This window comes from Taurulus bubalis (genome assembly GCF_910589615.1).
Source record: "Taurulus bubalis genome assembly, chromosome: 2".
NCBI lineage: Eukaryota > Metazoa > Chordata > Actinopteri > Perciformes > Cottidae > Taurulus > Taurulus bubalis.
This window is the reverse complement of record NC_136590.1, coordinates 40,457,306-40,523,849: the sequence shown is the minus strand read 5'-3', so window position 1 is coordinate 40,523,849 and position 66,544 is coordinate 40,457,306. Positions and strand designations below refer to the sequence as shown.

General features: G+C 43.1%; 2 protein-coding genes across 6 annotated transcripts; one reads left to right on the top strand and one right to left on the bottom strand.

Annotated features, from left to right (window-relative positions):
* Positions 1–24,203: 24,203 nt before the first annotated feature.
* camkk1a (calcium/calmodulin-dependent protein kinase kinase 1, alpha a) lies at positions 24,204–47,038 on the top strand (the record flags this gene model as incomplete). Its single annotated transcript, XM_079237179.1, has 16 exons — positions 24,204–24,536; positions 27,824–27,871; positions 29,344–29,397; positions 32,598–32,649; positions 33,131–33,264; positions 36,354–36,390; positions 36,743–36,764; positions 38,153–38,241; positions 39,816–40,015; positions 41,111–41,164; positions 41,379–41,452; positions 42,854–42,941; positions 44,581–44,709; positions 45,267–45,370; positions 46,584–46,631; positions 46,966–47,038. The coding sequence occupies 16 exons, from the start codon at positions 24,204–24,206 to the stop codon at positions 47,036–47,038; spliced, it is 1,539 nt and encodes a 512-aa protein (XP_079093305.1).
* Positions 47,039–50,570: 3,532 nt separating this feature from the next.
* p2rx1 (purinergic receptor P2X, ligand-gated ion channel, 1) lies at positions 50,571–63,761 on the bottom strand. Of its 5 annotated transcripts, none has more exons than XM_079233690.1 (14): positions 63,520–63,761; positions 57,655–57,799; positions 56,245–56,316; positions 55,904–55,973; positions 54,644–54,731; positions 54,384–54,464; positions 53,720–53,861; positions 53,423–53,568; positions 52,098–52,188; positions 51,946–52,011; positions 51,760–51,855; positions 51,296–51,385; positions 51,123–51,167; positions 50,571–51,038 (listed from the first exon to the last, which is right to left on the bottom strand). In XM_079233690.1, the coding sequence occupies exons 1-14, from the start codon at positions 63,654–63,656 to the stop codon at positions 51,033–51,035; spliced, it is 1,275 nt and encodes a 424-aa protein (XP_079089816.1). In that variant the 5' UTR covers positions 63,657–63,761; the 3' UTR covers positions 50,571–51,032. The 5 variants fall into 5 exon arrangements, with proteins under 5 accessions (XP_079089816.1, XP_079089817.1, XP_079089818.1 ...); XM_079233691.1 differs by having other exon boundaries at positions 51,132–51,167; XM_079233692.1 differs by having other exon boundaries at positions 55,916–55,973.
* Positions 63,762–66,544: the final 2,783 nt, after the last annotated feature.

The following is a 66,544-nucleotide window of genomic DNA, read 5'->3' as shown; positions in this document are numbered from 1 at the left end:
TGTATGTATGTAGTTGTATTCATCTATTTTGTTGCCTGGTGATGTTTTATTTCTTACTCCAGAGGATAACTCGCCCGACTTGGATGACATGACATCATCGAGCGCAGATATTTCCAGTTCCACAAGCTCTCTGAGGCCAATTGTTGGAAGTGTACAGTAGGAAATCACTCACTTGAAAAGGACATATCATGAAAAAAGCAACCTTGCCCTTTCAGTGCTTGTGCACACACATTTGGGTCATCTGGTAACCGTGAATTAAAATAACCCAGTCATGTTTTTTGTGTGGACTGTCTGGATGAGACGACATGCGGTTCAACCAGCCATCATTCATGTTTGTCTCCTGTTCCCACGCCACATGCCGGCTCGTTAGAATGCATCCCAGTAGCTCCTTCACGGCTCCACGACTACCTTTTGCAGAGGTGTGCCATGTTTTTCTCTGCAAGCCAATCAGAGTAACCAGAGTGTTTCAGACGGAGGGTGAATGCAGCTATATTCAGACGGACAGTATGAGGAAAAATAATGTGTTTTTTAGAACATCAAAGCGTGTGAACATGTTCTAGCAGAAGACTAAAGCACAAGTATGAACTTGGGAAAGGAATATGATATTTCCCCTTTTTAAGTAGAAGTTGACCACGCCAACTGAGAGAAAGTTCCCTATAAGGACATCACCAGATTGAAAGAACTCCCGATGACGAAGATTTAAGGGTGGAATATTCCTTCTCATTTTATTCCAGAGGCTGGATTTGAATGTAATTAATAGCTTGAGTCCGACTCCATTTGACATAAAACAGCTGTTGTGTCCCAACACCATGTCCAGACCAGCAGACCACTTGTCCCTGTCCCAGGTCTCCCTGGCTCTGTAACATGCTGGCACTCTGGCCACCAGGAACTATATATATATATATATATATATATATATATATATATATATATATATATATATATATATATATATATATATATATATATATATATATATATATATATATATATATATATAAATGTGTGTGTAGGTCTGTATAGCCTCGTTATTTACTACTGAATCCTCAACTCTGTACAGAAGATGAGAATATGATCGCATGGCACCTTGTTACTGTAATAATAACCTATACAGTATGTAATATTTAATTTTTTGATAACTTGTATCAATGAAACCTACTTACCAACAACACACAGACCTGCGAGAAAACATTTTTTATTTTTCTTTCAGCACATGGTATATAAGGATCTCCTTTTTGTTTTCTTATTGTTTCATAGATTAGAGAGGTTGTTTCTTCATTTTTCCCATTTGGTTTTGACAGTTGCTGGGGTTTTGTGTCTTTTACTGTAGGAAAAAAATTAAAAGAATATGACGTTATCGTGTTTAAGATAGACAAGAATCATGCTTACGCTAATTAATGACGATGACGCTGATCATTTCAGTGATGGTTATCCGGTGTGAGAATGTTCAAGAATTTGTGAATGAACTGTCTGGTTTACACTGAGCGATAAGCAGTGATGGATTATGAAGTTTTATGACTGTACATTGAAGGGCTTGGTGTGGATGCAGGCTCTAGAGACCCCTGGCGATCCGTTTGGGTGTGAGGACTCAAAGTCCTCGACCATCTGTTAAAGAAAATCACACCGTTACTGACGGTGAAGGAGTGATCCGGCTCACATGAATAACATCTTTCTGTCTGTACAGACGCGTAAACCGTCTCTAGAGCCTGAGTTTACCGCTGAGAAATTAAAAAGGATTCTCTGTATTGCCTTGTTAATATTGATTGTGGACACATAATTTTATAAATGACAAAGATGTGGAAATAAAGATAATTTATCTTGTTATTTATTCAGAGATTGTGTTTCCTTTTTTTAAATTCACTGTAGTAAATATGAGACTTGGGGGAAAAAGTCCCCAAAAAATAACAGTTGATTAGAAGATTCTCATTTCTCAGTGCTTTACGGACCCCAAACTTAAAACCTGTGCACATGTGATATCTGCAGCTGCCTGAATATGTAGAGCGCTTGAGGGCTCTCTGGCAGACATTTTGAGCCCTTTATGAACCCTTTCCATAAGTCAGCATCAGATGCTGACTTTGCCTAAGGGAATTACCCACAGTTCATAGCAATGTGACGTTAATATAGAAGAAAAAAACACATCAAATGTACATTACATTCTACAAGAACATATAATTGATTCAGTAGACTGACATTGTAATGATACAAATAGATCAATGGAACATGTTACATGTCAAAAGTGCAAACCAGCAATGAGCTGACATTTATATTAAGATAAGATCATCCTTTATTAGTTCTGCAGTGGGGAAATTGTAGGATTACAGCAGCAGTGCACACAAGAGACACATAGTAAATACAAATCCAGTAATATAAATAAACAGTAAAACAGTAATAAAACGGTAAAGAAGAATAAAATGGCAATAGTTAATATACAGATGGAATAAATACAAAATGATATTAATAAAATATGAAAAATACCAAAAAAGATAATTAGGAGTTACAGTGTTCTAACAAGCAATAATGAATAAGCCTCAGGGAATGTACTTGTTTTAAACTGATTTACAACAGAGTACAGTATGACTCATCTGATCTTGTAACTAATGCAGCAGAAAAATAAGAGCGAGTGCAATGCAGCTTTTGACCCAGCAGGGGGAGATGTTACGCCGTGTGTTGAAAGCTGTAAGGTCACATAAGGACGTTTTAAATGTAACCCATCCTTCTCCAGAACAAGAGGTGGGAGCTGGTTTAGTAGTGTTGCGAAGGACCGCTCACAATGTCAACACGCTCGGACAGGACGGTCACATGATCCGTCTCCACCTGTCTGATGACCACTTCACCTTACCTGAGGCCACGGATTCCTCAGATCTCACATGTGAGAGTGACGCAATACCCTCTCCTGGAGAGAAGGTGGGATCCCAAAGGCTGCAGGGGAAATGGAAGGAGGATCTCATTAGTGTGACTCCGTTTATATCCACTCTGAGCCTCAGAGGGATGCCGGATGGAGGGAAGTCAGCAGGGGGCAGAGTCCCAGTGAAACACACACACACACACACACACACACACACACACACTGCTGAGAAAACACAATGGGGGAGAGTTATTGTTGGGGGACACATCAGGACAGTGGTGCTCCCAAAAGCACAACGCATCTTCCTTCTACATTTACAAAAGATAAAAGGGAATTAATGACACATGAGAAAACACCTTCACGCTCCCAGTCTTTGTTAAAAGTGCACACACACACACACACACACACACACACACACACAGGTATTTGTTGCTTCTATTGATCTGTGTGTGTGTGTCCTCACTCGCTGTGCAGCTGTGAGGACACACTTGTAGAAAAGTGCCTTGAAACCGAAAAAAGTTTGGAAGAAATACTTCAAATTTCGGGGAATGTTAGTGCTGCGAGGGAGGACACCCTCCCTCATCCCGCGGTGTCAGCCTGCAATGTGCCGGGAGGCTGAAGCTGTTGCCAAGACACTAAATAAACTTGAAGTGAATTTTCCCCACGGCCGCTTCAGGGGAAGGAAAGTTGCCAACTCTCAAAGGCCGCAGCCACTAGAACCACTGATGCACTGCAGTGTTTACAGTGAGAGGTTAAAGCCAGGAGGGAATGCATCGGACTATGAAGTACTTATATACTTCCACATTGTACTTTTGCTTCAGTAAAGGATCTGATCACTTCCTCCTCCACTGGTCAAAGTCTAAAGCCTGCGCATGAACAAATACATTGTGTCAGTAGATTATTCAGAAATCATGCTGTTATAGTGACACATATTAACGTTTCTCCTTTACAAACCCAATGAACACACAGCGAGAGCCTTCAGAAGGGGGGATGGTGGTTTGGGGGATTAGAGGAGGAGGTAGGGATTATGAAAAGTATTTTATTTAAAGAGACCGAATCATTTGAACACTGGCCTGCTAGAAACGTTGGCACGAGTTCGTCCATTATTGACATTCATCCATCCTCCATAGGGTTCCTGTTTTCACCGCATGTCACAATCATCAGTGGTACGAGCTGTGGAGGATGTTAGATTACTGTGACTTCATGCAATCCATCATCACTGCTTGTGTATTGAATATGAATAGTGGGGAGAACTGTGTCCGCCTGGACTTTATATAGCTTCCAAATGCCAAAACATGTCAGGGAGACTCCAGACTGCAGTACATATTTACATTTTAAATCCCCCACAAGGCTGACATGGTTCATATACAGTATGATATCAATATGTTCCTGGATGAGCAATAAAGCTTTAAAGCCCCCTCCCCTGACACAATAGTATAAGTTCACATGCAGAATGATGCATGGGCAGTGGCTTGAAGTATGATGGGCTACCAGTTATGAAGCACACATGATCAAATAGAGATTTGACATGACTGTGTATGACAAAAATAAGAAAAGATTAATTTAATCGAATATTGAATTGGTTATTTATAGTATGTTTGTAGTTTATAATGCAGATCTTTTTTTATCCTGACTGACTATTTTACCTTATATCCCCAAAAAACATGAAAATAAATAAACATGCTGGAGATGTGTTTTTAAGAGGAAATATTACAAACGGTCCTACTTTTTCAATTCCTGTTTGAACACAGGCTTTCTACTTTGCCAGTAAACTCTGTTGCGCTGTATACACACAAACACACACATAAATACATTGATGATTATGTGCTAACTTTATCACATTCATCCGTTTCCCTTTCTCTCAATATTAAACGTACATAGTTACTACATTGTTATTGTATACTATATTTAATGATACTTGATCCAATGTATATTATCTGTCATCTATCTATCAGCTGGAGCTGAACGGAAGGATGACGTGTAAAGGTATGAGGGATGTGCACGTTGATGTAGCTGATTGCGATGGCCGCAGTTGATGAATGTATTGCCCAACACGTTCAGTCGGCGGATGGTGGAGCCAGTAATTAGACGGTTACCCTCCGCAGTCACAGATGACCGTTCTGCTGATCTTCACTAATTACCGAGACGTCCGCTTGAATGGTCTCAATTGGGAACTGAGAGCCACGCGGCCAGCAGGGGCGCTGGCTGCACTTTCGCTTTCATTAAATCCACCGCTTGTTGAATCCAATGTCTAAGGGAGGAGCAGTGTCGATGATTGCACGTGAGGCGTCCGTAGTATTTTATTATTTGGGTCAACGTGGGACGCTATATTGTATCACGTCAATCACAAAGGGAGATACAATAGTGCAGAGAATAATGGCACGGCGCGCCGCGGGAACAGGGCGGGTCTTAGGACCCGAGGATTCATTTCTTGTCGAATAATAAAAGTTGGGGTTCTCTGTGTGCTCTTGACGTGCTTCAAAGCAGTCTTAAAGTGTGCGCGGGCGCGCGCGTGCATGTGTGTGAGTGTGTGAGACCAGCTCGTTCTTCTGCACATTGCAGTGGCGCAACAATAGCCAGCTGTGCGGGCGGTGTGCAAACATTCAGCCGCTGGGTGTCTTCACTCTGCGGCTCCACCGCCGACCAGAGGCGGGTGAGTGTCGGCAGGTCCGTCCGTGTTTTTCCGGAAGAGAGGGGTGTGACACATGGGACACGTCTCGGGTCAGCAGCCGATTCCTGCCGCACTTCACGCGCAGAAGCCTGCAAGGACGCCTCCCTCCCCCCGCCCCCCCGCGCGCTGCTGTGAGTAGAGTGGATCAAAGAGGCGCCGCCGCGCGTCCGAACCGGGACGTCCCTTCTGGATCCCTGTTGACTGGAGCCGCCACTGCTGCCGCCTCAGAGGGGCTCAAACACGGGTGAGTGAAACTTTAAAGCATTTCATGTCAAGTGCATCGCTGTTTTTTAGTCATGGCTCGCGGAAGGGAGGGTTAGGAAACGGGGCGGCCGGGGTTTGGGTCGCCGCCGTGTAGAATATCGGGGAAGTATAGCTCTGCGCTCGTGCAATGCAGATGGAGCTCCCCGCACGTGTCTCGTAGCCGTTATTGTTGTTCAGGGAATCGCTCACCGGAGGGCACAAAAGGATATATTGACTCCGCTGCAGGTTGTTTTTTTTAATACCACTTTACACACACGCGCGCGGGCACGTACTTTGGACCGTGAAATTGGAAGCTGCACTGAAATGCACGCCGATAATGTGCCATTAATCTGTGTCATGCACCTGTGCTCAACTGCTGTACCCTCACACCCCGTTGGGGTTTGCAAAGCGGGGACCCGGAGTCCCACCAGGGACCTCCTGAGGTGACCAAAGTGGTCCCCTATAATGTCTCCTAGTTTCTAGGATACACTATAATGTGTCTAGGAGACATGCTAGGGGACCACTTTGGTCCAGTAAAGTGGTCCCCTATCATGTCTCCTAGTTTGGCCTATTCATGGAAGCCTGTATCTTCTTTTTCATTTATTTTTTCATTTTATCATTTGAATGCACGAAACTGAATTAGTATATCAACAAAAACAACTGTATTTTCAATTACTATTATTGTTGTTGTACTGTATACACCCAGTGATGCGAACAAAAGAGAACAATACAAAATATATATGTATTTCATATTCATGTTCGCACACATGCATGAACACATATGAGCACAAATATCAATGTGCATGCATTCATGCATGCGTCCAGATATACCTACATTCATATTTCTAAATGTACTAATAGAGTTGTTAATAATGCAAACTAAAGGTGACACTGTTACAATACAATAATTCTGTTTTTGACATTGTAAATTGGATATCTTTTGGGTTAGGAGGACAAAATAAGCTATTGAAATATCTTTTTTTTTTAGCTGTGGTTAAAAGAAATGAGCATTATTCAACATTTTGGTGACTGATTAAATAGTAAATAAAAGTGGACATCTTTAATAATACAAGAGGTTTGTTACCACATTTTTAGGGACCCTTGGTGTTAGGTCACCTGTCCATATGATTGTGCTAATAACTGTACAGTTGCTGTTTTGATGAGGTCTATTTTGTAAAAATTCTATGATGGCCTCAAAAAACTGGAAAATGGTTTCAAATTACTTCGTCTAATTTAAACAATCATCATGTCGGCTTCCAGTGGTGCTCACTTTACCCTGTTCACAAGTCATTTAATCCCTCGTTCATGAGGCATGGGGCGGAATAGTTTCCTCTGAATTTACTTGAAGGATGACTTCAAAATGAATTGACTCTCTAGTGCTGCACCTTTTTTGGTAAAAAGTGCGAGTACATGAAAGATAATAAACAAATAACTCCCTGCTTTTCTTCCGTGTAGAATCATTTTCACTGTCTCCACCGGTTGGTATTTAGAACAGGTTGTGTGTGTGTGTGTGTGTGTGTGTGTGTGTGTGTGTGTGTGTGTGTGTGTGTGTGTGTGTGTGTGTGTGTGTGTGTGTGTGTGTGTGTGTGTGTGTGTGTGTGTGTGTTCGTTCTTGCTGAGCAGTCAACTTCCCCTCTTGTGCATTCACATTACGTTTAGCATGCAAAGGGACTGCGACACACTGTATGACAGGCTTGTGTCAGGACTTTGAGCGAGATTAAATGCTTTTCCATCCTTGCAGCCCAGAACTGCTGCTGCTTGATCCTTTTGTGCAATTGCTGAATCTTGCAGCAAAATTGCAGTTTGTCCAGTTATGTGTAAGGAACATAGCAAAAATAAATAAAACGGACAACAAAATGTTCCCAGTAATGTAACAGCTGTTTGTTTTTCTTTGGTGTGGATTTATTTTGTTTTTGTCTATTTAGGAAGGTGCAATCTGACTGAACAGAAGTGTGTTGCCTCGAGTCACTTTGACTCGCGTTTGCATCTTTACTGCTTTACGTGGCGTTTATTAGCAACTCCAGCATCACTTCTGCTTCTCTTGCCCACTTTCTGTTGCTGAGCGTGCTGACGGCTGTAACTCTTCTTCACGTGGGCTTTGGTAATCATACCGCAGCTCCTGGAAAAAGAGGACATGTCAGCAGCTCGCTGCTCCTTCAGACCCTGTGGGAAATCACTTAAATGAGGCAAAGAAAGTAAATCAGCTTTGTGTGTGTGTGTGTGTGTAACCTTGTGTGAGTGTGTGCAGGTGTCTGTATATATTGTTCTTACTTGAGTCTTTAATAAATGTCTTAAACCGTTTATCACCGCGGCCTGGACGTCATCCACCCATATTATGTCAGGCAGCTAGACTCCTGAGAATCAGAGAATAAACAGAAGGCGTCTCTGCTCTTCGACTGGTCTGTGCTGGTTGGTGAAGGCTGCGGCACCCTGCTGCTTCTCTTATTGCCACATTCTTTCTATTTCCGCTCCTTACACCAATTGGTTGAGATCACTGAAGAGCTACATTCAATCTGCAGGAAGTGCTTTTCTTTTTATACAGCCAAATCAAAACGTCCTTATGTTTGTTCAATGTGCAATTGCTGGATGTATCCTCAAAGTGAGTGGGACTCAGAATGGAAACTGAAGTCAGAGTGTGGCCATGACCAAGAGGGACGGGGCTTTAGAAGGGTTTGATGCTTTGACGTACATCCATTTCAAAGTATGAGTGTACTAAAAGGGAGCCTAAAACAGAAAGTCACTTTCATTTTTTTCGTACATTTTTGGAGAGGACAAGCTTAAAGGTTCTCGATACGATATTCAGAGCATTAAATTCAGCAGCAAATACCTTTTTGTTTATGTAAAGATATATAGTGGAGTAATTTCTACCTGAGCAGAGAATCAAGTCACTATCCGGGTTGTTGTCCGAACTTCTCTGTTTCTGTTAGTTGCACTGTTAGCATTATTTGCGTTGATAGTTGCAACGTTAGCGTTATTTGCACTGTTAGCGTTGCTTGCACTGTTAGGGCTGCTTGCGCGGTTATCTGCAAGCCACACTCAGCCGTTGCCACGTTGAGAGCTTTGAGGAGGCAATAGATATGGAATCATTTTCATATTGAGCACTATTGAGTAATTTAGAAGAAGAAAAAAAATCATTTGCGGAAAGCAGTGTGAACACTTTAACAGAGTAGTTCACCTCAGATGTAAGACAACGTGTAATGTGACTGAACAGTTTTGTTACAGACTGGAGTGTTAAGACGCTCAGCCTCGTGGAATCCACAGTGATGAGCTCTTTATTTGATGTCTGACAGACTTTCATATTACAGCTGTGGCAGTTTCTGTTGCTAAGCTGGTTCTGTCAGCACTGCGGCCGCCACCTCCTCTGTGCAGTCAGCCTTCACTTCCTGGAAGATCTCCAGGTGTGTTTGTGGAATTGCTCCAGTGGGTTATTTCACGATGCTTTAACGCAGTTAACGAATGCAGGCAAGCTTTCCGTCTGCGTTGCAGTGACTGGTAGAAAGCAGGTTCAGAATAATGTGTAATGCATCTCATTATTTGTGAAGGGGGGTTCATCTTCCATATATTTTTGTGAATTAGAGAATCTATTGATGCACCATTGAGTGCGCTAAAGCACCTTTTATTTTCTTCTTCTTTAAGAATATTTTCAAATCGGTCTTCAGTTTATAATCTCAATCCAGTCCTTTTTATAATGAAATAAATTAATAAATAAAAAAACTTCCCTGTGACCGTGTTAAAGGGACACCATTACTCTCTCTCTATATATATATATATATGTCAGTTTGTTGAGTGTTACTCATCCTGCAGAAACAGTTGTATAATGTCGTCTGTGTTTCCAACGAGAAAATTACGGGAAAAAAAACATCCAGGTGCATTATGGGAAATGTAGGTCCCAGTGTTTTGGGGTCTTCACCCATACAATGGAATAAAGTCTGGGGACCTTGATTTTTCTGTGGCGATGACGGTGTGCCAGTCCACCACTTAATAACTATAAAAATAACTATATGGATAAATTGACATGAAATGCTGTTCAGACATTGTTATTGTTGTGCGTATCAGTGTTGTCTACTCAGGTGTCATTGTTGCAGCTATTCTGTCCTTGGGGAAAGAAACTATGGAACAGGATATTAAATTAAGACCTGGCTTTTAGTATTTTTTAGTTATTGTTTTCAACTGAAACTTGTTCTAAATACAGATAAGACAAAACGTATGTTGTTTAGGCCACAGAATATCTCTTCGGTGGTCACTTTTGAAGGAAGTGAAATAGTGGTTGTTGACTCTTATAAATATCTGGGTATTTCTTTATTGATGACTCTCTCACTTTTCAGCCACATGTACTGTACCTGGTGGAAAAAGTTGAGGTTAAAACTGGGTTTTTATTTGCGAAATCAGCTGTGCTTTTCAAATAATGTAAAAAAGCGATTAGTTGCTACTACTTATTTTACCTGTGTTGGACTATGGTGATCTTCTTCATATGCATGCCACTGCTAGCTGTCTTCGTAGGGTGGACCCAGTTTGCCACGCTTCGCTGCGGTTCATTACAAACTGTAAGGCTCTGACTCAACACTGAGTTATACTCTCGGGTAGGATGGCCTGCTTTGGCCAACCGTAGGCTCTGTCATTGGTACACCCTTATTTATAAGGCAATCCTTGGTCTGCTCCCAAAACTACCTGTGTGTTTTTATCATGCAGAGAAGTGTCGGGCAATACTCTTTGCGTTCTCAGGACTTTTTTTATGCTCACAGTCCCAAATGCCAGAACGGAAATGGGGAAAAAGGGCTTTTGTGTACTCTGCCCCCTCATCTTGGAATATGTTGCAGAATGTTTTAAAGCTCAGATAACGTATACCACTGACTGCTTTTAAATCTAGAATGAAAGAAATAGAGGCAGGTTCCCAAAAATGTAAATGTTTCTTAAATTGACTCTGTTACATCACTGTCTCTTAGCTTTTAGTTTCTTTTAACTTGTCTTGTTCTGTGTTTTCTGTCTACTATGTGTTTTTTTTTTTATGCTGCTGCCTGTCTTGGCCAGGTCTCCCTCGAAAAAGAGATTTTTAATCTCAATGGGACTCTCCTGGTTAAATAAAGGTTTAAATAAAAAATTGTGGCAACATATAAAACAACTGACCAGTCGGAGCAGAGTATGTAAATTAACTCAGCAGACACAGCGTGTGCTACTGCAGCGTTAGTCTTATTAATGTCCTTTCTCAAGTTAAATGGAGCCGTCAGATTGTGCCAGAGTCTCTCGCCAACTCTTTCTTGCTCACCGGCTCTGAGGCAGCGTGCACCCCATTTAAAAAATGGTGTCCACATGGATACAAATCAGGACTTCACTTAAACAAAACAAACACAAGGGATTCCAATCCTGTCCACGTTTTCAGTATTTGGTACGCACTGAACGACTTCAAATACTCCAAAAATTGAAAAACAGCCTAATTCATATATATATATATATATATATATATATATATATATATATATATATATATATCTACAACCTGAAAGCATGAAGCGCAATTGAAAATATAGAAAATCCCCTTTACAAATGAATGTAGTTTTGTATGAAGGGTTTATTTTGTACATTGAGAACAAAACGCTGCACAATGGTTCAGACTGACAATGAAAAAGGATAAAGATTCCTCATTAAGAACAGTTGAATAAGGATAGAATACATCACTAGTCACTGAAAAAAGAAAGTAGAAGCATAGCATCAAGATGTGTGCAGAATGTATTTATGAACCGTTTCCTGTTTCATTGTCAAGTGCACAATGATGGTCTATGAATTGCTTTAGCGAGGCAATTTCTTCCTCTTTCTTCACAATTCAGAAGGTTTGTGTTGGGTTCGCACTATTGGAGCTGGATCAGGGAATATCAGCTGAACATATCACAGTTTACACCTATTCAGACATGAAAATCCCTCACCTTTCGGCGAAATTCGCCGTTTTGAAACCAAAATAGGTAACCTACGTGAATCGAGAAGATCCGAAGAGTTTTTGTTTTTGAGAGAGAGGGGGGTCAACTGTCCGCTGTTTCTGAGATTGGAGTGGGACACTGAAAAAACTGAGGTCGTGATCATCTTAGCAATAGAAGATCTTTGACGTGTCGAGTCTTGGCCAATCAGCGTTAAGATGTCTACAGCGCTTCATTTCCCTCCCACCAGTTTTTTAATAGCAAGCTAGTCACCGTGCTAACACGTTAGCTAACGTTGTTTGGAGACAACGAGTAAGATTACTGGCAGCGGAGAGTCCGTGGCAGCATGTGACGTCAGACAGGAGAGCGGCGAGTCAGCGGCACTGTTAGTTCTACCTACCGACACCTGACCACATATAAGGAGAGGACAATGGAGATTTTATCCAACTTTTATTTTAATAAAAAAAAAAGAAATGAGTTTCCTCCGTAGGGTGGCCGGGCTCCTGTTTATATTTAAGGGTTAAGATCTACGTGTAGGAAAAAGTGTATCCTCCAGTTAATTATAATCTATATAGTTATGTGGTTATAATGATGTCACACTCGAGAGAGGTGTGCATGTTCAGGTTTACTGGTGGAAACATTATTCAGTGTTCTAGACTAACAGTGACGTCTCCTCAAAGTAAAGTGGAATAACAGCATGACATAATATGGTCAAATAAAAAGGCTGGTACATTATACATATTATGGCATATAAGTGTAATATTATGAAGTGAAATGTAGTAGTAGCAAAACAATATTCAGTATAGTACAGCAGTATTGCATATTGTAAGTATTAAGTCTACAAAATACTATATATATATATATATATATATATATATATATATATATATATATTTTACAGGTTTGGGGTCACTTAGAAATGTCCTTAATCAATAATAACTGAACATTTGTCTGGGTGACTCCAAACTTTTGAACGGGTGTGTGTGTGTGTGTATATATATATATGCGTACACTTGGGTATTGACAAAAGAAGAATTAAAACCCATAATGATCATAGTTTGTCAGCTTCTCGACGAGTGTTGCTGTTCGGCACTGACTCTCCCGTCACTGCCCCCCCCCCCGCTGGTGTCACCTTTTTCACCCCTCATGAGTTTGCAGGTCTGACTGTAAATGTTAGACCCAGTGACAGGCTGGCATGAAATGGCTTGCATAATACTTAGTAAGGAGGCCATAATAATATTTGACTCATGGCTGAAGTTAAGTTTCTCCAGCTCTCCCCAGGTTAGCAAAAAAAGCATCTCAAAATGCATCAGGTTGATGCTTTAAAATATGCAATATTTAAATGTTTCTTACGGGGGAGCATGCCCCCGGACCCCCCTAGAGGGGTAATATCCTTCTCACCTTTTTCACCCCTGACCCGTTTTCATGCCTGCTATTACATCGACCCACTTGGTCGACTGCAGGGGGCCCAAAGAAAAACCTACAAGAAAAAGCAATACACTACTAAATTTTTAGAGCCCTATTGCACCATTGTGGACCAATAATGCTGGCAGGTCTTTCATGCTTTTCTGGACTGGAAAACCAATTCCAAATCCAAGTTCCAACAGTATTTCATCCCCGAAAAGCCATTATTGAAGGAAAGACACAAATCTAAGAACTGATTTGAACGGCAGTGTTGCATGCAGAAGAGCAGAATATAAATGCTAAGCTAACTTGGTAAACCTCTTGGTAAACACCGCCTGTGCCTGTTGGCACAACCCCTTCTTCACATTAGCCCTCATTATTCAGGGCATGGCCAGCGAGGACTCTGGGGGTTCACCTCATCTAGGCACTTCTCCCCTGTTCTCATTAACCTGTGTATGTTAGTGACATCAGCGTAATGGGACGCCCGCTTGGAAACCTACATCAGTTCATGTCGTCTATCAGAGCATCGGCCCTAAAAAGTTGGAAATCAAAAATATGGAAAAAAATGTATTTGACTGATCTTTCAGGCTGTGCTTGCGTAAACATAGCGGCGATGGATGAGACTGCAGGCGGAGGCGATCAAATTAGGTTTCACTTTCGTTTACGTGTGTGTGTGCTTGTTGAATAGCTGTATTGGCTTTTTACTCAATAGCGAGTGTAGTTGCATTAACTCGTGTGCGCAGAGATGTGCCCTACAGCTGGATAATAAATTACATTTAAAAAGCACCAGTAACGCCGGGGCTTATCAATACTCTGGTCTTAAACAAATTAGGACTGGGCCCCGATTTTAATACAGAGTTTCAGTATGCATCACTACCAGTACCTAAAAACATAAAAGGCTCTCGCTAGAGCAGTGTTATGTTTGTCCGTTCTGGGCTGCTGTAGAAACATGGTGGAGCAACATGGCGGCCTCCGTGGAAGAGGACCCGCTTCCCATGTAGATATAAAGGGCTTTTTTTAAGCTTACAAAAACACCACGATCCCTAGTTCCAGGTGATTATACACTGATTAAACATAGTTATGAATATTATATTCCATTTCTGTCAATGAATCCCCCTAAATGTTGCACAGGGTTATTTTTCACGGTGTCAAAGCTGCATGTCTTTTACTAAATGCCATGAAGATGTTATTCCACTGTGTCTTCCATGAGCCGTGCTGTTATTTCCATGTGGCCGGTGCACTAACTGAAATAATGGCTGGTTGAGTTTGAGTCTGTCCTCCAGAGAGACCCGTGCTGTCCAGAACCCGTCCACAGACTTACACCAGCTTTTCCTCTGTGGCCCACTGTAGACAGCCAAAGTCTTGCCTCCTTCCCAGGTTACCATCTGTTCTACATCATTTCATTCCCCACTGGAGTAGGATGACAACGTGCAGAAAGATATTGATATTTTTATCTTGAATAATAAATGTTAGAAAATAGCAAATACTTGGAAGCTCATGCCCACACTTGTGGAGGCTTCTTATAGTTTCCAACCCGACCCACATGTGGCACTTATATGTTACGTAATGAGGTATGCATAACAGATGGTATTTTCCGTGTTTACATCGGATTCGAGGGTGGACTTAATTGTGCGACACAACGGCCAGGTGTGTGTCCCAAACAACAGTGGGTGCACGCTCTGGCTTCTATATATAAGATATGGATTTGTTCCATATCCATGCAGCTGAAGGTGTCAACATTGTGGAGTTGGCATCAGCAGGGGCAGCGTATTACTTTTATTGTGCCGACTCCTACGCGTAGCAATTTTCATGTGTATTTATATTCTGTAATACTGCTATTTGTGTGTGCATGCTAGCTGCACGGCTCTTGAGATGACGATGGCGGTCGGCCCAACTCATCGGTCCATATCTCTTAACTATTTTATGGATTGCCATTAAATCCACTACAGTTGTTCGTGGTCCACAGGGGGTGACGCCTAATGACCTTGGAGATGCCCTCTACCAGCAGGTTGACATTGACGGTTACTCAGTCACGATATTTAATTCAGACATTCATGTTCTCAGGATGAATTGAAATAAAATTTGGTGGAGACAAAGGATACAACACGCTAAATGAAATTCTCATGGGGAAATTGCGCATGCATGGCTTTTATGGGTACGTCTTGTTTGCACATCTAGCCCCTGGATTATAAAATCCTAAATGGCGCAAAAGCCTGGATTAAACCTCAACATGCTATAGCAGATGTAGTGAGTCACTCTTTTGTTGAGACTGAGATGGACAATTTACCGTAGCTCTCATCCCTGAAGAATTTTTAGTTTATATGGTGATCTGGGAACAATCACTTCAGGGTTGGTGACATGTAAAAGGACGCTGATCCCTGCTACCACCATCCAGACCCACACACACATATATATATATATATATATATATATATATATATATATATATATATAATGTGTGTGTGTGTGTGGGGGGGCCCGTAAGTAGCTGGCGAAGCTTAACGTTCATTTATTATCTATTTCTCCAGTCCTGCCTGTGCCCTCACAACAACAAAGAAACCACAAATTGATATGTTAAAAACCTCCATTGTGTGTGCAGTGTTGGTGTAGGAGGCTCTGGCAGATTGTCTGTGATTTCAGTTGGTTCCACCAGCCAAAGAGAAGAAGCTTAAACCTCCGCTAGATTTTAGCGGAGGTTTAAGCTCCCCCCCCCCCCCTCTCCACATTGCAAGCGTTACTATTTCTGCTCAGGTCTTCTTGCAATAGGCCCCGGTAGGAATATCCCTCTCTCTCCGCGTGGATGATGGAATTGCACGAAAGGTAGTCTTTCTGATGAAAACCTGGAGGAGTGAGAAGCAGAATCTGACCCTGGGCCAGCTGACACCAGCGCTCTCCTTTTTGAGAAGGCAACCTATTTCGCAAGCAAACCGTTCCTCATATCCCATCCAGAGAATCGACCAAGCTCGTCTCCCCGCTCCTGGCTCCAGCATCTATATTTCTCTTTGTAGCTTGCACCAGGGTGGAGCATGAGAGGCTCTTCAATGCTGCTGCCGTCATTAGTGATAAAGGGAGAGAGAGGCTTGCCGCTTAGAGGGCTGAAATGGTTGTCTTTCTCTGGAAGAATCTGGCCCTTTTTTTAATACCACCAACATTTAAAAAAAATCATCTGAACCAGTTGTATGCATCTTTGATCCTCTGCAGTCTGTGTATGTGGAAATTAGAATCAAACAGGCCTGGAATTTAAGATTATTTTCCTCATCAAATAATTTGCAGCTTATTTTCTCTATGGTTTCGTCTACAACATATACAAAATAGGTTAAAGATATCATTCTAGTTTCTTTGAGTCCGAGATCAAGTCTTCAAATGACTTGTTCTGGACGACCAAAAGTTTAAAAGCCAAACATATTTAGTTTACACAAATGTTTTGACCTGTAAAACTTTGTAAACCTTGTATTACATAAACAATGTATGTAATGCACTGCCAGTGTCACAACTCATAATAGGAAGTGTAGATGAGGGTGTTTCACCAAATGATCATTATGTAACGACAGTAACCGTCCTCTGTCTTCAGCGAGTAACATTTTTTAAGATGAGTCACCAAAGGGCTGCTGGGATAAACATCTGCTCTGTCTGTTATCCCAGCAGCCTGTTAATGGAGATGCCTCTGCAGTCCTCTCGTCTGACCTTTCCCCAAACAAAGACACAGCCTAAAGTCTGATTTAGTGTCTGAGGCGTTTGTTTTTCCAATGTGTGTGTTGTTGTTTTTTCCACCACCAGAAGCACATTTAGGAACCTGCTCCAAGAGATAAGAGCTAGAGAAAGAAACAAAAAGTAATTTAGTTTTGATGTTTAAATGCCTAGAGAGACCGATAAGCCAGGGGAAAGGAGCTCAGCCGCTACAGAAAGACTAACCTCAAGGATCAAACTCACGGAGGAAAATGAGCCAGATCACTATCGACGACAGTCTAACTTTAAATAAATGTCCCAAACACAGCAAGTGTAATTACCGCAGTAACTGTGTTCATTGGATCGTTTTCCACAGTCCGTGAACATCAGCCATGCTGCTGTTGTAGACACCTACACTGTAATCTGCACCTGCACGACTTCTCACACAGCCAGGACCACACACACACACACACACACACACACACACACACGTACGTGTGTGTAGAGACACGACACACCTGCGGGTATGTGCTGTGTGAGGAGGACATCTGGGTTCACTTAGTGTGCCACTTTTGATCTGTGTGTGTGTGTGTGTGTGTGTGTGTGTGTGGTAAAACAAATGTCAAACGGTAAATACTGGAGACACTTTTCTGTGTATTTGAACTAGAAAATATTGTTGACCATAACATCTACACCGCCAGACTGAAATATCTCAACAGCTATTTGATGAACGGCATGGTTTTCTGTACAGACATTCATGGTGCCCAGAGGATGTACCCTAATGACCTTGGGGATCCCTTTACGTTTCCTTTAGCGCCAGTGGTTTTGCAGTAAAATATCTCAACTACTGAATGGTTAACCTTGAAGTTTTGTATGCACACGCGTACTCGTGTTGAACACCTGCAAAACTAATGCCAGCTTTCTTCAAGCAGCTGTATTAAAATCCTGATTTTAATACAGCTTCAGTATGTTATGCAATGGTAATCACATTTTCATTATCTGTCTATCTATCTGGTGGGTTGAGAATATGGATTTGATCATAAACTCATGTTCACAATGTTTACTGAGGGAATATATCAAGAGAGAAGTAGAGTCCTTTTCCCATAGACTTCTATACAATCTGACTTATTTTTCCAACCAGAGAAGTCAAAGTTAGAAGAGTAGGCTCTCTACTGCTGGTCAGTAGAGAGAACGCAACATTTTGAATGTGACACTCCTTTTTTAAACTCCAGATAAAAAAAAAAGAAGAAAGTACCATGGCTGTACACAAATTAGGTTCAGCACTTGCTCATAAAGTATGCATTTATATTGAGTCTGTAATAAAGAGTGGTTCATGACATGATTATAAAAGCTAAACTTGTTATCTGCCTACAGCTCACCAGAGTGAATTAGAATAAGCTGCAGCAGGTTTTCTAACAGCGGTGAAAAGAAGGGATAGGGATCACTGAGGGATATTCTGCCTCTGAGGGATTTAGAGGGCACTGAGTATCACTCCCAATGGAAAAGATGGATGGATTCTCATTTCAGCAGCAACAGATTAATCCTCTGCAGATTCACATCATCACAGACTTCTGGAGTCGTGGTATTGAAGGCACTGAATGGGGATTTTGAGGGTCGATGGAAGATGAGCCGCACTGGTTTCATCTTCTATGTTAACCCTTTCAGCCTCTCTTGCTATCCCTTCGGGGCTCTGCGGCACTAACTCCCTCTAAAAATAGCTCAGCTATCAGCAGGACGAGCTACTGGATCACTGGAAGGTGGAGCCACCACCAAGGGCCCGCCCCCACCTGAAAATATATAGATTGGCGCACAAATCTGCAGACCGGTATTCATGTTTCTGTTGGTTCATGGGCCGGTCTGCCCTCGTTAGATTGTAGGATTCCTGGAAGGTCAGCCATGCTGGAATCTGCAGACTCATTGTAAGTGTGTGAGTAGAGGAGAAATAATTGGCTCCCCCAACTTGCCAGTTTGCACTCCTATATCCTGTGTAATCCTGAGCTTATTATTGCCTGAGGCAGCCATCCTCAGAGAGGGTGGCCCTGGATTTGGTTGGGATTGTCCCGCAGTGTATTTCTGTCCAGTCAGATTGATCGGTGCTCGTGGAGCCTGTGTCCAGTGTCTAGCCTGGGGGAGCCCGTTTCCTTAATCGCACCACATTGATTGGCTGCAGAAGAACATCTTTAACAGGTTTACGGATACAGCGAGTTGTGTCTCGTACAGCCTGTTAATCCTGTGGATTGAATTAAAGAGTTCCAGCGATTAATCTGTGACAGGTGAACACACAGGAAAGTGTTTTGTACTGGAAAAGGGCTGCAATTACGGGGTTTGTTCCTGTGTCTTCAGGGAAGTTGTTCTCAAACCTTTTCTGTCACGCCCCACTTTGGAGGAAGAAAAATGTTAATGCCCCGGCGCCCCAACAAAATTGTAACAATATGGTCCGTGCTGAATTTTTTATTGAAATAACGACTGTTTGTGACTCCTCTATCTGTGCTTTTTCAAATAATAGAATAAAGAAAATTGAAATCACTTTTAAGTAAACCAGATTGCTCCATCAGACAAAAACATCACTTTGTTAGAACAATGCAAATAATGTCCCATCTGTGCAAAACTAATAGTTGGCAAAACAATAGCTTATTGTGGCTGCAATTAACCTGTTTGGCATCTACCTGATGCTCTTGGAGAGTCGACTCTCAAACACCAGTCACGGCTTACTTTTCATTGAAACAGTCATGTTTGCACAGCAAAACAAATTATTTGAAGTTGACTACATTTAAAATATTCTATTTCCAATCCATGGGTCACTTTTTTTTTATCAGTATGAGGATCACCACTGTGCTCTCGGGTGTGAAGTGGTGAGCAGCAATGACCCTGAGGAGACATTTTAGGGACTGACGTGTCGTCCTGACTCTGTTGTTGCCGCTAAGATGAAGTCGTCCTTGACATAAAACATATCCTTCAGCATTTGTAGTGATGAGAGATTCCTTGATCACAGTTGATATCTGATTACTGAGTTTTCTCACCATCTCCAGAGGCCCTCAAGATGCTGCGCAGCATCTTGAGGGCCATGTGATGCTCAAACGGTGATTATGCCTCATCATCTTTGACTGTGTGCAACCACAACAGGAGAAACATGGGGAAATGCTAATTCTGTGAGTGTGTGTGTGTGTGTGTGTGTGTGTGTGTGTGTGTGTGTGTGTGTGTGTGTGTGTGTGTGTGTGTGTGTGCACATATATTTGTGTGTGCATGTGTGTGTGTTTGCATATATATTTGTGTGTGCATGTGTGTGGGGGGCGGTTGAGTGGGAAGTTGTGCACAATAGCCATGCGAAACCAAGCCGCTGTACTGTAGGCTCGCTCCATCATCCATCGAGAGCAGCCAGTTCCCTCTCCTGCATGTTTTTTTTTTTTTTTTTTTTGGCAGTTAATGTGACCTGTCCTTTGTTGAAATCAGAGGGAATGTGACAGGTGGAGGAGAGGGCCTGATCAAGCCGTGTGCTGAGGAAGAGTGGAGCAGCAGGAAAGAAAAACCTCTTTAGCGTAGGAGCTATTATTACTATTGATTTTTAAAAGAGGCGTGTGTTGGTCTGAGCTGATTGTGGCCTGTAATACAATTTTAAAAAAAGGATAAGAGCCAGTGAGAATGGTGTCTGCTGTCCGTTAAACCATAAAAGTGTGTTGTCTCTATTGAAAACGAACCAGATGCTCACCGCCTAAAATAATGATATTAGTTGAGATTTTTTATTATCGCTTGATTTCCACCCAGCCAAGACTGTGACATACTGCACGGGGCGCACTAACTCCATGTTATTTGGCAATTCCCTTTAAATGCTCTTGCACTAAGAACATATTGTGATATCTGCAGGTTTGTGACAATTATATTATAACTTCTCCTTTAAGAACAATCTAAACTCGTCATACAGTGACTCTAATGTGTCTAAATGTTCTATTTAGTAGATTTCACAGTGCAAATTAGGTTAATTTAATAGCAGTGCTCTTTAATTAAAGACACAATTATTCCTGACATTTGTCCCTTAATTAACTTTAATGTAATTTTCTGTTTATGCTGAGTGAAGATGAAGCTGTGTATAGCCAGCGTGTGCAGTGTTGAAGTTAATCGTAATGATCCCTCTGGCCCTGGAATCAACCCCTGTGTCAAGGTTAAGATCAGCTGATCAGCTGACATTTACTTGGTGTGGTAACTGTGGACGACCTTGCAGTATGTTTTCCAGGTCCGTGTATAATAACGATGCACCGTGCAGGCCAGCAGTCTGTCTGTTCCGCACGCTGAGAAGTGAAACGCACACACAGCGAGGAGAGGAGGCCGAGATGTGCATCCAATGCAAAATTGCTAAATAAACCATTCCTCAACATTACTGCTCACCATTTGTCTTGCCTTCCAATGTTTGCGGTCACGGTGAGAATACGGCCTGCTGTGGTTTATTTTCATTATATTGTTCTACTTAAAGCAGCAGGAGGAGGAGGAGGAGAGCTAGTTAGCGTTAGCTGTTAGCAGCGAGTAGGAAGCACTGTCCTGCTTGTGTAAATAATTACGCTAGCACCTCACGTTAACGGAGTTTGCATTGAGTTACATTGAGATGCATTCAAGGTCCAATCAGTAAAAATGTGTATTAGGCAATGGGTAGCGTACAAGGTTATCATGATGTGTTGAAATGTGGCATCAAGTGAAAACATTTGTCACTCCCACCGACCTAGGATGTACTTTGTTTTTTTGCGCTAATGTTAGCATGCTAAGATGCATGTAAGTATTTGCATTACTTCATACAAAGAGTGGGTTTAGCAGGTATTTGGTCATGAACCAAAATATTGGACGAATTAAAACCTATGGCACTAAATGAAATGGTAAGGGATTTCCTTTTTCTTTTTTTTTAAATCTTGTTTTTGGTGAGAAGAAAGGCTTGAGCCATCAACATGTTTTGTGCTTTCTCTTGAGAAGTTGAGAAGTTATCAACTATTTTGATAATCGGTTAAGTGAGAGTTTATAAACAACTTCATCCTTCCTCATTTCTTGTTTCCCACGCATCATAAGAACATACCGGAGAAAACCTGATAAAAGAAACCCATTACGAATTTCAGTGTGTTTTTCCTGTATGTTTTCAATATACAAATGCCCCCAAAAAACTCATCGCAGTGCTGATTGTCTTCCAATCACGTCGTTATAATCAGTGAACAATCAGAGTTGATTGCTTTTGACCCAGCTTTGTGAGGAGGTGCGCCTCACCTCTACTCCTCCGTTTGAAAGCTGGTAATAAGTTGGAATGAAGAAAAAGACGACGAAGAACACATTCAAGAGGCGGCTAAACTAGGAGGCTCTCTGTTCTCTGTTGAATATACACTGGTGCTTTGCCTGTTCTTTGCTCTGTCAAGGAGGCCAGAGGAGGGAAAACACCGGGGCCCCATGTATAAATGAACAACAAGTTGATGAACGATTTTCTTTGGGCGCACGAGGTTCCAGGCTGCTCTGTTTCGGCACAGCAAACTAATGGATTTAATTCAGATTTTGAGCCATTGGACGTCTGTTTGTCGTCTGCACACAACAACATGATGACGGAGACAAATAAAAGCCGGGCTATAGGGCGAAAGTGGCTCTCTGATGGAGCCAAATGGAATCATTCGGTCGCCCTCTGCAGCCCACTCGCTCCTCTTACTGTAATTGGCTGTGCTGCAGCTTCTCCATCCAAACTAGCTGAGAAATGGCAGCTGTCGGAAGCGCTTCATATTCAGATGTGGTTTTCAAGCCCCTCTGGTTTAATTTTCTTTCTTTTTTTTTTTTTATTGAAAAAATATCTGACTAATGTGGCTGTTTTCCCTTTTTTTTTTTTTAAAAGGGAGTTTGACCATGCAGATAAAACCATCAAGCATTTAGATTGTATTCAATGACCCAGAAATAATGTATTCAAACCGCTCTGGTAGTGGCAAAAAAAAATGAAGATACGGATATACCTTGTGATTCTGAATGGATGAGTATTGGAGCATCAGTGGGAGATGTGTTAAAACTGTATTATCATACGAGTGATCTGGTGTGTGAATATCTTGGTTGTGGATATCAAGTTTGAAATTAAATCAACATTACTCCTCTTCCTCAGCTCCAAAAATATATCCATTTGTAAAAAATGAAAAAAACAGTGGATCTTTTAACCCAACGTGCTAATAAAGTTTCAAATAATGCTGTTTCAGCTTTTATATAAATACATTTAATAGTTTTACTGTACATGAACCGTGGCTTATTCTAACATTAATTAAATATTTAATCTAAATATTTCTTCTCACTACTATTCCTGCTCCCGTCAGGATGAATTGGACAAACGCAATGACCCTTTTAACGTTTCATACAGCGCCGACATTCAGGTTTCTATTTTCTTTAAAAACGTTGGTTCATGACCAATGATCATCATATTTCGTATGCGTAACATTTACGTCTAGATGTCAAACCATCTGGTGCGGCTCGTGCCGGCCCTGGAGCTGTGTGACCATGCCACAGAATGTGATGCGCTGCCGGTGGTGTGGAGCCAGAGTGGATGACAGAGTGTGACCCACCTGGACAAAGTGGAACACTGAGATATTTTTGAATGTGAAGCTCTACCTTCCTGACACACTTCAGGAATAGCACAACATGGCCTCATTTAGTGACCACTTCTTGTCAAACGCTCACAGAACAGACTTCGTACTTGGCAGAAGGCAAACAACCACCGCACTTATTCCTCTTGACTCTTGACCGGTCACGTGTGACGAAGTACGCGGTACAATCGGTTGTTTGCGTGTGTGTGTGTGTGTGTGTGTGTCAGCAAGCATTTCATTGGCATGCGGGGAGTCGTGAACACCGGCATAGAGCAAAATGAGCTCTGCAGGATTCGGGTTGGGTTTTTATCCGGGGGGTTATTTAGTTGAATTCAGGAGCGCACGTCTACTGTAAGGAACTGGACTCACAAAGGAGAAAGAGATGACATTTCCTCTGTCAGCCGACTGCTTGATGAAACTCGGGTCTCACAGGTGCTCTCGCTGCAGGAAATGGCCAGCCGGACATCTGTGAGAGAATTCAAAGGTTTTCATTCCTATGACATTCAATCGTGTGTGTGCGCGTGTGTGTGTGTGTGTGTGTGTGTGTGTGTGTGTGTGTGTGTGTGTGTGTGTGTGTGTGTGACAAAGGTTTGACCTTTTGATGATGAGCCAGTTAAGCTGAATGTTATTGGGCTACAACGATCAAGTAAACAACCTCAAACGCCCCAGAAAGACACTGCAGCTAAAGCATGAGATTAGGTGGAGCCATATCCATTCCACTAACTTGTTATTCTACCGACTCCTCTTCCTACAGTTGACTGAGCTCACAGCCTTCCTTTTTGTCTTTCCAGCTCTGGTGGGACGCCGGCTCGGGTCACGTTGATGCTGGTGGGCGCTCCCCGGTTCGCTCCCCGCCACCTGCTCCAGCGCCGCCCCGCACCTCCCCGCCCGCCATGGCGATGAGCAGTGACCCCGGCCGCGAGAGGCCCGGCCTCGACTCCGACAAACAGACCGGCAGTCTCTCGGACATCATGGCCGCCATGACGATGGAGGACTCGGACGACTCCGCCGCCAACGGCGTGAGGAACGGCGGCGCTCAGCAGGACGGGGCTCAGGCCAAGAGGAGCCGCGCGCCGCGGCCTCACCTGACTGGGAGGAAGCTGTCGCTGCAGGAGAGAGGCACCTACCGGTCGTCGGGCCCCGGGGGAGGATTCACGCACGTGTCCCCCCGCGTGGCTCGCAGGCCCACCGTGGAGTCCAAACGCGTGTCCATATCTGACGCCCAGGTGAGGAAGCGATTTGAATTCACATGAATAAATAATCAATGAATAACCAACAACAAGGCCTCGAGCTGCACAAGAAAGAATTCTGGTCACGCTGTTTAAAGATGAGTCATCTAGCAGAGGAAGTGCAGAAAAATGCAACCGTGAATCTTTCACCTTTGACACGCCTAACCTCTAAAATCATTTGGAGCATTTCTACTAGTTACTCAGCAGTTGCGTAGCACAGTTGGAGGCAAAGATTGATACCACTCTCACCTCCTAATGCTGAATATTATGCTAGAGCCAGGGGACATTTATCTTTCCTTAGCTTATCGTTGCTTATCTTAGCTTAAAGACTGTAAACAGGGAAGAGGCTAGCTTTCTTCTGTCCAAAGGTAGCAAGCCAGCACCTCCAGAGAACACTTTTTAACGCCGTAAAGTTGCCAGCCAACCAGTGGAGACTCTTGGAAGTCCTTCATGAAATCGTCCCCCGTGTAGTCCCACAACCTCCTGTAAGTCTGTAACAGTTTTTTTTTACATTTAAGGTTTTTGTGTGGAATGAACATCCAAGATATACAATGCTTCAGAGGGGCTGGCACGTAGCTTTTAATGCCTTTGGACAGAACCAGGCTAGCTTTTGTGCTAAGTTAAGCTAACCAGCCGCTGGCGGTAGCTTCATATTTAGTGCATAGACATGGAGAGGAATTAAAACTGCACCTATGGAGACAGTTGTAGATTACTTTTCAATAATAATGAGTATCATTATTTGGATAGCATGGGAAGCATGTCGCTGAGAAACCAGCATCTCTTTGTGCTTCCCTATAACAACGAAGAGGACCCTGTCGCTGCGGGTGACAGCCAAATCTCCATTTTCCTCTTGACTTTTCCCAATTCAGACTGAGCATTAAATATTCATGACATCTGCCAGGATGTGGAACCCTCTGAATTTAGTAGACTGCTCCCACCGACTCGCAGACCTGTCATTGTGTCCTATCTGAAAATGGAGTTGCAGCTTCTTGCACTGAACCATGAAACAGGACTCGTGTTCCCCAACTCTCTCTGGGGGGGAGAGAGAGGGGAGAGAGAGGGGAGAGAGAGAGAGAGTCTCTTGCATGCACAACATCCGGAATGGCTGACGTTTTGAGTGTATTCACTGTTACTTAATATAACAGCAGTCACCACAATGGGGAAATATATTATAAGAATTACACAGACATGCATGTTTTCAAGTTTCTTTTATCTCCGCATCATCAATATAGACATAAAAATGTCCCCCCTGACAATTTGGGAAGTCCCATACTCAGCCGTGTGTGTGTGGTTCTCATTCCTGACTTTCTTATTGCATTTGTTATTGCCCATCACTCTGTTTCTTACACATGCGTGTAATGTGTATATTTGTCGTTATTTTTTTTTTGAACACTTTCACTTCTCCATTTTGTGGATTAAAGTTTAAAGCACCCAAGCATACAGGGTTAACTGTGGGTCATCCTACTTGAGAGCATAATAATAATTTGTGTCAAAACAGGATGTCAAGTTTATTCATGTAGCCATTTATCATGGGGATCTATAGCACTCAGTGCTCCGTGAGGACTCTCAGGGTCATTTTGCTAAATTGATTCTTGCGTCTCTTTTCCAACGAGCGCTCCGCTCTGCTCGTATTTGTATTCACCGCCACTTTGGATTACACCAAAATAGAAAAAGGAATAGAAATGAGTCAACAGCCATGGTGAATGACATTGGGAACTAATTACAGTGTTAACTGTGCGAGCTGTGAGCGTTAGAGCAAGTCTCCATTGGAAGTTCCCTCTGAAAATTTCACACGGTCTTGGACTTTGTATCCGTCACGTCCCACTAATTGTCTATTAAAATAAGCAGCCGCGGAAGACATTTGAGAATCAGCGACGTTGGCAGCCACCGAGAGCAAAGATGAGTGTCGCTGTCTGTTCGTCTTCACAGTACATTAGCACAGTAAATGATGTGCATATAGAACAGTGTGTGTTCATTTGATATTTCATCTATGAGTAAATCTAAAAGTAAGTAAGTAAGTCATCTTTTCCCCCCCAAGGACATTTTGCTCCCACACCGTTCGATCAAAATTCATGTTAAAATGACAAATTGAGGATACGACTTCACACTTGCCGGCTTTTAATTCTGTCAGATACAAGTTCCTGTTTTATTACGTACTTCCTGGGGCTCATTATTCGTCATTAGAACGAAATTCATGGCCATTGATTTTGGACGCGGCCGTGGCAGTGATGCATTTGTTATGCACCGATATTGATCACAGCTGAGTAATGGATGGAGAGGCGTGGGTGGAGAGTTTGCTGCGGATCGGGCACAATGGAGGACAAGAGTGTGACGCGGAGGGAATGGGGGAGATGAGATCTGTGGGTGTGTTGCATGCCTGCGGGGCCAACGTGGCAGTGTGACCAGATTTATCGTGGCCCAGTGACGCGGCTGAGTTTGATTCATGGTTGCGTGTATTCAGGCCTCCTCGTCCTTCGGCCCTGACCGGGTAGTGACTGCGGTGCACCGCCGCATGAGCATGTGCTGGAAAAGTCTGTGATCCCAATGGAAGCCCTCCCAGACAATCCCTCCTACTGCTCTTTTCTTTGGATTCTCCCCATTTGCCTTTTCCTTAATCCTTCGCCGTCCTATTTTCTTTATTCTCTTTTTACCAACCAAAGAGATCCTTTTCTAAATGTTCCACTGCTTCACCTACCAAAAGTCTTCTATTCTGTCTCCAGCGGCAATGCTCAGTACGGGCTACATAACCGGTGCATTGTGTAACCGGCTACATAATAGCATATTTCCTCAAATACCTTGCCTTACCTTGAGTGAGATCCGTCCTGCCCGACGCTTCACCAGTTTGTTTGGTTACATCTGTGTTTCTCTGACCTCCTCTTTTGCTTTGAACGTGTCCCAGTATCAAGCCTCAGGCACTGGTACACACACACAAACACACACTAAGACATAGCCCTCAGCTCACCTACATGAAATGCTCCCCACCACCAAACCCCCCCCTGCTATGATGTGCTATGCTTTGCCCCTGGCTGTGCTGTAGCAGTGGTTGCTATGGAACTGCAAATCACCCATTTAAGCAGTAGCACTCTAATGGATTTTTCAGACAGTAAACAGAAACTAGAGACTGCGTCGTTACCTACATCTCAAAAATGCATGACTCTCTACACACACACACACCCAAAAGGCGGCCATGTCTCTGTTTTATGTGATTTAAAAAGCGTTCCGTCATGTTTTTCTTTTTCCAATGAATTAGCTGCTCACGGCCTGTTCTCTCCCCTCCCTCACAGGACTGTATCCAGTTGAACCAGTATAAGCTGAAGAGTGAGATTGGAAAGGTAAGTTTTATTGGTTTTCTGCCATTTGTTTGATTTGGAGAGCTTTCTGGGGAAATAGCAGCAGCAGCTTTGAGAGGATTGAACCTTCGCTCAATTTATCTGTGTGAGAAAATCCCATCGGCAGCGTGCCCATACTCAAATTTGTGAGTTGTTTTCATTATGTTGTTCCGGTCCATTCTCGAGAACGCAATATATATTTTTTTACACCCCGACTATCCACCCACAGTATGGTTAGCTACACATACTTAAAAACTAGCTCGTTGAAAACAGTCCAGTGTTGTTACTTTACATTTTAAACCACAATATTTCTGCATTGTTGCTCACATCATCTCTCTGTTAGCATCCGTCTCCATGTTGAGAGCCATGCGGAGGCAATAAATGCTTTTTATTCTGTATGGAGGCACCTTTATGCAAGTAATATGTGCAATGTCACTTACCTTAGTTTAGTATGTTAGCATTGTAACGTGTTATCATCAGCGCTGTAGTCGAGGGGAATTTAAACCTCATGGTGCTTGATGAGAAGTCGGGATCACCAAAGTAATTTGTAATAAGTCGAATGGCATTTCATCTAATCAGTCTACACTGAGGTGGACCAACACCACGCTTCTAGCATGGCTACCAACGACGAATTGAAAAACACTAGATTGGATATCGTGAGGAGGAAATAAGAAGCATAAAATCCAAAGTGTGCGAAGGAACTAATGTTGTATGCTGCACCATTTCCAACTTCACAGGAGACTCTGAGCTGCAGCATTACTACATTTGACAGCCCACCAGATCGACTCCAGTTTTGCATTTCAAAAAGCGACGCTTGGAGGATAAACACTTTTTGTGGTTAACACATGGGGGAATTGACTGTGGCAGCAACCGAGAGGAAAAGTTAAGAAACTGGCAAATTGAAAAGAGCGAAGTGCCGTTTTTAGATTATCGAACGGCATTCAAAGGGTCCTATTAACAGCAGACATGCTGATGGATTCAAAGCAGTAGATTTTAAAGAGGGGGAAAGAGAGGAGCGGATTGAGACTCATACGTTCAGATGTTCATGCTTGTTTTCAGAAATGAAACCTGTGATATCAAACATCTCCACTTGAAAACACTTGTCAGGAGTTACCACCGTGGATAACGACTACAGGGGGGAACACGGGTGCTTTCGATTCGTCGCCTAGGTTTGCATGCGCCGACTAAAGCTCACAAATAGATTTTTGTCCGTCCACACGACCACTTTTCCTCTAATCCTTAGTCACTTACATCAGCCAGCTGGCAAATTTGTCTGTACAAGACATCAAAGGTGATATAACTCGCTTTATTTAAAGAGCGGAAAGAAATAAGGATTATGATGAAACTGTGCTGCCGTCTGTTTCTCAAAGTGATGCCTCGGGTATTGTTTTTAATCCGAAGCTGAACCACAAAGTGTTGCTGTGAACGAGTGTGTCCACACATTAAAAATGAACCTCTCTGTCGTTGCATTGCAGGGCTCCTACGGCGTGGTCAAACTCGCCTACAACGAGGACGATGACGAGCATTACGTAAGTCGACGCAATCGTTTTCACATTTCAGAAACGACGCTGCGATTCGCAGCTGAAGATGCCACGCGGCCACAGCCTTCCTCCGAGTCTTCATCAAGCCTCTCGACCTCTATTGTCTAGACAGAAGAGCTCCATGGACAAAACTTGGAAAAATGAAAGTGGCTTCTGGTGCCACTTAAAGTGCATCCAAGACTCTATCTTTAAAGCAGCGATGCGGGTGCTTTGTGTGCCGGGTACAGCTGCTTTGAGGTCAGTTCACCAGGGACTGTCTGGATACGAGCCGGCGCTCTGCAAGAGGTCATTTTAGGCGTTTCCATCGCTGGGATTTGCCCGGCGCACTCGGGAGGGCCCCTCCAAATGTAAGCCGTTTTGTGTTTGAACACCGCTAAGCCGCCCTGTACAGTAACAACAATAAAAGGGTTTGGATAAGTCATGTCGGCCGGAATTGCCAACCATCGTTGGGTTTAAGATCTACTTTTGAACCGGAGCCAGTAGGAGCTCGGAGCCCAGCGAAAGCCGGCATTGAAATCGGCAGCTTGTAAAATGGGCCAAACGGTATCCAGCAGGAGTTTATGTAAGGATGCAGACGCTCCCTGTAACAGTGAGTGAAAGGGACCTTTTACATCTAGACTCTGGAGGAATAATGACATGCGGCTTTAAATGTTGACGTCCTGCAGGGCTGCAACCCGCTGTCCTAGAAATTGCGTTCACAAATTGCCAACAGGAAAATAAATGTTTTGTAAGAAACCTAACGATGCCCAGGTTTTTAATTTTTTTTTTTTTAATTTTATCACCATAAAGTGGAAAGCAAGTGGCAAAACGTTGCTACTCAACAACGTTGCTACTCAGAATCAGACAAAGTGCCAATATATTTTTATATTTCCTATTTTATTTTTTCTGCTTTGGCGCCTCATGGCTCTTAAATTAAGGAGAGGGAAAGACATGGTCTTGGTTTAGTATTGGGAAGGTGGCATGTTAACTTTATTAACCATTTTAAACCATAATCGTTCCGTAGCCTTAAAGTATCCCTCCTCGGATGTTACACATGGTTTAATAATGGTGTAGTGGCACCTGGCTGGAGAATTAAGAACTGTTTATCTAGAAGTGTCCAACTCCTTACAGAAGTGAATTGAAACGCATTTTAATTTACATTTTACTTTTTGTGGATTTCCTAGAAATTTGGTTGTGTGGATGAAAGTGCTTTGCTTTGTTCACCCATCGTCCATTCAAACCTCTTCCAGCACACAAACCTCTTCTCACACTACAAAAAAGTTTTTCCCATAATGCCTATATATAAACACATTTTCTCAGAGGTTTTCCTTTTGTCAGAATCACTGAGTCTGAAACCACAGAATCCTGAACATGAAAGAAACGTATGTCCATTGCAACACAATCTTTCCTCCTCCTCCTCATCCTCCTCGTCCCATCTGCCCTCGGTGTCTCTGTGTGCACAGTCGTGTATATACAGCCCTCATGTTTGCTGTGCGCTTGGTTCTTCTTGTCGTGCGTCTTTGCTCCCGCTCCGTGCGGAAGCGTTCCCGACTGTTGACGGTAAACGTTAACTTCCGGGACAGACTGCCGGCTCAAATGACAGACTAGTCGTCGGAAATAACAATGACAGGAATCTGGAGAGCGGCAGATGAGCAATGACGGCATGGGAGGTCGATTCCATTTCCTGGCAACCCGAGTTGGTCTCACACAAAACTGATTGGATATTTGCATGCGGAGCATCTGCAGCACCAACCCACATGAACTACAGCACACGCATGTCAGACTGAAGGGAAATGATCTCTAGCAGTTCAACTGTAAATTACCCTTTTTAAATTATGCATTTTCATATTAAGTTGGAGCACTTAATGTAGGTGCCAGGTCCTCAACCTCCTAATGAAGACACTGATGAAAATGTACAGGATGTCGATAATGTTTTAAAGGCGCTAAATTAGCGGCGCCGCGAAAGCGTAGCGCTCGCCCTCTCCGGTTCGTAGAGCCCGCCCTCTCCAGCCAAGTAAGTGTTGGCAACCATGTTTTATTGTCCAACGTATCGACAGAAGGCCGTTGAGGTCCTGCATGCGTTTGCTGTGGCGTCCTGTGTTTTAATAATGACCATGATCACAATTTGATTGGCAGTTCTTCGGTTGTGCTTCATGCTGTTTATCAGCCTCGGGCGGCAAAAGTAAACTACATTTGAGCAGCATTCACTCAAGAGCTAATCATTGGCAGGACTAACAGGTGAACTGTTGAGATTTAGGCCCTGATGATCACTAAGTAAAGGTTAGCTCACACAACCGTTATTTCTTGGGTGTAACATTTTGGATTTCATTTCTGAGCAAACTTAAGGCACAGAAGTCTTTCATTATTGTGAGAACTTGTTTGTCTACAGATTAGAGTGCTGAATAATCCAGAAACGGCACAGCGAGGGAACAATACGGTGACATCATTCTTAAACCTTTCTATACGACACCTCCTACAAAATAAAGGTCCTGCTGTCATGCTTTTGGCTGCCTTTGATCATACATCACGATTCACCAGTACCTCCTTGGCTCAATATCGGAACTGAACTCACGTTACCTCTTATATTGTGTTACCCACAGTTATTGCCATGCTTTGTTTGAAAGCAAAAGGAAGTCGTTACCCAATTTCACGTTTGGTAAAATACATTTACGAATATTGCTCTCTGGATATAATATGTTTAACTGTTTGATGACTGTCTGAGTCATTAACCAACCTCCCACAAGTCGACACACACAAACACACACACACACACACACACAGACACACAGACACACACGCCATGGAAACTGTGTACAGGCAAGGATTCTTGCCAAACCTGGTTTCTGTCTGGTTTCTGTCTTCCTCTTTTGCATAACCAATTCCTTGCAACGATACACACACGCGCACACACCACACACAGCTGTCCTTTATAAATGGATTAATGTTCTTTTCCATGAAAGATTTATTTTCCTCAGACTCGGATACTCTTGACCTTTTCGTAAAAGAAGAGAAAAGAAAAGCATAATAACACAGTTATTCATCCACTGATTTTAAAACAGTCATGTTTCTGGCTTTGATGAAGGCACCTGTGAGAACATTTCATGAACATTTACATTTTTTTCTTTGGTATATCTGCTTTCAGTTCCTGGTTCTCTTTCTGGTCATTAATGTGAATACGCTGTGATCAAACTCATGTCTCTCTTTCCCAGGCCATGAAGTTGGTGTCCAAGAAGAAGTTAATGAAGCAGTGTGGTTTCCCACGTAAGTCCTTCCTCTATTCTTCTTAACAGACACTCGCACAGTTCACACATTCTGCACAAGTGTATACAGAGGACTTTAAGGAAGTAGCCTAATCTCAATTACAAACGCTGAAGGTGTGTGCACGTGAGATGAGAGGTTGAATGTCAGTTAATGTCAGAATTTGGCAGCTTCAAAAGCACATTGATATGTGACCTTTCAATGCAGCATGAGACACCAAACGGAGCTCTTAACAAGTTAAATCATTCATCATGTAAAAGGAAACTGGTTTTAAAGCTGTAACCACCGCTGATCCCAACGACACACAATGACTACACACAATGAGTACACATGGGGCGACAAACAAAACAAAAGCAAACCACAATACTCCAAAAACACCCTGCTACATGTTTCCATCATAGTGTTGTATGATTTTTCACTGTCCACACCAGTTGAGTGAATCGTTGATCAAAGTTGTATGTGTGATTTGTGTGGCGGTCCGCAGGTCGCCCACCCCCAAGGGGGCCCAAGGCGGCCCAGGGAGAGCAGCCCAAAATCCTAGGACCCCTGGAGAGAGTCTACCAAGAGATTGCCATCCTTAAAAAACTGGACCATGTGAACATTGTCAAGCTGGTGGAGGTGAGAGCATCTCCGTCGGTTACGGTTTTTATGTGAAACATGAAACGGTAAATGGTTGCTTGGAGTACCAGTGTGAAGGATTTAGTGGCAGCGAGCAATAAGGTTGCAGATTGCAAAAACTGAATACCCTTCTTTTTTTTTTAACACAAAAGGCCCTGCCTAAAGCCAGTACTTGGTTTGTCCCTTGTATGCTGCCGTAGAAACTGTGGAACAGAAACCGCTCCTTATGTATATGTATATATGTATGTATACACAAAAAAACGTCATGTTATGATGCCCAAAACACACCTATGATTATTTAAGAGTCTAAATACAACCCTTTTGTCCCTTGCACCTGCCCAGATTATGCACCAGTGAACTCGCAGAAGTGGAGTTGGACACGTCCTACATGCACTTTAGACCATGCTCTATAAATTGTTTAAGAAGGGCCCTCAGCCTTATATGAATTGCGAGCTCACAGTTTGTAGCTACACACACCTCCTAAATGAACCATCTTGTTTTTCCATTTTGTTCATTTTGCGATGGGGAAATGTGTTATCTCATAATTATTTCTCTGATAATAGCATGGGGTCGTCCACAACGGGCTGAAATCCATTGTGGTCGGGTTTATCCTTTACCACTGTTCAGGTAACCTTTCTCGCTGTGTACCCGGACTTCTGCTTTTTATTTATGTCATGTCAGTTTACATCAGACCAAAGAAGGTGGATAAACCCTGTGCTGCCACGAAACAGGTGGGAGAAATGAGATTTACCCTCCAGCACATCCATCATACTTCTACCCCTGGACCTTTCATGATGTTTGGGCGATATATTCTGGGGGGGAGAAAACAAATCTTGCGCACAATAAATAGATTCTCAGACCGACAACAGACAACGCTCTCAAACTTGGAGACGGATAGACTTTCTACAGAGGCGGTTGTTTATGGAAACTGATTTTTCAAGACGTGACTCGAGATGCCCAGTGCTCCCTTGCGATATCTTCGAAGTGTTTTATTTTTTTCCATCTCGGGCAGATGGCGGGGGGGCAGCGCCGCCGCCGCCATCGGGACTCTACCTCAGGGAGCCAGTCGGTGGGAGAACTGTCTGGCTCGCTCTAGCGTTGAGAGAGAGAGAGTGAGAGTGCCAGAGTTTTTAAGTAAAAGCTGAGCACTGCTCCTGTGTGCTCGCTCCAGCAGCGAGCACACACACACACACACACATACACACTCGTCTCTTCCCTCCTTTGTCCGCCCCCACACTCGTAATGGGCATATGTAAGTGGGCAATGGGAAAAACCTGCTTCATCTCTCTCTGTTCGTCCATTTAAATGAGCTGTGGTCGGGCTCACATTCGTTACGGGTTTCCAACGGGTTCCTGCAAGACTGCATTCCAGTCCGTCTAATTAAGAATATACTTTTGAAGCATGGAAGCCCACGCCAACAGATTAAAACCGATGACGGTGAGGTGGTCGCTGATGGAAGAGATCGACCCCATACTCGTTAAGGCATGCAGTTGTTATGAAAATCCCAAGTGTGTAATTTCCAATAACAAAGAACAACAACCTTTCAATGCATCTTAGGAAGGACATTAGTCAACAGCTACGACAATTACGAGGCTACTAATGGTTTGCACTTTGCACTCGAATGCTGATTTACTGTTAATAGCTTTTTGAGCTTTCAGAAAAACAATGGTGCTAATAGAACAGTTTCATGTCTGACTGTATAAGACAGTTTGAACAAGTATTCATCTATTGCATGTTTCACTGCCCGTCGTAACAGACGCGAGTACAAAGTCTTCTTCTTGCTTCAGAGGAGATTTCCTGTCCTTATTTCCACACTGCTCTGTGTCCTTAGCAGATGTTTACCTTCACTGTGCTCGTTTAAATTCACCAGGATGCTCTGTTGAAGCCGACGCTGCAGATGGACTGTGTGTCCCGGCAGCCTTGCAGAAGCATGGGAAGCATGTAGAGAACACCCACATCTGAAAAGATGTCCACTAACCAACGCACAGCATCAACTGACAGGATGCGCTCCACAGATGGAGCATTGGAGCACTACTATAACACTGGCAGACTCATGATTGGACTAAATTGATGCAGCAGATTCGGATATATCATCTTTTTGTACCATTCGTCTTTCTCGTCAAAACTTTCTCGTCAAGCCCTCAGGAAGAGCTGCGGGCTTTGAAGCCAACTTGACATGATGGCCAAAGCGTGGAATTACAACGTCCGGGTCCCTTTGACTTGCATTTGGAAAGGGATGTCTGTTGATCCGCAGATCTTCAACTTCCCACTACAAACAATGAAATAGCCCTTATTTAAATCATTAGATCCTCTAAGTTGTAAAATGTAGTTGAGAGACCGGATTGTTCCACATGTAGCGGGTTTACAAGCATATTTTAAACTAATGAAAAATAATAAATCATCATCAGTCGACAATCGTCGGGTTCAGAGAATGCTATTTTAACAAATGCGTGGCATTCAACCAAAAACAGCTTGAACATGATTGGTCGATACTAATCGGACTGCAAACGGAAGTATTAAAGTCTCATATTCCACCATGTTGTCTCGTCGACTACATGTTCTGTATGTGATTGTAGAATCTGTTTATAGAAATTAACTTCCAGATATTTTTTTAATTATTTTTTTAACATTTGGGTACTTTATTTATTAATTCATCAAACTGCACACAGCTCCTTCTGGAGCCACAAAAGGCTCTGAACAATCTTATCCTCCACAGAAGTACTCCCCGAGTCCTCTAAACAGACTTTATGTGCACATCCACGATTATGCTAGTAGTGGCTATTGTAGCCTCAGGCTAGCTGCTCGGGGCTAGCGCTTCTGTCTTTGGAAGGGTTTTGGTGTCAAGATCTAGTTTTAAAGCCAGGAAATGTTTTTCAATTTAAAAAAACTGTACACATGGGGCTTAAAGCTATCCTCACAACTCCTTCCTCTAACTCTGCTCAGTCCTTGATAAGCAGGATGAGACTTGAATTACTGATTGCTTACCGTCGGCTTCTTAAATGACACCGATAAGAATCATCGCATGTTGCTTTCATACGGAGGTGGTTTTTCACGTGGAAAAGTCTTCACTCACGATGTTAATGTTGCAGGTGCTGGACGATCCGGCGGAGGACAACCTTCACATGGGTACGCAGATCATATTTTCTTTTTGTCTACATCTTTCGCCCTAGTTTCGACCGCTCTCCGCCTTTGGCTTTTTGCACATACTGTATGCCACCAACAAGTGTTCGTATGTCTTATTCATAATTCAGATCATCTCTTGCTTCCTTCCCCACCACCTTAGGGCTCACGTATTATGCATAAAATAAATAAATAAAAGATCTTCCATCGGCAGTGCCAGGTCACAGTGCCAGGTCACAGCCTGTATTCCTGTGGCACGTCCATGATGATGATGATGATGATGATGATGTGAGTGAATGAAAGAAAGAATACATTGTGTGGTCTTACGTGTCCCTTCTTATTGCCTTTTTTCTGACAGTGTTTGAGCTGATGCCTAAGGGGTGAGTAGAGAACATGTCCTGTTCTAATAATAAGCATTTAAGGCTCATCCTCCTCTACCTTCACCTCTTCAATGTTTCATCCCTCCCTCCGTCCCTGCAGCGTTCCTCTTCATCACTCATTTCAGGTGTTTGTTCCGTTCCAGGCTTCAAAGGGATTCATACTGTTCTTCGTTTTTTCACGGTTATTACTTGTGCCGGTAATCCGTGTACGTGTTTCGCGTCCTGATGCACAAACTGTTCCTTCCTACGCCACAAAATGAAAAAAAAAAAAGCAATGTAATGATCGGAGACCTTTTGTTATTCTAACCTAATTGAGGTGGGAGGGGGTAGCTGGTATCATTTAAAATATTGTGCAAACTAAATGATTAGTTCATTAATTGAAATTGAATAACAACACTATTGTATCCCCTGCTATTTAGCCTTTATATGCACTATATAAATAATCAATACAGGATTTTTTATTATAAACAACTATAATATTTTCTGTAAATTCATCAAGAAACTTAAGAAGAAAAAGAACTGTGAAAAAAAGATTCATGACTGTAATGAAGCATTAAGTGAAATTTAGACTTCGATATGTCCAGTCACAGTTCACTTCTGAAGGCAGTCATTCTCTATGCTCATACTGTCATTTTTAGCGTGTATATTTTATATGTTATATATATTTTATGTTAAAACACTACTTTGTTTAATATTATTACTTGTCTACATAAGAGGCGTTTTTTGAATACACGCTCCACGTGTCTTTATATATGCTAACTGTGTAAGTGGGTTAATAACCATTTATTAAATGTGTTTGTGCTGCTTATGAATGCTAAATAGTGTGTGGCGTTGAAATAAACAAACGAAAAGACAATCTAGAGATTAATCCACAACTGTTTAAATCATCTGCAGTTTATGTGTAGACCATCTTAATGTAAGAATGCAAATATCAGCTCCTCTTGCTTGGGGTTGTGAATGGTTGGAGCAGATCCAGGTTGTGCAGTACATGCTGTTTCTAACAGTATCCGCTCAGCAGGCTCGATCTTTGCTCTGATCTCTGTATCAGGGTAGTTCAAACGTAATTCCCTTTAATCACAATCACACCAGGGAACTGCGGCACGGCGTCGCAGAATATCAATATTGACGGAGGTGAAGAAAGCTACAGCCGCGTAGAACCGTGAGACGGTGTTTTGATGCACACATAACAAGCTGTTTTTGCTGCTGTTGGGTTTGGGATCTACGCAAAGAAAGATAAAGATTGTCTGTATCACACTATTTGAGTGTCAGTGCCGTCTGAGCAGGATGTCTCCGATGCATATCTGTATTTGAATGTCTTGACATTTGGAATTTAAATTCTTATGCAAATGACCGAAAAACTGAGATAATGGATTTGTCTGTGTGTGTAGTCCAGTGATGGAGGTGCCCTCAGACAGTCCTTTGACCGAAGAGCAGGCGAGGTTATTCTTCAGAGACATCATCCTCGGCATAGAGTACCGTAAGTATCTCGTGCAGAACAAGGCCTGTCTTTGAGTCTTTGAACCACATCTGTGAAGCATTTAACTGACACTAATGTATGCTTTTTGGGCTATTAATTCCCTGGTTCCCCACGCCCACTTAAAAGGCTACATGCAGTTTTTGCCGTGTTCCTAGTGGCCAGGAAAGCATTGGATATTTCATTTTCCTTTACCATAACCATTGCGATATCAGTGTAAAAGTATAAAAACTGGAACATTTGGAGCACGGTGTCTCTCCAACAGTATGATCTCTCACTATTAAACAAATAAATAAAAAACCATGGTAGCATTATCTAATCTAATAGGACAGAATGTGCTTGACCCTCTGCTCCCATGCCCCTGGGGTCTGGCTACACATTTCTGCCGTCCACCATCAGTATCGAGCCGCTGCTCAGTGAAAGTTGTGTCCTCATTTGCTGTAGATCCATTTCACCTGGCTGTGAGCCCATGACTGGGGATCAGTGCTCTCTGAGCCATCTTAAAAACGAGGCTTCAGACTATCAGAATCAAACCATTCATAGGTTTATTTTTTTTTAAAACAAAATGATTTGTAAATGCATTTACACGTTTAGTTTTTGCACACAGCTGTTTTTGAGTGCTTACACCTCATTAGTCATAGGTCTCCGTTGAGGCTCAGCTAGGTTTCCAGATGAAAAGCTATTTCCTACCTCTTGGCTTTTTTTTTTTTTTTTTTTTTTTTCTGACACTCTTGGAAGAAAGCAACCTCTGAATTGGAGTATATTGACGTAAAAGTTTACAGTAAGAATTCATTTCCAAACCACAGACCTTGCCATCATATATATTGTGTAATTGAATTAACCAACAATTTTTGAAATAATTGAAAGAAGAAATCATCAACTCATAACAAATGTTATTTAACGGGTTTTCATATGAATTATGAAACTACACTTTATAGTATTGAGCTTATTTATTTATATATAAATAATATATGTATTTATTGATGGGTTTATTTATATATTTATATATACATAGCCCAAGGACTATTATTTTGACTATTATTTTGAAAAACTTCTAAAACCTAAATTAGCTTAAAGTCTTTATCATTTGCCATTCTGTAGGTCATTGACGTTGTGTGTTTTTAAATTTGAGTATTATTGGTGCAGCTAACGACACTTAATTATCTGGTCTAGAGTCGAGTGCCTCATGTTTTAATAAGACCTCCTCAGACAAGTGGGCCCCACTTATCCAGTCTGTGAAGTGTCCGGGGGTTTAGCTCCAGATAGCTGTTAAGTGTTAAGGCTTCGAGATGAGTTTAGGATCACAGCATACACGTCAGTCCTTTAGTTAAAGAACAGTTTATTAACTGGCATTATAATAAAAAAACGCAAATTACATGCACATTTCTGCATGATATACACGTGTGACTGAATACTGACGAGATAGATAGTGGTCAGTCAGATAGTGTGTCGGTTCTTGCAAGATATCACAAAATGTAGTTTTTTTTTAGCCCCGCTGCTGTTCAGGGTCCAGGAATAACAAAACCTGGATGCTGTTCGTCTGTCTTCCTTAAAGTTGACTTCCTCTTCCTCTTCAGTGCACTACCAGAAGATTGTCCACCGGGACATCAAGCCTTCTAACTTGCTGCTGGGGGACGACGGCCACGTGAAGATCGCAGACTTTGGGGTCAGCAACCAGTTCGAGGGCAACGACGCCATGCTGTCCAGCACTGCCGGCACCCCTGCATTCATGGCACCGGAGACCCTTTCAGACGCGCGGAAGAGCTTCAGCGGGAAAGTGAGTTGACTCTGCAGTCACACAGCCGGTGGGTGAGCGTTCCCGGGTCTGAGGACAAGCGATTACTGCGGCCGCTGGTGTCGGTCTAAGCTGGGAACCTCATGATTGGAAAATGAGAAGCATTAAAACCAAGATGAGCTTTCAGACCTTTGCCGGCCTGCTAATCCATGGAGCAAATTGTCATTGTCAGTCTTTTCCCGTGTGTGTGTGCGTTAGCTGGTATTAATAACAAGGAAGCCAGTAATGCGGCTGAGCACAAAAGCATTACCAGAGTCAATTAACGGAGTACGGCTATCGGTTTGACACACCTCGTATGGATTTGGGAATGTTCCACATCGCTGTACGGTTTCTGCTTTGACAGTCGAGCGATGATCAGTCGCGTTTGTCAAGGATAGCCGTAACAATTGCATTGATTTCCACCTGCTTCTACATCGAATTACTTGCAAAAAAATACCAGAATAGAATCTCTGATTACAGACAGAAAGGATGTCGGAGCGGTTTGAGTGCCCGCCGAAATCTATGCAGTCCTATTAGTCTCGCATTGATCCTGATTGGAATTTGTTCATGCCATACTCCAGAGAGCCTTTGTGGCCATTAGGCACCAACATTTGTGAGTTTCTTGGTGTAAATCAGCAGTGAAATATGGAATATCTGACACGGATATGTCACTTCAACCCAGATTGTCATTCCCAGGAGTCCATCAGAACAGCCAGTCACACAGCACCTTGTCTGATAACACATGTCTGTGGGATTGTGATAGATAATGCAGGCTCAGAGGGCTAGTTGTATCATTTCTTATCTATCGAGGAGTAGAAATGGATTCCTAGGAGAGCTATTCATCGAGAGAGAGAGGGAGAGAGAAAGGACAAAGAGCGTGATGGATCGCTGCTGTGCATCTGTTCCCTGATCACACACATCCATTTACAAGACATCTTTACGCTAGACGCCTCCCTCCTCCCTCTACACACACAGACACAACAAGACAACAACATTGAAATGTCCCACAAAGGTGTTTTGATTGCTAGATGTATGTTTTTTTTTAAGTCTGTTTGCCGTCATGTCGCAATTAATGTCACTGCTGGCTCTTTCTTCAAGGCGCTGGACGTGTGGGCCATGGGGGTCACTCTCTACTGTTTCGTCTTTGGGAAGGCAAGTCTGCACATTTTCTTTTTTTTTCCTATTGTCTTTCATCTGGTCCACCAAAGGCAGCAGCAAAGGCAACACTTCTGTTTGATAAACGGCCATCTAGTCTCGCCGTCTCATTTGCTTCAGTAATGCTAGGAGCTGATTAGTGCTGGTATTTGTCTTAGTGGGTTTTTTCCTTGTGTTTCTTCTCACCATCTTTCCTCTGCTCCACCTGCAGTGCCCATTTATTGACGAGTACATATTGGCTTTGCACAATAAAATAAGGACCAGGCTTGTGGATTTCCCAGAAACGTAAGTCCATCCCCTGCGTCCTTTCCTCTCCTCCTCTTTATTCACTTTATTAAGAGACAGCAGCGATGTCCCTGCCGGCTACCTCCAGTCCACAGCTGTAATCATCCTCTTCGCCCGTTTGCTATCTTCTCAACTGCATCTCAGTCGCAAAACTATTTTCCTCTTTTCTTTCACTTTCAAATTGCATCTGCGAAAAACATGAATAGCTTGGCGCAGCAGCCAGTAGGACACACAGTATATGATCAAAACAAGTGACGATAAACCTCTATCTTCACTTTGCCTGAAAGGCCAATGTGGAAGTATTTATTTTTTTATCGTGAATAACGCTAGAAAAAGACGGGAGAGGAAAAAGAGATGGGGAGCCAGGAAGTGTGGCAGTGGCGCCGGACCGATAGGAAAGCATTGATGAAGTGTAAACGCAGCGTGTGTGAAAGGGCTACGAGTGGCAGTTGGAGTGTGTGTAAGAACAGGGTGTCATGTTGTCAGTGATAAGTGTCTCCTCCCCCGGTGGGCTCAAGAGACTCCGTGACTACTCAAGAAGAGGGCGATGCCTAATGGGGGAACTTCCCCCGCATCACCGAATGGAATCATGTCCACGTTGTGCCGATCAGTGGCAGCGAGCAGCACCTCTGTCGTCAGCACTGAGGGCCAAGAGGCTGTCGCCGTAGGGCATTGTGATCGCGCTGAGCTCGCATAAAGCTCTTTTTACACTCATGACCGCTATTCCAGTCACGCACGCTCACGTTGTTTTACCGGTGTCAGGGAAAGTGCATCGTCGTAAACACAGGTTTTAGCTCGCTGTTTGGAATATTTTAGAGCTGACTTCACTTCCAGTTGTAGATCTTTAGGGCCCAGCAGGACCAAATGGCCCATAAACCAGTGATCCCAATCCCCACAGGCCTGTCGGACCGCTTTTTCACCCGTTACTTGTAATCCTTTATTTTTAGCAAACTATTTCCAATGTTAAGCCATTAATGTTAGGATTTTCACCCATTTGTCGATTACTTTCAGCCAGTTTCAACTGTTAGTTTCAGTAAACTATTTTAATTGTTAATCCATTACTTTTAGCTAATTATTTCAACAGCTTATTCATGACTTTTAGCTCACTATTTTAGCTGTCCATCCATACGTTTAGGCTAATTATTTACCGTTTATCCATTCATTTTCACAAACTGTTCAGATGTTGCTGCTGACTTAATACGAGGACATATCTTATTTTTTTATTCAAATTGTGATTGTTTTTTTTAATAGTTGAGCAGCTGGAGCTACTCCACAATCTTCCCACGTATCTCCAAACTATGGTTGGCCCTGATCGAGAACCGCTGCTATAAATAGTCTTCAGTGACTTCAAAAGCCAATAGTTTTCTCCATTCTCGAATAATTGTGCTGTGTTTTGTGCAGGCCAAAGATCAGTGAAGCGCTGCAGGCCCTGGTGCTGCGGATGCTGGACAAGAACCCCGACACCAGGATCACCATCCCTGAGATCAAGGTGACTCCCTCGAGCGCGATTCCAACGACGATGTCATTGCTCATGTTCAGACGCATTCTCCTGGGACTGGCTCAAAGGGGGTATACACACGAGGGTTAATTCAGCATGTCTCTATGGAGGGCGGCGTTAACGCTGAGCCAGTGGTACAGGGGGAGGACCGGGACGCGCCATGACAGATCCCCTCCGTGTTACCATGACACGATCTAATCATGCGTCAGTGAGTCATGTTCTCACCAGAGACTCCGTTTGTGTTCTTGAAAGCAAGAGATAATAAGGCATTAGGCACGCACACACACACACACACACACAAGCTCATCTTACTTGACAAAAGTAAGTATAACATTGCAGATTATTCCCTTTTAATGTAAGAAGAAGAAATAACACAACTACACAATGTATTTACCTATATAGAAAATACACGGCCTGTTATGATGAAGAAATGAGTTTGAAGTTGCTTTAGCTAGGTTACCCATTGATATAAGCACACTACCTTCATACATTTTTGTCATTTACTTTTTGTCTTGATTGTGGTAACTTTTGACCGGGACATTAAGAAAAATTAACTTTTCTTTGATCATTTTGAATGATAATTTCTGAAGGAGCAGCCACATCATTTGGGATGTTAATGGCTGATTACTTGTGTTTTGAGTTTGAATTACTAGCGTCTGCATTTTTTGCGTCATCTTGGAAGTCCTGGATGTCGAAGCTTAATTCCCATTGAGCACTTCAGTGCATCAGGATGAATGCAGCCATTTGGAGGGATAAGTCTGGAGATGTGTTTTCTTATTGTCAGCCCATCAAAAGACCAAAAGCAACAGAGAGCTGATCCTTCTAGTATGAACACGCCAGTGAGCCAGAGAGGGCTGCAGGAATGAGTCCTCTAAGCAGGAATGAGTCCTCTAAGCAGGAATGAGTCAGCGGTTTCGTCACTTCCGGTTCCCTCGTCTTAAAGTCAACTGGGATTTGGTTGGATGCCTGAAATAAAGTCAGTGGTTAACACAAGCGGAAGACATTTTAACATTTTGTTTTACAATTTAAAAGTCAGTAAATATCCCCATCGGGAATTTTGAAGCTTCTTCGTGTCTTAAAAGGTGCTCGCGTAACAAGGTTTTACATGAGACGCCTAAACGTCATCACAAGAGCAGTTTATAGCCCAGTGTTAGCTTTTTACTTCATAAAAAGTGGTATTACATTTACATAAGATTATCTTGCTGAACAAAAGGTGCAAGTGTCATAAACATTTGTTTATCTTCTGGGGAACAATCCAATGGGGTGTTTGCTGAAAACTGGAAACTATTGAGCCGTCTATTGAGAAATTTGAGAAGTTTAACAAAAGAATAAACTCCGGTTTGTTGCTCACCGTGATGGATTATGTGTCTCGAGCAAGTTTTTAAATCTTTGTTTTTAGTAGCACAACAACATAAATCAAAGCAGATGGCTGCTTGGCAGTAAATGCTCATGTATAAATCAATAATAGTGTAATATGAATGCTAGAAAAAACTGCAGTCACCCTTTGAAATCATGAAACAATGGACTCAGTTGAACACCGCGAGCCAGACTTGTATACATGTATATTATATATGTGTGTGTGTGTGTGTGTGTGTGTGTGTGTGTGTGTGTGTGTGTGTGTGTGTTTTAGTTGGACCAGTGGGTGACCCAGGGAGGCACGGAGCCCTTGCCTCTGGAGGAGGAGCACTGCTCTGCGGTTGAGGTGACCGAGGAGGACATCCAGAACTCCGTCAAGTTTGTTCCCAGCCTCTCTGCCGTGGTAAGCAGCCCGAGCGCTTTCATGTCGGGTTGATGCGTCCATGCTCATCATCAGTTCGCCATGATGGTGATGGTGACTTCACTTTTCAGAAGGCAGCCTTGTTCACAAGGACACTGTTGCACTGATTTGGAAGCAAGCCCACATAGTTGCACATATAGGCACTCGCAGCTTAGCGACGCCTATTAAAGGGCACAAGGGAAATTATGAACGCCATCGATCCTCGGCTCTGTAGCACACGATAGATTGACTGTTTGCAAGCCGATGACGAGGTAAGAACAATAATAGCTTCTATATGGACTGATATGACATCAGCAAGATATGTACATGAGCATGTATGGCCAGCCATGTGAAAATGCATTAACAAACAATGTCAGTATAAGTATTATCTATCAGATGTAGGGAATCCTGAAAAGTATGCATTTTTCATGTCCATTATAAACGTGACTTGACATGGCTCAGACATTCTGGGATGTTCGTATCCCGCAGTGAATCCATCTCCTCTATTCTCCGTGCTGATCCACGTCCTTGCAACCGTCCTGTGCTTGCGACTCTTTCAGATCTTGGTGAGAGCCATGCTGAGGAAGCGCTCCTTCGGCAACCCCTTCGAGTGTCCGAGCAGGAGAGAGGAGAGGTCCATGTCTGCGCCTGGCAGCCTGCTCATGTAAGCACCCTGACAGTCATCCACGTCGTACACGTTATACCTGTGTATCTCATCCAGAGGAGATGAAAAACACACACAACCACGCGAGACTCGTCCTTATTGCAGGAATTGCTTGAGACCGGTGCTTCACACCTGTCTCCTCTTGTCTGCTGTATAAGGTTAACTAACATTCAGCCTCGCGGCAGCAGCTGCCGCTGCTTTGCGTTGCCATAGCACCATAATTCATTCTTTCATTGTATGCAGCGGAGCTTCCAGCTTTTATAAGTGTCTCTTTTGTGTGTTGCTTCCAGTTTTCAAGGGTAGAGGGATTCAGAATGACGGAGACTGATACAGATCTACCACTGCCTTCGGGCTGACCTTTTGATTTTTCCGAAACACCTCGCTGGGGGAAATAAACGGGTGATCGTCTGATCCCGTCGGGCAGTAAACAGTCCAGCCCAGGGCCAAGCTGCAGCATCCATAGCTGCCCTTCTGTACAGCAGGGGCCCTCGGGACAGTATTCACCGTTGTGTGTTCGACAGACTCCGACATGAGGCTCTAATCTCCCGTTGTAAAGGTGTTCTGTGAGATGACTTCTCCTCCATCTAGGTTTCCCCTGATCACTGTAGGCAGTCAGAGAGCTGCATTCTGAGGTGAAGGTGTTTCCAGAGGACGTGAAGGGAGTTTGAGACAACACTGCCCCCTGCTGGAGAATGTGGGGGGATGGAAACCCACGGCTTTGGTCTCCTCATCTAAATTAAACTCAACTGAAATGTTCAGACCGTCTGTCCATGAGCTCATAGTTTCTGATTCTTGATCTTCATGCCACCATGAGCTATAAACCGTACTGATTAATAGGTGGGCTATGAAGAGAGACCCGAAACTAATATGAGGCTCACACGTAGCATGTCATCACCCTTTTCAACCGCTTTCATTTTGACCTGATTTTGCCAAATTGGTTGGGAGCCCCATTAAAATAAAAATGCATATTGGTATGAAGTGGAAAGAAAAATCTAAATGGATCAATCAATGATTATTAACTGCTGGTTAATTAATATACTGGTCATTTCTGCGCTGATATCGGAGCCACACATACATGTAGCATCTTCAGGTAGATGAGGGAAAGTGTGTTGCCTTTGCCCCGCCCCCACCCCCAGAGGTCACCTTTGCCCTCTCACCTGTGACCTTTTCTTTCTTTCTTTTTTCACCCACCTTTTCTCCCACTTTGCTGCAGGGACTCTTGGCCCCTCCGGCCCACTTTAAAACTGCACCCCTCTCTCAGGTAACACTTTGTGCAGCACAGTCCGGCACGCTGTCTGTCCAACATCTGCCAGCCGCCACGCCCACCAGCGTCATCATCATCATCATCATTATCGTCTTAGACTCCTCCGCTCGCGCTCATCCCCATCATGACAAGTGATGGAGCAGCCTAACCCTTCCCCAGCTGTCACCCACCCTCTCCCCGAGAGTTCCCTCATCTCCCTGCTGCTGTCATTTAATGCTGTCCATCGTGTGACAAACGCGCTTCTCTGCATTTGGAGAGCTTTGGAGACGATCATTCAGCTCTCTGGAAGCGCTCATATTGACGGATGTCTCTCTTTTATCTCTTGTTGCAGAAAGAGCAGCACGGGAGACGGACCCAGAGACGGAGAGCTGGAGGACCTGCACGAAGACGAGCCCTCCTCTTGAGTCTTTCAACAGAGCTTTTGTCCCTCCCTCCCTCTCTCCCTCCCCCGTTCATCCACGCGTTTCTTTCACATCAGTGACAGACTACAGGCATATCGTTCTATACACTGGACAGACTGATGGTTTTTAAACCCGCTTTTTAGCTTTTGTTTACGCTCGAACTCTGGTTTTGCTATCACTCCCCGACATCTTCCTCCTCTGGGCACTGACTTAGATCCACAATGTTAACCGCTCAGCCACTTACTGTTGTGACGGGCATCAGTGAACCAAGAAGAGGAACTCAGCAGCGGGAAGAACACTGTCAAGATTTTTTACCCGTCTGCATGGATGAATAGTTTGGCCTCCTCATCAGAATGCTTATAGACAGCTGTCCCAGTCACAGCCAGCCTGACTGAGACAAATCCTCACAGACTTCAGCATGTTAATGACACTATATTGTCTGTTCAGTGACGTTTTTCTTTAAATTTCACGTCATTTAATATTGTACAAAGATGTCTCGAGGTATCATCAATGTTATCGCCTTCACGGCCCGGTTCTTGTGTCTGTAGCTTTTACTTTGGAGCCGACGTCCTTCCTGTCTTCACAGTCCTCGGGCCGACTGGGTGAACTTCTCTGATGGGAAGGAAGGAGGAAGTCGGCCATCGAAGGGGTCGTCACACGGAAAGGACAGCGGCTTTGCCACGCTCGATCACGGTTGAAAGGGACTTTCGTCGCTGTGTAATGTGCAATTATTTCTGTGTTGGGTGTCATTTCACGCTCCTGTTTGTCTGCCGCTTCCTGCGCTCTCACGCTGTCTCTGCTCTTTCATCTCTCACGGTACCGTTTGAATTAGATGTGAAGTAATTGCGAGAGAAACTGGAGCATTTGGAGAGGAATGTTTGATGGCGAGTGTTAACAGACTGGGGGGGGAAAAGGGTTGTGAACTCCTCCGACCGCCTGTACCTTTTTAAATAATTCCTCTTACAAATGAGAATGTATTATTATACAACCGTCTTGGATGATCTTATTGTCCAAGATAAACATCAAAGAGTGCTCCTCCACAAGAGGTCAAAAGGGGGAGCGTTGTATATGTTTCTTTTTTGCTCAGGGGAGGGTTGTCTGGCTTTTTTAATTTTCATGAAAGTCTCATGAAAAGGACAAAAGTCACTGTTTCACAAAATGTTATCCTCCCAAAAGTCCCTTTCTCCCTCAGCATCATAACAAACTGTTTTTTTATTTTTTTAAATGGTCGCTAGATGTGTCAAGTAGGTATTTGAGCTCAATGTCACTCTTTTATGTCCATTATTTTGGGCATCGTTAAATGTTCTCTTAAAATGTTTGCGTTGGTGGCTATTGTGAAAATGATTATACTATAAGTATTACAATTGTATAGATATTCAAAAGTGCATTCTTAAAATATGAATTGGATTTAATTTAAATTAGATAACAGCCCAAAATACAATATAGATAATCAGTCCCGATAGATGACCATGACTTACTCCGTAAGCTAGTTTGTTAGCATTTGAACCATGTTGACATCACACATGTTGGTGATGGATGACAAAACCTTTTTTATTTTATTTTTTTGTCATTTGTTTGCTGTTCAAGGTGGTTGTTGAACAAAACCAAAAAGGCCAAATCTGTGGGCTGTTTTGTCTCCAATGAGAGCATTTCCGCCTCCGCGGCAGCTCTGCCTCAGATGAATGTTTGCATAGCTCCGTTTTGATTCCCTACATTTTTAAATGTTGTGTATGAAATGAAGGCTCCTTCATGTACTCATCATGTCTTCTTCCTTCTCTCCGCTGAGGAGGGCGTCAGTGAAAAAAGGCTCTTGGGCTGTTTGAACTCCGTAGATATGAAATGGCGTTCTGGCTTCAAAAACTGTGAAACACTCACGAGAAACGTTGTCCGCTTTACGTTTGTGTGTTTGTGTGTTTGTGTGGACGTTCGTCGGTGTCGGAAGTTGCAATATTGTTGTCGTCTTTGTCGTCTCTGGCATTCCCCTTTTATGTGTGTTTTTGTTGACCTTGTTGGAAAAAAAATATTTAAATATTTGCACTTTTCCACTTGCAGATACATATTGAAGTTATTATTATTACACACGCATATATATAAATATATAACACTACTGGTACCTGCCAGCTGTTTAACATTGTATCGTCTATGATCAAGGAAAGAGCTGTGGTCGACCTGTAAAAGACCATGTTTACTGTGTATCCGTCTGTTCTCAGTCTCCTGTGCTTTTGATAATCAATCTGCATGTGGCAGCATTGCAACTTTGTTTTTGGAGATTTCTTTCTTTCTTCTTTTTTATAAACTCAAATATGTTTTCATTCAGCTGGAACTCTTTCTCCCGTCTGTGACAAGATGTTGTGAGAACTGTGTCTGATGTTGCTGCTGAAGCCCGTCATGAGAGCACAGGAGCAGCTTTGTCTTCAGGACCTTCTCCAGAGGCTCAGTGGTGGAGGATCTCTAGCTGCCCTGGAAGAGGAAGCGTTTAACCCTCCAACCACAGGGCGGTCTCTTCATACCACAGCTACGTATTCAGCAGCTAATAGTCTTCTTCAGTAAATGATTGCCTCTGCAAAGGTTATGTTTTCTTAGTGTTAAGCATTTATCCAACGCTTTTTAAAAAACGATTACATTACCATCAGTTACCGTTTAGAAAGCTCCGAAATGTGTCAGTCGATCCTTATAGGCCACACCCATTTCCAGCTCGCCTTTTTTCATTTTTATTTCAAAATTGTTTTTTTTGTCAATTTTTTAGAATGTCAGCTATTGAACGATTTACTTGTGACTGCTTTTGAATGGCATCTGCACATACTGTATAACTCTTAACAATATGATATACAATTTTGACAACAAAATGAACTGCATTTGGCCCAAAGGTGGCATTGATCCATTGAACGGTCACAACTTAAAGGTCACCCTCGATGACTCTTTCAATGCTGCAAACACAATTGGAGAAATCCCCAATCCGTCACACACTTGATTCTCCCAAAAAAACATTTCGGTGCAGATCTGAGTCCAGATACAAATGGAACATGAATATTTAATTGTGCATCCTTTCCGGAAGTTTGCTTCCTCCAAAGGCGTTTTCTCGCTTTAGTGCCGTTACTGTCGTGAAACTAAGAAAGCAAATCAATGAGTGCAGTCACACCACAGGGGAGCGAGTGACGGGAATAATGTCTCATGATTTCAGATCATAACTCTATCCAAAGGGGTGTGGGAGAGTGAGTTTGTACGTGATGTTCAGTCGGCGACGATCAGATCGTGTGTGCGTGTTTGAAAGGGTCGTGTCGTGCATTTCTCTGAATGTCCTGGCGTTGCTCGTATACTAACAGAAGCATGGCACGTCCCTATGGAATGCAGTTGTTACGATGTAAATATGTACCAATATATATATATATATATATATAAAGAAGTTATTTTTTTGCATGCTTTTTGTAAACCAAGACCTAATCAAAGACAATAAAAACAAAGAACATCTGAATTATCGTGACATTGCCTGTATTCCTGTTTGACTACTGGAGAGACACGCATACAAAACCCCCAGTAATGTTGCTGTGCATCTTTTATTGAACTGCAGATCACAAGGTGCACGCAGGGATGAGTCACTCCGACAGTGACGTCATCTTGTTTTGACAAGACAGCGACAGGTTGTGGATGAATCCTGTAAACACAGATGCACCAAAGTGTTCTTTTAACCCGCACAGATGAGGAAGGAGCTGGAGGTTACACCCAAAGTGTGAAACAAAAGCAAACCGAGCTACTCCCCAAGGGAAAAAAACTAGACCAAAAAACAGGTACACATATAGAGCTGAGCCACGCTAAGGCTCTGCATACAACAGTGAGGGTCACAATCACTCAGGATGTTGGTGAGGATGTAGAAGATGCTGAAGAAAGAAAAGGACGCGGAGAAATGTCTTTGAGACGGCGTCCTGTCCGATCCAGAGTGCATGCGTGTCCCGTGTCGGTACCGCTTCAAAAGCGCCACCTCCAAAAGTCTTCTCCCAGGTCACTTCTGCAAGATAAACGTAACATCAGCCGTCGCAGAAAATCAAAAGCTTTTATTTATTTATTGTTGTAGTAAATGCATGAATCTTACTTGAGATACCTCTGTTTCTGTGCTACATGCCTCCGAGTCCGGGTCCTGTGGGATAAACGCAACAGGATAAAGGACTCATTTAGGACCTCTTTGGAACGCAGAAGAGAGGATTCTCCTCAGCAGCACACCACAGAATACATGGAGAAACTACTCTACTGTCTACGTGCACTCACGTTGGGCCCGCCAGTGCCTTGGACTTGTCTTGCATTTGCTTCGAGGGTGTAATAGGTGCTTGTTTCTAAACCAAGAGACTCGCTGTCATGCTGCAAATACAAAGACATGTTCCGCCTGTTTTCAGTTAAAGAGGGGAACTGTTTCAGGGGAGGGATGGGAGAAGATTTCATCTGGATCAGATAGTGCTGTGGAGCAAGCGTGGATGATGCTAAGCTGCTGGTGAATGGTATAAACACAGCGTGAATGTGAAGGCGACTGCTCCTGGGTGTCTAGTTCGGACAAATGTAACATTCCTTCACAAGAATTGAAATTCATCCAAAAGATGTTGGGATAAAGAATTGCACTGTTGAATGTCTGGGGTTTTATTTTTATTTTCTTCAATCAAAAGCCTCTCTGCTGCCATCTTGTGTTCAAACTTAATGTTCACAATCACAACAGAATTGGTGTGCGTCATAGACCTTACCTGTGCATGTGTGTCTGTCTGTTTGAACTTCATGTTCTTGTAAAATTCTCTTTTTGGCAGCAAATAGAGCAGCACCAGGTCACAGACCACGGTCGCCTGTAACATCAGAGGTGTTGCAGTTCACATGCAAAGCATTCAACGGATTAATAAACAAACTATATGGCGGGGAGTCGGGCTGCAACGTACCACTCCAAAGATGCCCACCCCGGAGCCTATCGCGGTCAGCGTTGGGATGATGTCAAACTTTCTGGCCTGTGTGAAGGACGGAGATCAAATGATTCAACAACCACGTGACAGAAATTCACGTGACAGAAAAAAATGTCATGTGTGTCACTCACCAGTGACTGCACGATGATGTCGAGCCGGATGCCAAACACTTTGAGAAGGGTTCTCGTTTCAGTCGTGTTCTCCAAATAATGCTTTGCATACCTACACACAGCCACGGGGACGATCACATTATGTTAGGTCTTTGGTAAATATTTGGTAAATATTTTCTTTTGCCACATATTCCCTATCCTCTCGATGAGATTTATGTCGTTTAGGAGCTTTAAACCTCTGCAAAACTCAAGCGCCTTCAAACTCTTGATTAAAAACCTTTTAAATAATGGGATTCGAATTGTGAATTTTCAAGCTTTTAAATGCCTTATGAAAGGTGGATGCTATCAAATAGCTAATGTAGCTGCTATCAGGTAGCATGATGTCGTTCGTTCACAGCTGAACCTTTTTACACTAAACTAACGTTAGCTTTTTATGAAACTTGCGCTAGTTTTCTGCAGCGATCCAAAGAAAGACTCCCATTGGCTCTTGGTCAAGGGAAGCCGATGGAAATAAAACATTTTTAAAAAGCAGCTTCGTGTCAAACAAAGGTTTGTTCAGTTTTGAAGCATGAATGCAATCAGCAGAAGTAAAAAGAGGATTATCTATTGAGGTATTTTGTGTCGTTGAACAAAACGTTCAAATCTCTTCAGCTTGTGTTAACCACAACCCTTATTTCATACATCGAACCAAAAACCCATTAAAAAAACAAATGTCCTGGTTGTCTCCTTTGAGTGCTTTAGACGTGTCCCTGCTGTCCTTGTCCCTTCCTGTATCGGTTTCAATGGATCCATTGAGCCTGGTACTTATAGTCATATGTCCACTTTTTGAAAACCACTGCATCCCTCCAACCCTCTGATTGTTTGTGACTTAAGAGTATCAGACCTCTGTTGTTCAACATTTTGGGACATACACTGATTCGCTGTCTTGCCGAGAGTTTGATGAAGAGCTTGATGCCGCGCTCGTGTCTGTCCGATCCGTATGAAGCAAAGCGTTAGCTTAGCTTAGCATAAAGACTGGAAACGGGTGCAAACAGCTAGCATAGCAGTGTCCAAGGGGAACAAAGTCCACTTACAAAGCACACACGTTTTTATATTGTTTATTTGATTGTAATATATAGTTTTATAGGGTGTTATGTACGCCCCATAAAACCAGTACGGCTATTCCCCCCCCTTCCTGTCTTTATCTAAACTCAGCTAACCGGTCGCTGGCATAAATCTTCTTTTCTCCTTAACTGTCAGTGAAAAAACAAATAAGTGTATTTCCCAAAATATGCACATCATATAAGAAGTACTTCTGCAGCGTAAAAACACCGGGGTCTGTTTCAGTGCAGGGAAGAGCTGCGAACCTGAAGTTGTAGCCCACTGAAGCTCTGTTTTTGTCGGTCTCCGCAGGGTTTCCGTACAGACCGTGGAAGTTGTACTTTGGTCTGCAGTGTTTTAAGTCCACGTCCAGGTTACATGTCCAGTCCACCACGATACCGATGGCCCCTCCCTGCCAGGATGCAAGCACATCATATACAACAATACCAGTCTCCATTATAACACGGGGGAAACAAAACACCAAGAGACAACACGCGTGCAGCTGTGACGAGCTGGAGGTTCCACCTGAACAATCAGTGTTGAGTAAAGATCAGCTGACTCACCACTCGGGCTATTGTTTCGAAGTTGAAGCCAGACAGTTTAACGATGTCTCCCAGTCTGAATATGGGACACAGTGGAGCGTCCTTTGGGTCGTGGAGGCATTTGCTGATGTAGTCGGCCTCGATGCCCTCCACCAGGTTGCTCCTGAAACACAGTTGGTCATGAGAAGGCATGGCTAGAAAACATAAGAACCTCGAAGTGCATTTGGTTGTTCATATGATTTCTGCATTATATGTTTGTTTGTTTTTTAAATCTTAAAGTAAAACTGAGAAGAAGAAAAAATGGTCAATTTAAGGCACAAAAACGATGAAGAAATTTATTTTCTGAGTTTAAAGACAAAGTACAACATTTCGTTTGCTTTTACCAACCACAAGAGTTTGAAACTTTCTAACTTAAAGTTCTACTCCAGGGATTTAGTGACATACTTTCGAAAAGTCTCTGGACTTGTGGGAAAAACATTTCAAAAAGAAAAGTTCAAATTAGTGCAGTAGAAGCTGAAATATCCTAAAGTTCCTAGAATGAGTCAAAACACAAAATCCTACAGTTCCCATAATGCAATTCAGATCTAGGCTAAAGCTGCGACAACATATCCAACATTTCTATTTATCTACAGTTGGAAAAATGTATAGCATCTGTTGAGCTAAATTTAATTAAATGGGTAATCACCTTGAGACGCCAAATATGGGGAAGGTTACAGAATTTTTGATGAACAGTGTGTAGTTCTCTGCAGACATCAACCTAGGAGGACTAGATGGGAGTAAAGAGTAAAGAGAAGAGTGTCAAATCCAACATGTTGGAGTGCAGAAATCCTCACAATTGATATTTCTTGTGCACGTAAAATTGCACAAATCCAGACAGTCGACGGCACGGAATCGTCACTAAAAATCTCAAACCTGCAGATTGAATAATTCAGTGTGTCCACGTACTCTGGTATGTTGTGGTCGTTCTCAATGGGACACCAGGCCAACACCTCGCAGGTCTTAGTAGCTTCCACGCACACTCCCGTCATCTCCCCTTGTAAATAGAAACACTCCAGAGTTCATCATGATCACCAGACACAAAACTTCAAACAGCATATTTCTTTTTGAGGAAGCAGCGGGAAAAAGGACAAGAGTGCCCTAACGTTAACTTGCATCGCCCTATCTTGAATTGGCATCGACAGCAAGCGAAAAGCAAGCGCTGAAGTAGCTCTTTCCTTTATCTCGCCCCCCATCCTGACATAGAATCTCTCTCCATGTGATTAGCTTTGTCGCTATCAGTCTCTCTCATCGAGTGCTGGTAGAGTTCACGGACAGTTCTGCAGCGGGCGTTTGCTCGCTCTGCTCAAGTGGAGCCCAACAGTCTATTTGTCTACGGGGGGCCTCCCCTCCCCCACCACGTGTTTACTTGTCCACGAGCGCTGAGACAGTGCGCCGCCTTTGAAAGCGTTGCTGGTACCTCGAGGTGAATTTGATTGGTCTGAAACAGACAGATCTAAAGCTCTGGCTAACATCGGTCTTATTGAAGTGGATGTGGGGCACAAAGGGCTTGAAAAGGCTCCGAAGGTAACCCCGGGACAGATGGAGGACAGTAAAATTGACGAAACCGCTCTTTGAATTCGCCGTGCAATGTTTGGCCCTATTAAAGAAGCTCTGGTCTGACTATTTGTATTCGACGTCTCTGTGTGCTTATGATTCATGCCTGCTCTTATGCACAGGAGTTATTGTAACACCTGCGATTGTATATACAGCACATGCAAGTGTCTGCTTGCTTAAGGCAGGGTTTTACTCCAATGCTCACTCACTGTCTGTGTGTGTGTGTTTGGTTGTTAAGACTGAGGTTGTTGACCTTAATCCCTCTTTCTTGTTTTTGTTCTCGGCGCTGGACAAGAGCAGCGCACGAGCTCCATCTAAATGTTTGCCGTCGCTGACTCAGACGCCCTGTGTTTTAGTGTGTCTACTGTGTGAGCTCGTCCTACAGGAGTTCTCTGGAGCCACAGCCCTCTCTGCACACACACGCCGCTCCATCGTCTACCTCCCCCTCGGTGCATCTTGGTCCTGTCACGTGGCTCTAAGAAGTTCATATTTGAGAAGGGCTGAGAGCAAAAGCAGACGACAGAGGGCCAAAGATCTGGATAGATCTGCGAGGCCACAGACGGTTCAGTGAGGACGGCTGGTGTCACACACTGTCGGGCCGTCAGGATTTACCATGTCCCGTACGTTTGAAACTCCCTCCTTCACAGTCAGAGTCGGAGCTGCAGCTGTGCTTGCCTTGGAGCTGTTGAAAACGAGAGATTGGGGTCAGTGGGTGGACATGACATGGAGACAACAAAGTTCTGCATTTACTGTGATGTCTGGCAGCGCACAGAAACGGCTGTTTATGTCCTCTTGAGGCCATTTAGTTTGAAAAAAAAAGACGCTATTCAACCGTTACACAATTACAGAAACAGTCTTGGAATGAGACGCGATTCTTGTTTAGTTTGACTATTTATGGACACGTTTCAGTCGGAGGGCCAAGGAGAGACGGAGGGGAAAAGGTTTCCGCCTACCTCCGGACACTTTCCCATCTTCTGACCTTCAGTTATGATGTAGTTTGTCATCACCACAAACGATGAGTCTCCCTGAGGATTATAAGAAGTGATACGTTACTTTTTTTTAATCTCTTTTATTTATGACATAAAATTCCATAACAAAGGATGCTGTAGTTGCTCGGCAACATGCTTATTAAGTTTATTGTAGACGGCCTGTCAAACATTGATCAGCTGTGTCCCACTGGTCGCCCTGCAACGATAACTTTTAACTCCCAAAAAGTCCCTTGTTGTTTATTCTCATTGTGCATTCTCAGCTGAAAGGGATCATGTGTTTTTTTTGCTGAGTTAGATGTATCGATCTTGTCATCTAACTCTTGGCCAGGAAGTGAATACAATGTGCAAACATTTTACATAATATCTTGAGTGTTTAATCTGCTTAAAGAAAATGCGCTGGACGATTTCTTGGCCATGAACAAAGAGTTCTAACACTTTGAGTCATTCGCGCTGTACCGCTGTACCGTACGTTAGCTACAAGCTAGCTAGCAACGGACGTACTGCCCGACAGTGTGTTTCCGGGACAGCGACATGTAAGGTGATGTCATTGATACACTTTGGCTGGATCCTCAACCACAATATACTATTTTTGAGCTATCGACCGCTGAGTTGATCCTCATATTCAGAACAAAGTATGAATATTATTGAAGTTTGACTCAAACTAAAGCGCTTAGTGATCAAAGTGAAAGGCATTATTCCTAAAGAGACCTTTTCATCTGGGTTTATCATACAGGACCATGTGCCAAACCCACTCTGAATTCAAAAAGGCCTACGCCCAGATCTCAAAGCAAACAGACAATCTTCCCTGTGTCTCTTTATTTCTTTCCCACCGATAGCAGGACACAGTGACATGTTAGGTAAACAGAGAGACATACATCTAAATACATGATGGGAGTCTGTCTTTGTTTGGTTGTTTGACCAGTTTAAAGGAACGACTTATGGAAAATAGGGAGACACTTAGATGTCGACAAAGCCAGATTATCATCCAAATGTACTCTCATTGTGTGTGTGTGTGTGTGTGGGTGTGTGTGTGTGTGTGTGTGTGTGTGCGTGCGTGCGTGCTTCATCCTAGTGTTGCCACTGTTTGTATCTGGCCTAAAAAAACGAGCCAACACGGATGTATTTAAAAGCATGACTACACCTCAAATTTGTCACGAACCGACCGCCAACCAGCTTTTTCTTCAAAGAGCTTCGACGTTGCTTGCCTGACTCAGCCTGATGTTTATTCACTCTGACAGTTTGATGCACGGACTGTGGGTGCTGACTCCACGACATCTGACCCAGATGTGCTTGAATCCCAACGCTGGTGAGTGACTTGCACCAGGTGCAAAACAAATTCTTGACCAATCAGGAGTCGTGCAGCCAGTCACCAACCTGCGGCGGGAAGACGTAGTCGGCCACATCCCAGACCCTCTCGGTTCCGTTTATGCTGGTGTAGCCCACTCCTTTCATTTTGGTGAAGACGGAGCTCACTGCTATGTCTGTGGACTGGTAGCCTTTCTCGTAGATGAACACATACCTGTGGGAGACACAGAGAGCATCGTATCAGCCAGCCATGCGACCCCGCAGGCAAGGGCATGTGCAGCGGTGATGTGGACATTCTGCGCTCCAGTCCCGCGTGCCAGCAGCAGCCCTCACGGGGACCCACGTGCAAAGTGATTGTCGCTGTGCAATGTCACGTTGCTCGTTGAATCTTAGAGCGCAGACATTTACTCATGCATATTTCAAAGTGATAACTTGTCAGTTTAAAAATATATTGCAATGCTCCATCACAGGGTTGAAGCAAACTGTTAACGCTTAGTTCATTACTAATTATCCAGTATGAATTAAGGTTTCTTCTATATGTACATTTAATATGTTTTTAACTTTTACAACAGCACCATTTCTGTCACCTTCAGTAGTTGATCTTGAGAAATTGTTCATGTTTATTGCACCGAAACAGGGAAATGAGTACCGCCTTTGTACCACAGCTGCGGTTAAGCAGTGCTGATCGTTGCCCATGAGCAATAATGAAACTTTACACAGTGGGTAATTCTGAGGAATATAAATGCCATATTGAAATGGCAGCTTCCATGTCTATCAGTGTGAACACAGTCAATCTATATCCTCTTCCAGGAGAACTGATTGTGATGAAGATAACCAGTTTTCTATAATTAAAGGTGCAGTCAGCGATTCTAATCCCATACACTGTTCATCAAACTCAGAGAATATATCCTGCTGTTCATGCTGTCGTCCCAAAGTAAAAGTAAACCGTGGCATTCTCTAGTTAGTGTCGATTAGTCGGGTGACTCACATGAGTTTCTAGTCGTTTGTCACTCAAGGACAAACTCACTTGTTTTACCAGTTATTATACGACCTAACTTTTAACAACAGTCGCTCAATAAACTATGTCACTTGCTCCGAATGCAGGAATGTACAATGCCAATTTTTCTTCCTGGCGACTGGGCTGGTAAATCTGAGAGGGTGTATGAGTCCAAACAGGTGGAACCAGGATCGAGGGACTGCGGCGGTGACCAGCACGCCGTCATCGTTCCTCACATACGCCGGTGGCGTGGCCCACTGTGTCAACATCGACACACTGAAGGTGTTTGGCCGGCCATTTGTGCCAACCTTCAGGCTACCTCGCCAATACACTGGTATGTCTTGTTAAAATAAAGATACAAGTCTGATTTCAAAATTAAAGGTATGTGTGTGTAATGCTTTAAGTGGATATATTAGTTAATTGGAATTTAGGGGAATAATAGTAAATTCATCTCTGAATTATGCTCATTGTGCAGGAACTAAGATACGTGAATGCATTAGGCATGGGAGCATATCGTTTTTCTACCGTGTGACAGAGAATATTATTTATGTGTGTTTGTGTGTCTTTCTGCTCTTTTTCATAGGTGAGCTTATTGGTGTGGACTATTTGTTGAGCCAGACTGGAAAACCCCTGCAAATGTTCCCAGACTCAGAAGAGACGGAGAATATGTTTGAGGATGTGCACGAGGGAGCGGAAGAAGAAGAAGAAGAAGACGACGAGGGCTTCCAGGAAGACACGGTTTCAAGTCTCCTGGAAAACCCATGCCTCTCTGCCTCTTCCTTGGCTGTTGCCTCCTCCACCTCGCGGCCTGCTGCGTCCTCCCTGGCTGTTGCCTCCTCCACCTCGCATTGTTACTCTTTGGCAGGAGTTACATGAATATGATAGAGAGAGGATCGTCTTTTCTGCCAGGCATCAAGATAGGCTGGTCACGGGGAGATTCAGGTACCCGAAAAAGTGGCCTGATTGTTCCCGCCTGATGGAGGCAATTTTAATAAGGCTATGCCTCCTCCACCGTAGTCCAAAAAAGATAGGGACTAAGACGTTTTCGAGATGGGACTTGATTGTGCAAGACTACCGGATGATCAGGCAGCGCATACTTGGAAACGGCACAGTCATGGAGCAGACCACCCTGCAGCTGGTGGATGTGAGCCACACCACCGTGGTGCAGTGGCACAACCAGCGGGTCAAAAAACAGGACAATTCCGTGGTCATGCAAGGTATAACAACCCTGTTGGAACCGCTCGCGCGTGGCTACTGACCCTGTTGCTTGCCCCGATAAGCCACTGACACAAACCCCCACCTTGCCGGGCCCAGACGCACTTTTGGCCAGGCCAAATTGAAACGGAAAGCAGAGCGGCAGCTCCTTCCTGCTCCATCCCTGGCCCCTCCGCCCACAGCTATGGCCCCTCCACCCACAGCTGTCTTTCAGTTCCTTCCGCCATCCCTGGCCCCTACGCCCACAGCAGTGGTTAATTTTCTTCCGCCATCCATGGCCCCTCCACCAACAGCTATGGCCCCTCCACCCACAGCTGTCTTTCAATTCCTTCCGCCATCCATGGTCCCTCAGCGTCTTGTGCGGCAGTTGTACCCTGCTTCACCCTCAGGCCATCAGACAATTGCTCCTGCTCCTGTTCTTGCTCCTGCCCGCAGAAAGCTGACCAGAAAGGTCGCGCACAACACGTGCAAGAAATGTGGGCAGTTTAGGATGGCAGAGACTGGCCATAGCCAGTATAAGGGGACAATATACTGCCCCTCAAAAGAGACTCTATCAAAGGAGCAGTGGCTCGACCAGCAGCGAACCAAACAATAAATGTTGGCTGTGTGTGTGTGTGTGTGTGTGTGTGTGTGTGTGTGTGTGTGTGTGTGTGTGTGTGTGTGTGTGTGTGTGTGTGTCAGAGATAATGCACGTTTCTGGCAATTCAATACATAAATAGTCTGTATGTTATACCCACATGGGAAAGCCTACTTGAAAAATTAAGAGTAATGAGTATTTACTCATTTAATTAAGAATTTGTTGTATTATATGTTATTTTATATTATCGTGGTGTTTTTTATATAGTTCTGAGTGGTGTTTTGTACATTTTGTCCTGGCTTGACATTTTGGCTTGACAATTTTAAATAAAAGTCAGCTGTAAACATGTAAATCACTTTGGATAAAAGTGTCAGCGTAATGTAATATACTTTATTCATCCCCAAGGGGAAATTAGTTAAATTAGCTAAATAGTTGGGGCTCCTTTCAGATGTCTATGAGTTGTTAGCAGTCTACACGTCTACACTTCTCACATGGTTTCATTTAAATGGCCGTCTGAGGCCCGAAGTGCACCTTATTCAAAGTCTCACAAAAATAACAAAGATTAGAGAGAACACCAGATAATATAGTACGTAGCAGGGCACATAAAGTAGATGTACTTTTAGCAGCAGTGGCATGCTTTACACATTGATGCATCCATATTAACAACGTGATAATAATAATATATCAGTTACAGGGGCCAATTGTTCGTAGGACATGTACTTTTTCTTTCATGCCTTAACGTATACATTCTGTTGATGGGATTTAGAATGCTGGCCGTTGTAACAGAGTATTTCTACATTTTTCCATTGCCGTTTTTACCGAAGCAAAAGGATCTGAGTTGCACCTGTGATGACAACGTACAGATTTGATGTTCCAGGTTTGTTCTAGTTACACTCGGCCGCAGTACTTTTTGATTTCACTTTCTGCAGAGTAAAGCTCCTCCTTGTGTGGCTCTATCTGTGTCTGCCCAGGAGATACAGGAACAGCTGGTGGGCACTGGCAAGATACTGCACACACACACATGCACGCGCAATACGCACATGCAGAGCTATTTCATATATTGTGTGAAAAGCAATTACCCTCCAGCAGAAAGCTACAGGGCAGCATGTACTACAGTGAAAGCGCCTTCCAGCAACAGATGAGCGGAAACATCCTTCAAGCTGCAGACTGAAATACAAGGTAGCGTTTGCACAATGAGCTGAACGCCACAACTTCTATCAGTTAGGCAGATCAAATCGTGGAAGTTTGAGCTCACATTCAAGATGCAGGGGAGGGAGAAGAAAATAGAGCACATTAATGGAATAAAGAAACCCATGAGCGTGAAATAATGGAGGAATCTCCCAAAACAGCAGTCTAAGTGAGATCTGTATCTGCTCCGACAGAAGCAGAGGAGGAGGAGGAGGAGGGAGAAGAGGCTCCTTGATGTGCAGAGGGCTTTTCTTCCCACCATACTGTGTCTCTGAGATTAGTGTTGAATGAACTAAAATATATATATATATCACACTTCCGCTCATCACGACGAAATGCAAACAATAGATGGGCATTTTTGTCGACTTAAAAGTGACGAGGCGAGAGTTAATTATGGTTTGCCGAGCCTGCTGCTCTCGCTTCCGGACTTCCTTCAAATTGATTTTTCAAATATTTACAAAAAACATTCATGTGGGATTAGTTCTTTTTTTTGTGAGATTTACTCAAATATGAGGCCAAGTGTGGACACTTTTTCATGCATGAGGATGAAGTTGTCAGTTAACGAAAGCACACAAATGTACCTATAAAATAAATGAACCAACAACTACGATAAATTCATATATTTTTTACAGATTTAATCAAACAAATGTAAGTAATAGATGTATTTGCATCCAATCAAAGGTTAAAATGAGATCTAACATGCCTGACAAGACAACCAGTGAGAGATACAGGCCGACTTCTGCTCCGACCCGAGGAGGAGAAGCCTCATAATCACATCTCATCTCATGCCCATCACCAACAGGCAAGTGGCCGGTGGGATGAAGGCAGAAGAGGGACCTCAGTCGTGCACCTTAATCGCAAAAAGAGACAAAACCTCTGAATGTCAGTGTGCCTGTTCCCTTTTCTTCTTTTTTTTCTTTAATACCAGCGCACAGAGGAAACTTAAAATCCTGTTTCACAGTTCCCACTTTAAGACTTTTTCAAGGTTTGAAATGAAAGAAAATGAGCATCCACATTTGTTGTGGCCTGACTGTGAAGATTGTCGAGATTAAAGTGCCATGACCAAATCTATGGGCCCCAAAAGAGACCAGTGGGGACGTCTTATTCATTAAATATGAATAACTTGGAGAAGATGTTTTTTAAACGTGTCCGTCTCTATCACGTGTTCGGTCAGCGTCGGCAGCAGGAGGTAACGTGCGTCCGGGCCTTGGCGCTTGGCAGCGGTTTGATTGTTATGAGTGTTAGCATGTGCCTCAGCCTGTTCATCACACGCCGCTCCTCAGGTTCTGCTGCTCGCAGGTGAACACACACTCGTACACGAGCGCAGACACGCACAAGTGAGGTCAGTGATTAGTTTCAAACTAATTCAAACAGAAATGCAACGAAAGAAAGAAAAAAAAACTCTTCCTGTCCCAGAACAAGTATCCATGACTCCAACATGTCGAAGCATGAGTGTAGAGATGAGCGTGCGTACGATAACACGCACGCTGTATTTTTTTTGTCTTTCAATTTGAGAAGCACATTTAACAACATATCACGCTATTCTGCCTTCTGTCGTCACTCAACCTGTCACTGCTGCACGTCTGTTTGCAGTTCCTGTTTGCAGAGTCAACAGGATACCTGGCAAGTTACAGCAAGTGTGTCTCTGACCATCGGTGGCACCCACAAGGGAGAAGTCTTCCCTTTATGAATTATGTTTTCATAACAATTTCAACAACATGGGATGCTTTTTTTCCCCCTCGTGTAAGCAGAATAAAGACATCAGAGTTATATCACTGGTTGAAAACAACCCAGCAAGCCAGCGAAAGAAAAACAAGTTGTTGGAATTTGAAAGGTCACTGAATGGTAATTTTGCATCACACACCGTCACTCCACGCAAGTCCTAACATGACGATGCAAAGCAAAGTCTGCCTTTCTGAACAGCACAGGAATGACGGATGAACAGGTCGGGTCTTACCCAATGATGTAGGCCAGGACCCCCAGCTGGATCAGGCGGCACACCACTCCCACCCTCCGGTTCCTCACCAGCACCTGGCGCGGGGTCTCGTACTCGAAGAAGAAGTCGGAGAGGGCGTTGGTGATGTGGTTCTTCATCTTCTCTCATCGGCTGGCCCCACAGAGAGGAGGGTCTCTCTCTCTCTCTCTCTCTCTCTCTCTCTCTCTCTCTCTTCACCCCACTTGCATACAAACACCCCGCTTCTCCTCCTGGTCCCCTCTGCTTTAGTTCCTCACTGGTTGCGAGCGTCCTCTCTGCCTCCTCTCATAAGTAACGTCTGACGCGCTTCATGAGAAGTCCTCAAGTGTAGAACTTCCTCCCTCCCTCCCTCCTTCCTTCCCTCCCTCCCTCCTTCCTTCCCTCCCTCCCTCTCTCTCTTTCTCTCTCTGCACAGGGTCACTCTGTGTCAGTCCCTTTACGTGCCTCCACCCAGTCTCATCACTGCTGCATCCCCTGACTCTTTTTTTCCTTGCACCCTGTTTTTGTTTCATGCAGCGTCGCAAAATTGGTGAAAAAGAAGCTTTGGAATTTACTCTTGACTCAAATAACTCAACAGCTGCCACACACACACTGGACCTCCTCCTCTCCCTGCGCAATCAAACCTTATCGTTTCCACCGACTATCTCTTCCTGCATGCTATGCAGAGACACAAACACACAGTGTGTATTGCACGCTTCAGCTTATTCGCCTGCTCTCGTGTCACCGTTTTCAGACATTAAGCCCTCTTATGTTTTATCATCGTTTCGTGTGGGAACCACTTTGGGTTTCTCAGACCTCTCAAACGTTTCCACTTTCTCTCCTTTCATATACGGCGAGGTGCTTTGCAATTCTAATTGTCGTCAATAGAGAGGAAACGCACATATAATAATAATAATAATAATAATAAAATGCCATTTTGGTGTGCATGAATTGGAATATCACAGAGAAGGATTCCTGTTTGCAAAATGTGTTTCTCACTTTCTAATCTCCAGAGATTAGCAAATGAAACATCTTTTTTTGGAAGCGTGTTTAAAATCCAAACCTAAATCTGGTTAATGGCCATAGCAAATCGTTATGTATTAGGAATCTCCACAATATGGCAACGCTTAGAATCTGGTTGGATTGCAAGGATTTTACAGGATTGTAAGGATTTTGCAAAAACATGCTCTGTAGGGTTGCGTTGTTGCTGGTAGCAGATTTCATAAATAATAATGAATTATTATCTAGATATGTAACAATTATTAAAGAATACATTATGATTCACAAACCCATAAATTAGTATACAATAATGATGTACTCAGGTACTTACATTACATTATATCGTTAGTTTAACTAAGATAATTTAACATAAGATTACATTTAGGACACCCAGTTTTGGAAAAATAGCAAAAACATTCACGTTTTATATTAATCAATTAAATCTTAATCTCAGGGTTGAAACAGAAAACAAATGAAAAAATGAAGAAAGTGATGGGAGGTTAAACTGTATGCAGTTGTTGAATCGTATTTTTCCATCTCCCGCTCTGTGGCAGGTGATTCGTCTCCATCTCTCTCTTTCTCAGCGGGATGCTGAATCATCATATTAATATAAATCACTGAATGAAACCTGATCAATTAGCTATAGAATGAATTAAACAATTACACAGCATATACATTGTTATCATGACACAGACAGACCGATGTAGATGTGTGCCTATATGCATAATGAATAAGAGTAATCTCAACATTTTAGCACAAATCCTGTGTGAGAGACAAGGAAAGGGGAGGGAATCATTTCTTCCTCTTGGACAAAAAGGATGGAAGTCTGACCTGAGGGTTAAGATTAAAATTGCTGGCAGAACAATTGACATCCAGATTATATGGCAGGAAACTAAAAGAATTGTAAACAGCATTTGGCAATCATTACTTTAAATAACTTGTATATACTTAGATGTTTCCACTGTTTCCAGGCTTGCACAATTAATGTATAAAGACACACTACAGTGAGTCCGCAATGTGAGATAAGTTTTGTATGAACACAGAACAAGATCAGGACAAAAGCAAACCAAAAAAAGAAAAAGGTGATAAATCATGGCCGACTCAACCTTAACGGGTCAGAGTCTTATCTGCTCTGAGTACGTCAAGGCACATTGTAAATTGAGAGTTCAACCATTAAGTGACCTGTAGGTTCCTGATCGCACTTCCTGAAATAAATGTATTAGTTAAGATTTTGCCATTGTTGTATTTATTACATTCCAGTTTGATCATCTTTCTGTGGATGTTCGCTGCAGTATTTAGTGGTCTGGACCAACCGAGAGACAGACTGACATTGATTGCACCCTCAGAGACTAAAAAGGCCATTCCAGTTGTATAAGAGACGACAAAGGAGCCCGAAATTGTAACCTTTCTTACCGTGTGGTACAATGTGACTAGCAAGTTGTAAACTACTGTTATTGATTTATTTGTAAATGATGATTGCTGATGTTAAAAGAAGAACTGAAGGTTGCTGAGGTTACAGCAGTGTTGGGAAATGTAGCTTTTGCTCAACTCCATGGGAAACAAATTGAGTAAGTGGAGTCTTCGTTTTGATTGAATTAATGTGGAACCAAATAATAACAGCATTAGAAATGGGACGCTAGTTAATAGGAACATTTCCTCTTTGTTCATGTAGATCAACATTTAAAGTCAGTCAGGACATTATCATCATGTCCTGTTGCTCTGACATCTAACCGTTTCTGCTGGGTACCAAGTTACAAAGTTGCATCATTTCCTGTGTGTTGCTTAATAATCTGTCTTTCTACCAAGAAAATGTGGTTTAAAAAAAAAATCTTATACAGAAAGCCTTTAAAAACGTGAAGGTGTGAGTGGCACTGCCGGGACACTTCCTCCCCCCTGGGGCAAGAGAGGGTGATAATAATGCATCTAATTAATTTAAGAGCAAACACAAAAACATTGTTTTACTGTCTTTTTTTCTTCTTCAACATTTAGGATATTATATAAAAACCTACTAACACTAATTCGTTGTCCA

Coding starts and splice junctions, on each gene's coding strand:
- p2rx1 (XM_079233690.1), bottom strand. CDS start 63,656: ATGAAGAACCACATCACCAACGCCCTCTCCGACTTCTTCTTCGAGTAC. Junction 57,800..63,519: donor GTCCTGGCCTACATCATTGG/GTAAGACCCGAC, acceptor TGTCTCCCACAG/GTATGTGTTCATCTACGAGA. Junction 51,856..51,945: donor GGGTGGGCATCTTTGGAGTG/GTACGTTGCAGC, acceptor CTGATGTTACAG/GCGACCGTGGTCTGTGACCT.